Source organism: Carya illinoinensis, chromosome 7, assembly GCF_018687715.1.
Source record: "Carya illinoinensis cultivar Pawnee chromosome 7, C.illinoinensisPawnee_v1, whole genome shotgun sequence".
NCBI lineage: Eukaryota > Viridiplantae > Streptophyta > Magnoliopsida > Fagales > Juglandaceae > Carya > Carya illinoinensis.
Window position 1 is genome coordinate 4,423,107 of NC_056758.1, and position 71,885 is coordinate 4,494,991.

The window sequence follows — 71,885 nt, forward strand, 5'->3', positions numbered from 1 at the left end:
ATGTGCATTTTTTGTTCTGTTTATTGTATCTGAACATTATATTCCTATCTAATTCAATTGATTATTTATTTTAAGTTGGAACGTCTTTTGTAATTGCTCTTACATGCCATTCCAGTGAGCTTAATCTGAGTTAAATAAGTAAATTTCTACTGAGAAAAAAAGGAGTTCAAATTAAGGATGCCAAATGCCAATATATTGACCTTTTAGGTACTAGATGAGATCTCTTATATATGGTATTATCATAAGGCAGAGACCTGTATTGCTGCTCTGACCAACTTGTACATAGCCTAGTAATATAATTGTAACCATCCGATCAATTTGCTCTATAATCCACCCCCTTGCAAGATCTCTAACATAAAAGTGGGGTTTTTTTTTTTTTCCCTCCTCCTTATAAGGCAATATCATGGTGCATCACACTATCAAGGACATGATTCCATAAAGTGGAAGATCCTTTAAAGTATCCCTCCAATTGCACCAAATTTCTAACTTCAAAAGCTTCCAAGAAATATGTAATCAGCTGCACTGGACTCAATTCCAATGTAACAGGACCTGCAAGATAAACAAAACTTGATGATTTGAACCTACTTATTGGGAGATTCTAAACTCAGGATAAGGTAACTATTTGGTTTCTTATCATATAAACATGCATGTATATAATCAAATCTTAAATAACTGAATATAAACTTCCAAAGGAAAGAAAGATCAAACATTCATTTAAACTACACATTTATTGTACCTTTCTTTATCTTAACATGCATATTCATGGGATCATGTAATGATCGTTAGGAAGTCTTGGCTTTGCCACAGATTTAAGAGTTGTGCTGTATACAGTCCCCTATTTTGGAACTCCTTTGCAGTCTGTATGTGTGTTTTAATTAAATGACTAAAAAGCCACTTTCTTCAACCACGAACAAGGAGAACAAAAGACCAGAAGGACAAATGAAGCATCCCCAACAGCTTTTTCTGAAAATAGAGACGCAACAGAAAAATAAACACAAGACACGCACCAAAGACAACAAAAGACCCAAAGGTTTGCCCAGCTTTGCATTTGTTCCTTTATTGCTTGAGAAGCTTTTTCTTTCCTGATCACCAAATGAAGCCAATTAAAAGTTATTTCTATGGTTTTGGGATCACCACCACCTAGGTACTGCATACAGCCAACTCCCAAAGAGATCTAGAGATTGCAGATATGGCCTCCAATGAACATATTGTAATGCTACCTTACCTTACCTTGCCCATGTCCATCTCATACCATTCCTAGCATTGGCAAGGAATTGATTTTTTGAGTCGATGGCGATGGCGATTTGAGGAAGGGGGTTGTTAGAAGGCCGGCGGAGAACTAGGCTCACGGCAGCATGGAGGACTGCAGTTATCGAAACCCTAGAACTGGGAACTGGGGAAATGAAATCGGGAAGCTGAAAGCGTAGGAACTGAAGTGAACTGAGGGCTTGGGTGTCGTGTTACCCCGAAACGGTGCCCATGGAGTAGAACTTGAAACATTGCACATGGATTAAAAAATTATCTCTTCCCATTCATCTCAACTCATGGTTATAATTTTTTTAAAATTTAATATAAAATATAATAAATAATTTAATTTTTTTAAATTTTAATACAAAATTAATATTAAAAAATTATATTATAATAATATTTTATTAATTATTATTTAAAATATTTTATCTCATGTAACCAAACGTTAAAGGAAATGGTACGTATTGGTTGCGAGTGAAACGGTGCGTGCTGATCGAACAAGGAGTTGCTTCCACAGGATTCCAGTGCCTTATACGTAGTAGCATCTGCTCAACACTGCGTTTCATCCACGTGAAACACAAAGTTTTATCCTGGATGCAGGGGCATGTCCCTGCTATCCTTTTTAAGTAATTTATATTTCTTATAACATTGGTGATGGCCTAGTCAAATATTTATGTAAGTCTAAATTTTAATTAAATATGAGAAAAAGTCTCTACATTAGACTAACCAAAAGTCTAAAACTTAATACTTAAACTATAGTAAATTAAGAGAGATCTCCATTGTTGGAGAGTTATTGTTTACCATCCATCTAATTACTTTATTATTTTCATTAATCTCCTCCTTTCTCTTTATTATATTGAAATAAATTATCACATTGAAATAAATTATATAAGTATTATATTGAAATAAATTACTACATTTTATTTTTTAATAAAATTATTAAGTAATATATAAAGTGTATTTGTCAAATATAAAAAAATAAAATAAAATAATATTAAAATATATAATTTTATATTTTTATTTTATTTTTCAGATGACTAGTTTAATATGAACTCATCTAATTAAAAATTGATCTATTACTAAAATGTGAGATTCTAGTAAATTTTGAACTTGACAATTGCTCAATGCTCTTAGTCCTTAGACTTGTTTGTAGTAAGATAAAGCTAGGGAAAAATACGGAAAAGAGCATTCTGGAAGCATTGAAATTTTGGCCCCGTTTAGTTACACAGATGAGATGAGATGTTTTAAATAGTAAAAAATAAAATATTGTTATAATATAATTTTTTAATATTAATTTTGTATTGAGATTTGAAAAAGTTAGATTGTTTATTATATTTTGTATTAAGATTTGAAAAAGTTGTAATGATGAATTGAGATGAGATGAGATGAGATTTTTTATTTTGGTTAACCAAACAAACCCTTAGGGTTTTAAATTGCGTCGAAAAATCCTTGGTTTTCTATGAATTGTGACTGTTTTTCATCCATTCTCTATCTATTTCTACTACTTATATACACACAACTTCCATGCAAATATATTTCCTTTACGCAGCTACTAGAAGGTTTATTCTGAAGCTTATTTATAGTACATATTCCATACAAACACCCTTCTCCATAAGCAGCTACTAACAGGTGTCCTCTCTTGAAGAAGGGGATGGCATCAATGGCGATGGGAGTTGTGCATGCGATGGTGATGGCGACGATGATGGGGCGATGGCGATTTGGGTTCAAAATCTGTTCTCATCTATGAGGAAGGGGGTTTTTCAAGTGAGAAATGCTTCAGGTCAGATGGGTGTGAAATATTTTTCAAACCTGTCAATAAAAAAATGCCACGTATGCATTCTAAGAAGAAGAACTCCGCACCCGCATGCACTCCAAACCCACTCCTTCTTTCTCTCCCTCTCCCTCTCCCTCTTCCTCGCCCTCCCCCATCTGCATTCAACAATGCCATTTTGAAGCCAGCCCTAGCCCTCTCATTTCTCTCCCTCTCGAGCCCCCCCATCTACACTGGTTTTAGCAGCAGTCGATGTTGAGGCTGACGAACTGGTTTGAAAGGTAAAAAAATTTCTGTTTGGGGCTTCTTTGTACGATTTCCTTCATTCTTGACAATCTTTTCTTTAAGTCTGTTTGGTCTGCTTGGTCTATTTTAGATGGGAGTGAAGCCCCAAAATATTGTCTTTTGTATGGCCTATGGCCATGAACCTACATGACTATTTTTTTTCAAAACACTTTGTTGGTATTGTTCGGGACGTGTCTCACTTCCAATCTCCCACAGCTCAGCCGTTCTTCTATGTGGAAACTCGAGGGGGGCTCCTCCTGCAAACACTCCGATGCTAAAATCAGTTCAGAGAGATCATTCTTTTTAAACCTTAAATATTATCCGTATATATAGGCTCGTTTGTCGTACATATCTCATCCAAGATTTATCAGAACAGATCAAGACTTAGGATTTTGAATAATCCTATCACTTCTTACTGTTTTTATCCTTCCGTTAAAGATAGCGCCATGTATATCTCTTTTTGAATTCCTTTTAACCATCCATTCGTGACGTTTGGGCTCATGTTGGGCCCAAACTCTGGGCTTCTTGGTGTTTAATGTATTATGGGCCATTTTCATATGCTCCAGGGCCCTCCGGTTGGAATGGTCCCTCTAGCTACCCCGCCAATTCTATTTGCCTTCTGGCGGATGAAATTTTATTTTTCAACCAATCTTGTTTCTGTGAAAGTGCTGGGTGTGACTGCATTGGCTTGGGTACTTGGAAATTATGTAGACATGGTCATAGGCCCAAACAACCCACGGCCTTTTTGTGTTTTCTGGCCCATTACACCCTCTAGCCGTTTTATGTCCTTTCCTTCCCCCCATAAAGATTTGGTTATGAAAAATCGTAGATTTGATTTCATTTCCCGCTATTGTGGCAGAGAAGACAGACAGTTTATATGTGCCGATTAGTCTTCTTGCAAAGTTACTTTTTCTTTCTGTTTGGCCTTTCACATTTCACTACCCTTCAAAACTTCATTCTTTTCCTTGTTTCTCATTCATTCCCCTTTTATGTTCTCTGCTTCTTCATTCCTTTCCCTGTTACGTTCTCTGCTCATCTTGCTCTTTTCTTACTATCTTTTTCCAATTGATTTTAACGGCTTCTTACGTTGAAGGTGAGTTTCTAAAAGCCCATTTGCGATCCCTGAGGGCACAGTCTTCGCTGGGTACTAGTGGCGTTCATGTCTCCGAGAGAAAAATCTTCCCACGATTCGGGAGGACTATCGTATTCCTGAGACTGTTGTCTTAAACCTTCCTGAGTATGGAGTTTGTGATAGCGAAGGCTTTGCCCCTAAAGTGGCTATCCATGTTTCTCATTGGCAGCACGGGTTGAGGCTCCCTTTCTACCACCCTCTCCGCGACCTTTTGGATCTCCTCAACCTTGCTCCTTCTCAAATGCACCCTTTCGCGTTGAGAACATAACTCTATGCTTGTATTGTGTTTCGCATGGTTTTGGAGCCTCTCGGGGACCCTTATCCTGATCTGACCGCCTGGGAGTTTTTGTACTTCTATAACCTGAGGGAAGCTTCCAAGGGCAATGTCCTCGGCTTCCGTATAAAAGATGAAAGGCAAACGTTGGCCCGGTACGAGACTCGCTACTCCAATGCCAAGCCATGGACCACTAGGTTCTTTTATGTCTCCGGCCAAAATTGGGAATACCCCGGTACGAAAGAAGTTTTCCGTGATTTCCTAATTAGAATGATTTGCCGCCCTCTTCCCGATGAGAAGGATCTATGGCGTAAGATGCCGACCCTATCACGTCATGAACTGGCTCGAATTGCGACAGTTAATTCTTAGGCCAGAGCTAATCCAGAGGCGCACTGGACTGACAACTTGCTGACCACAGCCCACATTGAGTGGTTCTTGAAGTCTCCCAACTGGTCTTTTGTTCAAGGGTCAACTTCATGATTATAGACACCATTCCTCCTCCTCTGCCAAAGTCCACTGAGAAAACCGCAAGGTCTGAACCCTCTAAGCGGAAGAAGCGTTTGGAAGAGGAGGAGGAGGAAGAGGCCGCTGAAAAGAGGGAAAAAATGAGCAAAAAGAAGAATGATGGAGAAAAGGAGGTGGCCGCCGAGAAGAGAGAGAAGAGGACCAAGAAGAAGAACGAAGAGGGCGGTTGCCAAAAGAAAGCTCACTTTGGGAGTCCCTCTCTGCCTTTTTTTGCTCTACAGGAGATTCTTGCACCCTCAAGGGGCGCCCAAGACTTGGTGCCGCAGGAGAGCACTCCTTCTCTTGGGTCTCTGCAGCTGGCCGCCGCTGAGTCCCTTCCGCCCCAATTGGAGGTCCTTGCAGTATCATCGAAGGAGGGCCACAGCTAGGGCTCTATCCTGCCTAGTACCACTAGGCCCTCCTTGCCACTGTCGTCCCTGTCGCCGCCACATTCTCGCAGCCTGAGGGACGCGGAGCGCTTAACCAACTTGCCCTTTTTGGCCTGGCTTCCTCCCCCCAGGCCGTGTCTGGGACACAACAGTCCGTCCCAACATCTACCCCTGGTTTTGAGTTTCCTATGTTGGCGGGGCGGACGAGTTAGTTCGAGTTAAGCGCTAGAGTGGTTGCGGCCCTCAATCTCGACTCAATCACTTCAGTGGGAGCTTGCTTGCCCCCTTCTACTACTACTGCCCCTGCAGATGCGGCCACGGAGAAATGCTAAGCACCTTACCTGTGGATGAGGCGGAAGGCGCCACAAGGGACGTCCCTCCACGCCCAAATGAAATAGGCAGCGAGGTTGGTTCACGCCCAACTTCCCAGAGAGCTTACCGGACACCATCTCTGGGGGAAAAACTCCCTCGCCCATTGGCAGTTGGCCTGGACTTTCTCTCCCTCCTACCCATTCCTCCTCTGTTGGCGTGGATACTGACTCCTTCCTTGAGGAGGAGTGGGTAAATTTTTTGGAGGAAGAAGCCAGCCTTCGTGATGCTGACTTGGCTCAACTACCACCTCTTCTACCCCTTTTGCGCTTGGCTAACCCATCGGGGAGGACGATGGCTCTGTTTGCGATGCCCGAGGGAGAAAATCTTCCAGCCCCTGGCGAGATCATGAGGGGTGATACTAGTGGTGGTGGTTCTGCAACATCAGCCCACTCTCAGGTAGAGGCCACTGCCCAGATGGCAAATCGTCTGAAAAATTGGCTTTCTGAGGTATTATATTTTGTGTCCTTTCTTGTATACACTTATTTGATACATTTTCCCTTCTTTTTTTATTTTTTATTTTTTTTTTATGTTGGTGACCTATTTTTTTTTTGAAGGGGGTCAATGACTTGGCAGCATGGATTGTTGCTGATTGTGCCCATCTCGAGGAGAAGGTTAAGGGGCGTCGTCAGCTATGCTACATAGCCAAACATGCCTTGGAGAGTTGGCGGATTGACAGGGTTAAATTGGTTGCTCTGGCCAAGGATAGGGAGGAGCTGAAGATCCTGCTAGAGCAATCAGAGAGCTACTCCCACTCTTTGCAAGGTGATCTGGAGATACGCGAGGCTGAACTCCTCGCCCAACGTGAAGCAGCCCGCCTAGCAAACGAGGTCAAGGCCAAGGCTGACTTCGCCTCGTCAATTCTCCTTTCTGAGAGGGACTCTGCTAGGCGGCAACTTTTAGAGGTTCAGGAGAGTCTTAAGACTGAAAGCTTTCGTCTTGCCGCCCGTGATGAGGCACTGTCCTCTCTTCATTGAGACTTGGCCCGTTCTCAAGACAGCTGCAGGTCTTCCGAGGAGAGTCTTCGGGAGGCAAACTTGGCCCTTGGAGCCAGCCAGCGGAGTCTATTCGAGAAGGAGGGAGAGCTGACTGCTGCTCAGGAGGAGGTCGCATGGCTTCGCGACCAGTTGGCCTATGTCCCTGCTACGAGGGATGATGCCTTCGCTTTTGGGTATGGCTGCGGCATTAGGAGGTTAATGGACTTTCTTCTGGCTGATCCTGCCACCAACCTCAGGATTCTTGACCAGAATTTGTTCTACCCTGAGGAAGCTTCCCTCTGAGTGGTTGACGAATTTGAGCAGAAAGAGATGCCTGACGTTTTTGCTAACGTGCCTCGACCCTTCCCGCCTGAAGATGTCCCTTGAATGCCCCTTCCCATTTTTGTTAAACCCATTTTTTGCATTTGACTGTGAAGAACAACATTGTTTCTTGATATATGTTATATACTTGTAATATTGGACTTTGGTTTATTCTATTGAGCATTTTTGGCTTTTGTGTTTCTTTGCTTCTCATCTTTTTAATGGCACCATAAGCTGCTGAGGCTTGCCTTTAGTGTTTAAGGTTGATGTGGTCTGAGGATCTACCCGCCCCTTTTTTTTTTTATGGCACCACAAGCTGTTAAGGCTTGTCTTTGGTGTTTAGGGTCGACGTGGTCTGAGGACCTACGCGCCCTTTTTTCAAGGCACCACAAGTTGCTAAACCTTATCTTTAGTGTTTAGGGACAGCGTGGTCTGAGGACGTACGCGCCCTTTTTTCATGGCACCACAACCTTCTAAGACTTGTCTTTGGTGTTTAGGGTCGGCGTGGTCTGAGAACCTACGCGCCCTTTTTTCAAGGCACCACAAGCTGCTAATGCTTGTCTTTGGTGTTTAGGGTCGACATGGTCTGAGGACCTACGCGCCCTTTTTTCATGGCACCATAAGCTGCTAAGACTTGTATTTGGTGTTTAGGGTCGACGTGGTCTATGGACCTACGCGCCATGTTTTCATGGCACCATTAGCTGCTAAGACTTGTCTTTGGTGTTTAGGGTCGACGTGGTCTAAGAACCTACGTGTCCTTTTTTCAAGGCACCACAAACTGCTAAGATTTGTCTTTGGTGTTTAGGGTCTGCGTGGTCTGAGGACCTACGCACCCTTTTTTCATGGCACCACAAACTGTTAAGGCTTGTCTTTGGTATTTAGGGTCGACGTGGTCTGAGGACCTACGCACCATTTTTTCATGGCACCACAAGCTGCTAAGGCTTGTCTTTGGTGTTTAGGGACAGTGTGGTTTAAGGACCTACACGCCCTTTTTTCATGGCGTTTATGTTTTCCCCTGGGAACGTTTTTCTCTGTACAGAACTTTTTAATGAATAAAACATAATATATTCATAAATAGTGATGTCTCAAACATTCAGACAGAAATAAAGATAAGGGACTTTAAATCAATGAGTACTACAAAAATCATTGATAAAATTTCTTCAAATGCTCTGCGTTCCATGGGTGCGGTAGTTTCTTGCCCTCGCTATCTTTCAATCTGTATGATCCAGGCCGGTTGTTGGCTATTACTATATAAGGACCTTCCCATCGGGGTTCTCATTTTTCCCTCGCCTTGGGTAGTTACCCCACTCTTCTTCAAAACCAGGTCGCCCACTTTAAAGGTCCTGGGCCTTACTCTTTTGTTGAAATACTGCACGACTTTCCAATTTTCCTGTAGCATTTGAGCCTCGACTATCTCTCTTTCTTCTTCGAGTAAGTCGAGGTATTCTTCTACCTTTTTGTCATTCCAAGTACTCGAGAAATGACTTGTTTTGTAGGTTGGCATCCCTACTTTTGTTGCTATAACTGCCTCGCATCCGTAAGCCATTGTAAATGAGGATTCCCCCGTTTAAGTTTTTGAATTAGTTCTGTACGCCCAGAGTACCCGTAGTAGCTCGTCCGCCCAATCTCCTTTCTTCTCCGCGACCTTTTTCTTGAGGATTGAGAGTAACGCCTTGTTTGTCACCTCAGCTTGACCATTTGCTTGGGAGTGGCCTAGGGAGGAGTACCTTGCCTTGATCATTAACTCTGCGCACTATTCTCTGTAGTAATTTGAATCGAATTGGCGCCCATTATCAGTTACAATACTGTGGGGAATCCTAAACCTGCAGATGACATTTTTTCACAAGAATTTTGTCACGGCTTTGCCTATGATTGTTGCCAGCGGCTCCGCTTCTGCCCATTTTGTAAAATAGTCGACGATGACTATCATAAATTTCACACCATCTTTTCCTGGCGGGAAGGTTTCCATCAGCTCTACCCCCTACTGGGCGAATGGCCATGGTGCTGTTACTGATGCTAATTCCTCCGGAGGGGTATGCGGTATAGGTGCGTAAGTCTGGCATTTTGTACACCTCTTAGCGAACTCCCTCGCATCCCTTAGAGCATTAGGCCAGTAATACCCTGCCCGAACCACTTTCCTAGCCAAGGTTCTTCCCCCACTGTGGTTTCCACATATCCCTTCGTGTATCTCAGCTAGGACATACTGTTCTTCTTGTGCAGGAATGCATCGCAGTAAAGGAACAGAGAAACCTCTTTTATAAAGGATTCCATCGATGAGTAGGAACCTGGCCGCCCTTTTCTTTATCTTTCTTGCCTCTTCTCTTACTTTCGGCAATTTTCCTCCATCCAAGTACTCCACTATACTGCTCGCCTAGTCTGGGGTACTTGACCCTAGAACACCTACCTCGACGCCCATAGCTGGGATCTCGACGACTCTTCTCTCGACTGGTCATGGTAGGGGTACTTCCTCTCCTCTTGATGCCGCTCGTGCCAATCTGTTTGGGATCTCGTTGTCCACTCTTGGTATCTGAGTTATAGCAAAGTATGAGAACAAATCGCGTATTTTCCAAATTCGTGCGAGATATTTCTTCAACTTTTTGCCCTTTGCAGCGTAAGAGCCCAAAACTTGATTTACTACTACTTGTGAATCTGACCTGGCGTCTACTTCAGTTGCCCCAATCTGGACGGCCACAGACAAACCTGCTATCAATGTTTCATACTCAGCTTCGTTATTCGTTACTTTGAACGCCAGTGTGACCATGTAATACCGTTCCTCCCCGTCGGGGCTCTATAAATGTATTCCCAGGCCTCCGCCTGTTCGGCAGGACGACCCATCTATAAACAATACCCAGGGCTTTCCTGACGTTGCTATTACCTCTTCTTGGGGAAAATCTGAGAATTCTGCTACAAAATCTGCCATTAGTTGCCCTTTTATGACTTTCCTTGGCTCATACTCTATATCGAACTCACTCAGCTCGATTGACCAACCTATCAGCCTCCCTGTACAATTTGGCTTCCTAAGTATTTTCGCCAATGGAGCTTCATCAGTACCTTCACCGCATGGGCCTGGAAATAAGGACGGAGCTTTCTAGCCACCATTACCAAGGCAAATGCCAACAACTCAATTCGAGGGTATCTGGCTTCTGCTCCTCTGAGTGCTCAACTCACATAATATACCGGATGTTGCACGGCTTCTTCTTCCTTTATGAGGACAGCGGATACAACGTGCGGGGAGACTACTAGATACGCATAGAGTACATCTCCCTTCTCTAGTCGCCTTAAAAAGGGTGGATTGGCCAGATACTATTTTAACTTTTCGAACGCTTCGTTGCACCGTTTATTCCAAGGATGTACCTTTCGCAGTATTTGGAAAAAGGGGAGGCACTTGTCTATTGACTTGGCTATGAACCTTCCCAGGGCAACCACTCTCCCCGCCAGTCGTTGAGCCTCATTCAGATTTTTTGGCGGTTTCATATTAGTTAGGGCCTCTATCTTATCTAGAGAAGTTTCAATTCCTCTCTTCGATACAATGAAGCCCAAGAATTTCCCTGACTGGACCCCGAAAGCACATTTCAATAGGTTCAGCCTCATCTTGTAACGACGTAAGACTCCAAACGCCATTCACAAATCCCCAAGGTGCTGGGTGGGCTCTTTGCTTTTTACTAGTAGGTCATCCATGTAAACTTCCATAGATTTCCCAATCTGTTCCCTGAACATCTGGTTTACCAGCCTTTGGTAGGTCGCCCCTACATTCTTTAGTCCAAAGGGCATGACCTGGTAGCAATATAGCCCTCGATCTGTGATGAAAGATGTCTTTTCTTCGTTCGTCACGTTTATCCATATCTGGTTGTAACCCGAATATGCGTCCATGAAGCTCAACATATGATGCCCCGCTGTAGCATCTACAATGACGTCGATGCGTGGTAAGAGGAAGCTATCTTTCGGGCAAGCTTTGTTTAAATCTATGAAGTCTACGCATATTCTTCACTTCCCATTCACCTTTTTCACCATGACAACGTTGAATAACCACTTTAGGTAATGGGCCTCTCTGATGAAGCCGGCCGCGAGCAACCCTTCAACTTCTTCACTAATGGCAGCTTACTTCTCTGCGCTGAATGATCTTCTCTTCTATCTCACTGTCTTGTGCGACAACTCCACACCTAAGTAATGCTCAATGATGTCGTTGTCTATACTAGGCATTTCTTCAAGGCTCCATGCGAAGACATCCCTGTGTTCTATTAACAACTTTATTAGGGCTTTTTTATCTGTTTGTGGGACTTGTGTCTTGATTCGGGTAGTTGTCCCAGGGTGGTCAGCGTACAACGTCACGAGTTCCAGAGGTTCGTTGACTTCCGCATGTTGCTAAACCAGGTCATCCCTGACTTCTATATCTCTCTCGTAAGTTACCGCCACAAGTGGCGGTAGAGGCGGCAAGGCCCCATCCTGCCCTGCAACCATGCAGACTTCCTTCTTGACTTTTGATTCCTACACATAACATTCTCGGGCCAGGGCTTGCTCGCCTCTCCTACGCTGCCATCTGTTGGAAACTTCATCTTAACGTGGTAGGTGGACGTTACTGCCCTCAAATGGTTGAGTGTCGGTCTGCCCAGTATGACATTGTAGGAGGAAGGAGCTTTCACTACTAAGAAGTCGGTCATCGTGGTTGCTGTTCGCGCCCCCGTGCCCGCAGTTACTGGGAGCGTGATCGCCCATACTGGCTGGATGGTATCCCCTGAGAAACCCTTTAACGGCGTAGGGGAGAGCCTTAGTTTTCCAACATTAATCCCCATTTTGATAAACGCCTCCCAAAACAGTATATCAGCCGAGCTCCCATTGTCTACTAGTACCTGTCTAGTTGTGTAATTAGCTATCACGAGTGTTATCACCAGAGCATCGTCATGTGGATATATGATTCCTTCCCTGTCTGCCTCGTCGAAGGATATCACCATTTGTTCATTGCCGAGCTTTGGTTGTTTGTGTACTCTATCCGCCACGAACACCTCTTCATATCTTGCCTTCCGTGCATACACCTTTTGGCTGGACATGGAAATACCACCCCCAGCAAAACCTCCGGCTATGGTCTTTATTTTCCCTATGGGTGCCCTGTTCTGATCGTTTCTTAGGGGCAACCTCGCCCTCCTATCCTGGCGATTATTGGCATGGCGCCTTCTTTCCGGATTGAAACTCTGTCTTGCTTTTTTGCCTAGCCTCCTGACGCCTTTTAGGTTTTGAAACTCTGTCTTGCTTTTTTGCCTAGCCTCCTGACACCATTCGCTCCAACTCGCCGATTCTTGCTAATTCAGCGACTCTATTTCTCATGGTCGTGCAGTCCTCAGTCCAATGCGAGTTTGTCTGATGGTACTTGCAGTACCGATCGTCTATTTTGACAGGGCGCCAGCTTTCCTTTTCTCTTTCTCCTTCTTGTACGCCTAGATTATTGTGCACTAATTTGAGGTTGCGATCTAATTGCCCTTCCCTTGCTCTTTCTCTCTACTAGGATTACCTTTCTTGTCAGCCCGCTTGTTTCTCCGCTCGACCCGAGTATCTTCTTTACAAGGGTCCACCAAAGCCTGTAGAGTATCTTCTGCATTGACAAAATCATCAGCCCTGTGCATGAACTCCTTGAGGATGGAAGGAGTCCTCCGGGCCAACTCCGCCATGAAAGGATTGCGTGACCATAACCCTCCTAAGAAGGCAGCCAGAGTGATCTTCTCATCTTGGTCATTCGTTGTTAAGCGCTCCTTGTTGAAACGGGCCAAGTAGGCTTTTAAATTCTCATCTTCCCTTTGCTTAACCGTTAACAGGTAGGCAGCTAGGCCCCGGTGTCTTGGACTAGGCATGAACTGAATCAGGAACTACTTTGCCAGTTCCTCAAAACTACCTATCGACCTTGGTCTAAGGGTCCCAAACCATCCTCGAGCGGTCCCTTTCAGGGTCAGAGGGAAAACTTGGCATGCAATCTCCCTTTGGAAACCATGAAGCGTGATGTGCGCTTTAAAGTTTTCTAGATGATCTACCGGGTCCTTAGACCCATCATACATATCGATCTAGGGAACTTTAAATTTTGGCGGGAGCAGTACAGCCATAATACAGGCACTGTACGGCAAGTTTGTTTGGTGGAGCAGACTTTCCACCGAGGAAGAACTGCTCATCTTCTTCGCCATCTCTTCATATTTTCCAGCTAACTCTTTCAACTCATCATGCATCCTTTCTTTCTCTTTGCGTTTAGCATCCTTTTTGACCCTGCAATGTGCTTCTTGCTCACCTTGCTCACTATGAGCAGGCACATCATCATTATTAGAATTGGCATTCCTTTGTCTCAAGTCGTCGTTCTCTTTTTGCAAGACTCCCATTACCTCTAGAGCTTGTTTCAACTTCTCCTCTGCTACTGCTAGTTGCGCTTCCACATATGATGATTCGGCGTCTATTCTTCGGCTTGCTACTGAGTGTGTTACAATTGGCATGTAAGAACCATGCTGAATCACAAAATCCCACAGACGGCGCCAAATGTTCGGAACGTGTCTCACTTCCAATCTCCCACAACTCAACCGTTCTTCTATATGGAAACTCGAGGGGGGCTCCTCCTGCAAACACTCTGATGCTAAAGTCAGTTCAGAGAGATCATTCTTTTTAAACCTTAAAGATTACTTGTATATATAGGCTCGTTTGCCATACAGATTTCATTCAGGATTTATCAGAGCAGATCAAGGCTTAGGATTTTGAATAATCCTATCACTTCTTACTATTTTTATCCTTCCGTTAAAAGTGGCGCCATGTATGTCTCTTTTTGAATTCCTTTTAACCATCCCTTCGTGACGTTTGAGCTCATGTTGGACTCAAAATCTGGGCTTCTTGGTGTTTAATGTATTATAAGCCCTTTTTATATGCTCCAGGGCCCTCCGGTTGGAATGGTCCCTCTAGGTATGATTGAAAGTCATGAAAGCTAGCAGCACTACATTGAAGACTATTTGTGTTGAGTTAGCCTATTTTTTTCCTGTGATGCCACAAGTCTAATGCAGTTCAACCTCCTTTTTTTTTTCGCATTATCTCTATTTTTGGTGTTTGTTATGTGTCATTTGAAGCTATAAATGGCAAAGAGATCACAATTTGTTTTTCATGATTGCAGATAGGGGAGGGGGAGGGAGAGGGAGAGAAAGAAGGAGAGGGTTTTGGGTGCATACGGGTGTAGAGTTCCTCCTTCTGGAATGTTTACGTGGCATTTTTTTATTGGCTAGGAAAAAAAAGACAAAAAAAAGAACCAACTCGTAATTTTCCGACCCGTTTAATAACTTTAATCTCTAAATCGGAACTAGAAATTATTGATTCGTTTCAATACAGTAAGTTATTAACCGATACCTGATTGAACACAAGAACGACACTGTTTTCGCCAAAGTATATATAACATGATTTTCTCTTTCTTGTAGACTTTTCACCCATCCGCCTCCCTCTTCTATAATGGTGTCAAATCATGTTAACGGGTTGTGTTCGTGTTGTGTCAAAACATGTATATTATATATATAGGTCAATCCTAACCTGATCTATTAAACTTATTGTATAAAAATCTCAAATCCTAACACGACACATTAATATAATAGGTTGTGTTGTATCAATCTATTAGTGAATATTACGAAATAGTTTAATATGACACAATACAATTCATTTCAAACTATTTATGTAAATGGATTGAATAGGCCTGAAATTAACTCGTTTGACATGATTAAATTTAGCATAATTTTATATAAATATTACAATCACAATATCTATAAAAATTATAAAACTAATTATAAGTCTAAAATTATAATCCAAATAATAAAAATATCGAAATTGAAATTCTAACAATTTTATTTTTAGATATAAGGGTATAATTGTAACTTTAACTTTCTTAACGTGTCATAATAGGATGATCTATTATCAACTCATTAAGTAATCATATCTTAATCGGTCAATTCATTTTGATCCGAACATATTAAAATTAAATCATAACCCGCTATTATCGTGTCGTATTCGTGTTGAGATAACGAGTTAGAATAAATCTGGGCATCAGCCACTATTTGGCTGAAGCCGGAGTACACCTGACGTGGCTAATGTACATTTACAATTTTATCCTCCTGCGTTCCCGTTCCCCCCTCTCATTTTCACTTAATTTGAAATCTAAGTATCCTCTCTCTCTCTCTCTCTCTCTCTCTCTCTCTCTCTCTCTCTCTCTCTCTCTCTCTCTCTCTCTCTCTCTCTCTCTCTCTCTCTCTCCCCCCTCCCCGTGCGTCCCATTGTCTCCCGAACCCTATCTTGATCGGCGAACCCCCCCTCCCCAACCCGTGGACATAAGACACCCCCCCAACCCGCGTCCCATCCTCTCCCCCCCCCCCTCCCCGTGCTTCGAACCTCTCACCTCCCCCCCCCCGGTGCATCGCCGAACCTCTAACCTCCCTCCCCCTGCGCGTCGGCGAACCTCTCAACCCCACCCCCCCAGTGCGTCTTCGAACCTCTCACCTCCCCTCCCCTCTTCGCATTCCATCCGAGTTTACGGGTCCAGTATGTATAAAGAATAATTTTTTATCTCGGTGTTGGTCCGGTTTGTATAGATCTGCATGCTTTTTCTGGGTGTTGGTCCAGTATGTATAAATATCAAATTTTTTTCTGGGTCTGGGTCTTGGTCAGGTATGTATAAATTCGGTATGTATAAATCTTCATGCTTTGTCAGGGTCTTGTGAGATATGTATAAATCATCATTATTTTTCCCCCGGTGGTGATCCGGTATGTGAAAGAGCATATTTAACCAATGTGATATTGATCAAACTGTGGGGTAGTGGCCCCAGAAAAATTTGGAGTGCGAAAGCACTCGTATAGGAATTAGTATCCATTCATGGATGGGTATTTGCTGATCTTGGTTTGAGTAGCTAGTTAGTTTTTTTATTTTGTGGTTTTTTGTCTTTGGATCATGAAAGATTCTCACTTGATGGGTGCAGAATTCTGGGGTTTCACCTGCAAGTAGATGGATCTGTATTTCTATGGTTTGAGTCCAATTTAAGATGAACAGCGCAGCCGAGGTCTTAATTTCTAGGGTTTTCTTTCCCCCATCCTTTGCATGCATGGTTGGTAAAAAACTGGGTGAAAGGAGTACTACTGGGGGAAAACATCTATTTCCTTTTGTTGTTTTGAAGTGGGGTTAATAGGGTTTTGGATTGATGGTACTGATGATGAGATCCAGGACTGAAATTCCTCTTTAAGGAGTAGAGCTCCTTGAAGTCCAATGGAGGGTCTTGCTGGGTGGATTGAGCTGCTGAGTTATGGATCCTACAGCCCTATCCATACCTTTTGAGGTAATTAATTTGGATAGGATTGTGGCTTGCATATCTCAGGAGCTGCGTTATTACTTTTGCTAGTTATACGGGTTGATGCTTCTTTAATTTATTAAACTATTGTATGAAATTCGAAACATTTGGTTTCTTGGATCTGTTGGTGTACTTTCCAGTTGTAGTAGTAGTTGTTGATTTAATAAAATTAGTACATGTAGACTATCTTTTTAGTATTTTTTATTTTTCAATTTGCCCTTGAGCTGAAATGCAAAGGAAAACCAATTAAAAATTCTAGTTTTGCTTACTCCGTTTTTTTCTTTGAATGCGGTATTCGGTGAGGAACAAATTGTAGGATTTGTTACCTTTGATAGTAGAATGAGTTTAGAAAATTCAGGTATCAGGATGCATGACCATAAGATATCAAATTGTATTAATAGTTTTGCAATGTATAAAATTGACTTAAAGCCTTATAATAAAGAAATTATAAACTGCAAGAGTAGGATGTTGGGAAGCCAGACTTCATTTTCATGATATTTTAGTTTAAATATGGTCTGATTTGTCCATTGTGTCATGCTGTGCACAAGATTATTTGTTGTAGTTTAAACTCCCATAATTATTTGTTGGTTAGACATCCACTGGGCTATATTACTATGTACTGAATGCTATAAATGTTTAAAGTCACTTGTGTTTGAACTGTCCTTTAGTTTTTTAGAATCACGCATGGCATCATCCCAATCATCATCGTTGTCTAATGATCTTGTAATGGAATCACCCACTTGTTGGTGTGGCTTGAAAACAAAACTAAAGACATCTCACACTAAGTCTAATCCTGGAAGGAGTTTTTTTGCCTGTCCAAAGTATGATATGGTAAAGCAACTATAAGATTTAGCTTTCGAATATTTATTTGCTGCTTGCCTGGTCTGGTGTACACTACTATGCTAATTCTAAATTTGTACTGTGTGCAGGGGGATTCAAGGTGTGGATTTTTCATTTGGATGGATATCTTTAATTTGTTAGATCAGAACGTACGTAGTAGGGAGAATAAAGTTTGGGAGATGTGGGATGATGTACTTTTGCGCGAATATGAAGTTCGGAAAAGGGAAGATCAAGTTAGAGAGAGAGAGAGAGAACGCTTAAAAAAAACGAAAGAAAATTGTTGTGTTTGTATTGGGTTATTGTAATTGTATTAGTTTTAACTTGGTTTGGATAAGCAATATGTAATCGTAAGCTTTGTATGGAGCTGGAGTCATGATTAACCCCTTCCTATGTAATTCAACTTTCTGCATCTTTTGGTTATGATGTACAAAGTGACTGTAGTGATGGTTATGTAAAACTTTATTAGTAGGAAAAATGGTTATTTCCTACTAATATTTTGGTACAAAGTGTTTAGATTTAATTTGGAATGACACTTGTTTTATAGAGACCGAAAATACCAATTTTTACAGGAATTTACTTTACCATGGCAAGAATAGGTTTAGAACCAAGATTTTTGTTTGAATAAAAACCATCTCTTCATGTGATGGATCTATACACAGGTACAATCCAAATAGACTGAAAAATAAGGACTTGTCTAATTATTCGGGACCCCACATGAAACATACATTTTGGGACCCCATATCAAACATACTATTTGGGACCCCACATCAAACATGGAAATACGTTAATTCTCTTTACCAACATCATCCAAAAGACTACAAGAATAAAAGGGCATCTCCAAGGGTGTAATTCGGACATTTACAGACAAAATTCCCAATATTCACAACATTCATGCTACCGGGCATGAGACATAAAAGGGCATTATCTACAACTCTATACTACTCTCATACAAAATCTTAAAAAAAACTTCAGCAGCTGCTTCTAGTCTTTGTATTTCCATTCTTTGAAAAGCTGCCTTAATCCGGTTTTGGTGGAATGATGCATCTGAATATGGAGACAACCTACATCACAACCTACTGTTATGGGGTTTCCAAACCGAATGATGTGTGTAGAAAAAGGGCAATATAAATGAAGATGATAATAAAGAACTCAAAATCCACATTTCTCACCTTGGTTTGGTCAAAAGGGGCGCTCCCCATGAATATAGAATTTTTACCGGGTTTGAAGAGGGCAAGCCAACAGCTTTCTCATTCGAATCTATTGTCAATGCACTGGATTAGCCTCTAATAATAAGCTTCAGCAAAATAATTCTTGCAACAAAGGGCACATATTTTTCGCATTAAGTGCAAGCAAAAAATGGACAAAAAAATACACGATCGCTACAATTCTCACTATTACAGTTGAGAAGTCTACACTTGACAGTAATATATTACTGAAAACTAACCAATCTACAATACTTGGCAATGGTTAAATGTTCCGCACCACCTTCTGAGACAGTGAGCTACCAATCTATACATCTTTTCGTGCATCAAGAGAAGGGGAAGATTTGGTAGATGCTGTGACATATAAATCACATCATAAAAATCATAGCATCTTGTTTTATGGGAGCTTAAATTCCACAAATGCATTAATTAAATGAAATAAAATGAAAAGAACTACCAACCTTCCTATGTTGCCCATATCTATACATTTTCACAATTAACCAAACTAACCAATCATGCTACCAAAAACCCCCTCCATCATGAAGACTACTCGAACTTGGAATTGCATCTCCATCAGGAAGGACACTCAGATAAGGCATTACTTACCAAGAAGACCATAAGTCATTTCATCTCCACGAAAAACCTTACCTTAGGCATATTCACAAAGGTCACAACAACACTACAAAGAGCCACAAAAACTGCATTATGCAAATACACCACAACCTACACCCTACCCTCTCCAAGAGGAATAAAATTGGAATATAAGCATATAACCACACGATACGCACAACCCGTCTGAAAATGGACAAAATTGAACTCCCATTTGCATATTCACCCCATACACACAACCCATTTGAAACTGTGACCACATTTTCAACACTATGCATATTACACCTATACACACATCAATCTCCATTAGAAAGCCAAAAAAAAAAAAACACTTTGCATATTCACAAATAGAACTACAACCCTCTCCATTTGGACAAAAAAACCACTTATGAGAATGGACAAAAACAACCATGACCATTACTAACCAAACACAAAAACAGCAACTCAATTATCACGGCACATCTGGAAGAAAACAACTATAATGTAAACAAAATGCTTAATCTTTCATATAATCTTTTAATAGGAAAAATACAAATGAAAAGACACATTTAACCAATAGCCGAAGACCTCCTGATTTCCTGTTGGCATATGCTCTGTGATCATGCTGTTTTGTGTCCCAACACCGATCCCTTCATCTTGTTGGTGGTGAAGGGATCCCGGGATGGCACACGTTTCAGTGTCATCAACGGATAATTTCCTGCAAGCCTACAATGCACACGCCAATCAAAGTGACAAATTAGATTGACATTCCGTAACACTATGCTTTAGAAAAAGAATACCCAAAAACCGACCATACCTTTCTCTTTTTTGCCATCTTCTTCACAGGCGGAACCTTTCTCTTACTTGGTGGTCTTCCTTTACCTCGAACCACATGGGGGCTTAATATCTTCTTACTTTTATCCGTGACAACGTTAGGTCCAACCTTCATTGACTCGGATCTCCCACCAAATGTATCATCATCACAGTTTGAATCAAAGTCATCGACAATGCGCAGGAATGCATTGACTTTCTGTTCACTTATGGATATTTTAGTTGCTAATTTCATGCATCTTTTAACCACCCTTTCATACCTCCTACAGTCTCCACTCCCACGCACATCATCATAACTACTTTTGATCAATGTGTACGTCCTCTTCTCATCCTTCCTCCAGCGGGCCAAGACATATTTATCTCGCACCACGTTAATTCTGGACAAATGCAAAACTTTAAGTGCATGCCTACATAAAATTTCCCTCATCTGAAACAATGCACACGTGCATTTTATCTCGCATTCCTCTTCATTATAATAAAGTGTGTAGTGGACTATTTTGGTACACTCATGAATAGAGATTTCATCCAAGATATCGAAGGTCAAAATGCACCCCTGCTTGCTTACCAATGTGCAATTACAGCACATTAGGCCCATCAACTCTTTTTGAAACTCTTTAAATTTTTGCATTTGTGTATACCTTCTGAAAATGTTTCTCAAAGTTGAAAGGGGAAACGCAGGGGATGATTTGGTTACTAGAGTTGAAATCCGCCGTTGTCTCTACCTCAACCTTATTTCTTAAAGCATTATCAAATTGGTCCACGAATTCCTTCAAGGTGGTACCAGAAAATACTCATCAAAGAAAGCATTCATGCTTTCTGACCGTTGTGTCGTGCTCATACCCGCCCAAAATACATCCTTCAAATAAACCGGGACCCAAAAAGTCATCTCCTCATATAAGGACGTGAGCCAATTATTACTCCTCAGATCATACTTATCAAGAAGTTCACCCCACCTTTCCTCAAATTCCGTGCAGGACTGTGAATCATACAATGCTGACTGAATGGAAGTCTTCAACCCTGTACTGAAATGAGAGTGAGATCCTAGCTTCTCTGGAAGTTTTCCATAGACAATATCTATGGTGGGTTTCCGGAAATACCATCTGGATTGCATTCTTCATTGCCCGGTCCTGGTCCGTTATGATGGCTTTGGGCGCTTGACCGTTCATGCAATCCAACCATGTGCAGAACAACCAAACAAAGGAGTGTGTGTCCTCACTTGACAATAACCCCGCCCCTAGGAGTATGGACTGACCATGATGATTAACGCCAACAAACAGGGCGAAGGGCATCCCGTATCGGTTTGTTAGGTACGTTGTATCGAAGGTCACAACGTCTCCGAAGTACTCGTAGGCCGCCCGACTCCTAGCATCAGCCCAAAATACATTCTATAACCTTCCATCATCATCGACATCCATGGAAGAAACGAAACCATCATTCTGATTTCTCATTCTCTGAAAATACTCATAAAGGGCATCGCCACCTCCTTTACCCAACCTTAGATGTCTAGCCTTGTCAATGAAATTCCGACAATCCCTCTCTTGGAACTCTAGATTCTCAAAACCACCCGCCTCAACGACAAGAGAAAAATAATTCTTGTTCATACGAATTCCGGCTCTGTCGTTGAGGTCAAGGATCCTTTGACTGTGCTCATCAAGATGCTTGTGAGATCGCAAGAGTCTTGTCTTCTTGGGGCTGATAGTAATGTGGTTGTGCATACTTTCGACTGTAGTGATCACCCATATCTCGTTCTTGTTCAACGTCACATTTATCTTCGCTTTACAATCTGTTTTAGTTGTTGCACGTGGCTTCGACATATTGATGTTCTTAGGTACGTATTTTCCGCCACGAGCATAACCAATAGTGATATACACAAATCTCCCATCATCATCTCTCTTAGTCCTCTGTGTCCTTACACCAAACCCTTTTTGCTTGGCATATTTCTTATAATAGTCCATAACCTCCTTCTCACTAGCAAATTCCATACCTGATCTTAGTGCTTTGACCTGTACCTCATCATCCGACATAACAGTGGTACCCTCTAAATCTTCATTTATGTCAAATAACATTTCTGAACAGGTTTCCATATAGAGATGGATTAGCAGAAATTCAATATTAGTGTCATTAAAGTTAAAGCAAAAAAAAGTGTCATACCATCAGCAGCTGAAGAAAATGTACAATCAACATTTTCTTCATACTCTCCACCGATCGAAAAACTGGCCTTAAGTTATCCGGATTACTAGGAGGCAAAGGGTAGGACATATTTGAACCATAATTATGCTGCAAAATTGCAATTCAATATTCGTAATTAGCATTTCACGCACACTTAAACCAACAATAAATGACATCCACATGCACACTCACATGGTAATCATTTGGAGGGCCAAATGTATTTTCAGACGTCATTAATGAAGTCGAAGTCGAAGGCCTGGGTACCATTCCATCTTCCTTTTCCCCCATCACATTAATTACATGAAAGCCTTCCGAGACTTTAAAGGGAAAGCACATGATGGCAAACGAAAAAAAATGAACATACTACTCTCATCATTGATTAAATAAAAACAAAAAAAAAAATACCAACAATATGAAAAGTCAGAATACAAATAATACACATTTCAGCATACGGGGATAGCAACTCATTCTTGCAGATGCTTATGTGGAATTTTCATGAACCATACTACTCAATCATGTTGCCTTATATATACCCAATCATACCAGTCCAAATGTCGAAAAAAGATTTAGCTTATGAAAACAGAATATGAAAAGTAATAGATAAAAATATAAAGCATTTAAGTATAAGGGGATACTTTGTCATTACCCAGACAAAACAGGTTGCCATATTATTCAGGGTAGAAAGAAAAATTGCTCAAAGACAGAACTAAAGGGAAATATGGTGTCAAAAGTGGGGAATTTGAAGGAAAGGAATGCTACAACGCAAAAATAAGGCAAAAATTCTCAATGGGTTCTAACAAAAAGCTCAGCATGCTCATCATGATACAGAAATTACATCCTTATTGACAGTCACTTGGCCAAGCTTTTTTCCTAAATCATGTTGTTTGCTCCCAAACAAATATATATATAATCTTACAAACAAATATATATAATAGAAATCATGATTATTTCTAACTACTAATACTAATCGGCACTCCCAAACAAATTTATATATAATCTATATATAATCTTAATCATGATTATTTCTAATTACTACTACTAATCGGCACTCCCAAACAAATATTATAGCAACCTTCGGACAGCAGACACCCAAATCTATAATAATGGTATGCGTAAACTACAAACCACAAACCAAACAGACCTATTTTGGTCTTTTAGATCTATTTTGTCGGCAGAGTTCCTTGGTTCAACTAGCATTTTCTATTTAAAATAAGGCTAACCCAAAAGCAAACAAACAGACCTAAAAGAAGAGAAATAAAAGAGACGGGAAAAACAGGGATAGCCTTTCGTTTGCCACTCTTGAACTTTTTAGCTATTATCCAACTTTGCTCTCTCGCTTTATATAATGTTCCTCAAGAGGAAGGAACTTAGAACATGGGGAAGAAAGAGATGGGCACTGAACTAAAGAGGGGGGAGAAATATACCTTGGAGGAGAGAAACAATACCGCAACTACACAGGTGTGAGAGAGGGACCAGAGCTGGGAGACACGGGGAGAGCAGCCGTGCAGATGGACTAGGTGTCGGCATCGCTGGTGGCTGACGATGGAGGGAGGAGCGTCGATGCAGGCGGGGGGAACGCTACTCGATTTTGTTCAACGCGGGGGGTGCCGCTTCAATTCGAATTGGTTAATATCTCCAAATTCAACACAGTTAATTGGAAAAAATATATATATTTAATGGTTTGCCACGTAGGGTGTGCAACCGCTACAGTGGCTGATCCGTATCATTACTCAACGAGTTATAGAACGTATTACCAGCCTACAGTGTTCTCTCTCGCTCGAACCTGAACGTCTCCTCTCTTGCATCTCTCTTGCAGACTCAGCTCTCTCTCTTGCATCTCTGTCTGTCTCTGTGTCTCGCAGCTCTCTCTCTCTGTGTTTCTCATTCTCTAACTTAGACTCTCTTGCTGGCTCTCTGTGGTGGTTGGATCGTGGAAGCCTTCTCTACAAGCACCGAAAAAAACTGATCCAAGGTAAGGAAAAACACTAGGTGATTTTACCTGATTAGGTGGGTTAATTGTTAGGGTTAGGGTTTGTACTGGGTTTCCAGCAGAAGGGTAACAAATAATTACATGACTGAAACTTCTGCTCCACTTGCCCAGACTCTGTTTTTTTCATGGATTGAAAAACACTGTACATAGGTTGGAAATTTGAGGATGGAGTAGTTGTTTGCTCGTACGCTACCTTCCCTTTCCCTCGCCCTAACTTGTTGCTTTCGCCTGTCCTCTTGCGTATGGCAGACACCATGACACTAATCTGAGCCAAACCCAAAGTCGTAGAATGAGCGTAGTTTGGACTCGAGAGTTTTCGGTTCTATTTCCAGGTAGCTGCGTTTGTATCTTCTTGAGGAGATAGGACAGGGCTATGTAGTTCATTTTGGTTATGACTGTAGGCTCAACTGTCAAGGGCGCAACCTTTATATAAATCCCATTGGCCCCAAGTTTTGGAACCCAAATTTCATTCCATTCCCCTTGATTATTATCACTAAACTGACATGTTATTGAAAATAATAATTCTATTAACAATTGCCAATATAGTTTATGGACTTAAAAAGAAAAAGTATGTCAAAAAATTAGGACATCCTTTTTTGACAATAATATTGTGATGATCATGTGGATGGATGACTTTAGGCCTGGATAGAATAAAGAACTAAAGAATTCTCATATATCCAGAAATTATAGGAAAAAGGGTAGTTGGTGTTTTATTTCATGTATTGTTGTTTAAAGCTAGTATTTATTTTTCTTTTAATTGAAGTGTGATTGTGGATTGTAAAGTACTATATTAGTGGAAGCAACCATCAATTATTTCTACATTGCACTTTTTTCTACTTCATGTGTCAAGAGTTTATACTTATGGCCCCTCTTAACGTTTTATTTTGCAGTTTCTTAAAACATGATAAAAGTGGTTCAGATGAAATGCTGTAAATTGCTAGTCCAGCTCTTAAGCTAAGTTCAAATATCTTTGGGAAAACGACATCCCCTTCTTGTACTGCCAGTAGTTCTTGTCATCATACTTCATGGTACCTACCTCTTTGAAGAGTTTCCCGCTCCACACTTCAAGAATATTTTTTCTGCCAGTTTTTAGTTCTAAGTATTCTAGAAGTCTCAAAATTACTGAATCAAAGATTTGAAATTGGTGTTTTTTCCCCTTTGGGTAGTTCAGATTATATTGAATCAATGCAGTTTAGGTTAATCCCATATAGAATATATAGTACGAGTGTTGTGGTTTCCTCCACTTCTCAGATTGCCCGGTTTGCCCGTGTCGGCCAAATCGAGAATGCCAGAAGGGTGTTTGATCAAATGCATGATAAGAGCATTGTCGCTTGGAACTCAATTGTTTCTGGGTACCTCCAAAATTTTCGGCCTTGTGAAGCCAGGATCTTGTTTGATAGAATGCCAGAGAGGAACACTGTTTCTTGGAATGGGTTGTTGTCTGGGTATATAAAGAACGGGATGGTTGGTGAAGCTAGAAAAATATTTGATACTATGCCTGAAAGGAATGTTGTTTCATGGACCGTGATGGTTAGGGGATATGTCCTAAAGGGCATGGTTTCGGAGGCGGAATCACTGTTTTGGCGAATGCCTGAAAAGAATGTTGTGTCTTGGACCGTAATGTTGGGTGGTCTAATTCAAGAAGGACGGGTTGATGAGGCTTGTCGACTTTTTGATATGATGCCCGAGAAGGATGTGGTGGTGAGGACTAGTATGATCGGAGGGTATTGTCAGGCAGGTCGACTGGCTGAAGCTCGTGAGATTTTTGATGTTATGCCACGTAGGAATGTGATTACTTGGACTACAATGATTTCTGGGTATGTCCATAATCATTGCATTGATGTTGCTAGAAAGCTTTTTGAAGTGATGCCAGCGAAAAATGAGGTATCATGGACGGTGATGCTTATGGGGTACACTCACTGTGGGCGGATAAAAGAGGCTTCAGAACTTTTTGATGTAATGCCAATGAAGTCAATTGTTGCTTGTAATGCAATGATACTTGGATTTGGCCAGAATGGGGAGGTAGCTAAGGCAAGGAGGGTGTTTGACCAAATGAGGGAGAAAGATGATGGGACGTGGAGTGCAATGATAAAGGTTTATGAAAGGAAAGGACTTGAATTGCAAGCTCTTAATTTGTTTGCTGCAATGCAAAGGGGAGGAATTAGCCCAAACTTCCCTTCATTGATCAGTGTTCTTTGTGTTTGTTCCAGCCTGGCAAGTCTCGATCATGGTAAACAGGTTCATGCTCAGTTGGTGAGATCCCACTATGATCGTGATGTGTATGTTTCCTCAGTTTTGATCACAATGTATGTCAAATGTGGAGACCTTGTGAAGGCAAAGCTGGTGTTTGACAGGTTTGCTCCAAAGGATATTGTTATGTGGAATTCTATTATTACAGGGTATGCCCAGCATGGTTTAGGAGAGGAAGCTTTGCAGGTCTTCCATGAGATGTGCTCTTTGAACATTTTGCCAGATGATGTCACATTTATTGGAGTTCTTTCAGCATGTAGCTACACTGGGAAGGTCAACGAAGGGCGTGAAATTTTTGAGTCCATGAACTCCAAATATCAGGTGGAGCCAACAACTGAACACTATGCTTGCATGGTTGATCTACTTGGCCGAGCAGGCCAGGTAAATGAGGCAATGAATTTAATTGAGAATATGCCAGTGGAAGCAGATGCTATTGTTTGGGGTGCTTTACTGGGTGCTTGTAGAACTCACATGAAGTTGGATTTGGCTGAAGTTGCAGCAAAGAAACTCGTACAGCTTGAGCCCAAAAATTCTGGGCCCTACATTTTACTATCAAATATTTATGCATCCAAAGGTAAATGGCATGATGTTGCAGACCTGAGGAAAAAAATGAGAGCAAGGAGTGTGAGCAAGTCACCTGGGTGTAGCTGGATTGAGGTGGAGAAGAAAGTACATATGTTTACTGGGGGAGATAGCATGGGCCACCCTGAGCAGGAAATCATCTTGAGAATGTTGGAGAGATTAAGCGGAATGTTAAGGGAAGCTGGGTACTGCCCTGATGGTACCTTTGTGCTGCATGATGTGGATGAAGAAGAGAAGGTGCAGAGCTTGAGGTATCATAGTGAGAAATTGGCTGTAGTATATGGACTCCTAAAGCTGCCAGAAGGGATGCCCATTAGGGTGATGAAGAATCTTCGAGTTTGTGGGGACTGTCATTCTGCAATCAAATTAATAGCAAAAATAACGGGGAGGGAGATCATTTTGAGGGATACTAATAGATTTCATCATTTCAAGGACGGATTGTGTTCTTGCCGAGACTATTGGTGATCGCACAGTTCCACAACATACTGTTTTAGAGCATCATTTGTGCATACTCACCCTCCAAGAGTCTCACATTAGACATTCAGGCAAAGTCTCACATCACTGGATGATTTTAAGCTAATATTATGAGTGATTGTTTTGGCCTGATGAAAAAAGTAAATTTAAAAAATGAGTAGGAACATGCTTAGCAAATCAACCTCATGAGTTCAGGGTTATACATGGCTTATGCTTTACAAAGAAGAAAAGAATCAAGGCAAAAATGATCAGATGATCCGGATTGATCTTAAAAATGGTGCAATTAATGACCTAGTTGAGACATGTGACTGAGCAGTCAACCTTTTTCCCGTGTGAAATTTTTCTACAATGTCCATAGACTGCTCTCTAGTTGGTAACTTAGATGCTCTAAAACTCTGTTGTAAATATAAATATTTCAGAGGCCTTGTCATGAGGATTCCAAGAGTGACAACTTTCTCACTGGCATCTAAAGTGTGAGCATGTGAAGGCAGCATGGCATGATTGCTTCATGAGGGAGATCCTCCATCTCATTTGCTGTGCCATGCCAACCAAATTCTGCAGGGCAAGTTTTATCACTGAACATAGCATAGTTTGTTTGAGGTATGTTTCTGAAAATGTAACTTCTTATTCTGGTTTCTTTTTTGTTCTTAAGCTGCTAACATCTTGTGCCATTTTTGCAGGTTCTATGATGATTTGCAGCTAGATATATGACATTACATTATTATGAAGTGGGTTTAAGGTCATTCAGCAAATTTTGTTTTTGCAGGCACTTTGGGTTGGAGGTCATACAGAAGTACGCGATCTTTCCGATATAAAGTGTGATTGCATGTTTTCAACTTTCTGCCATTTCTCTAAATTAGTTAATGAGTCTCCTTTACTTGTCCACTCATTAAGAGAGGATATTGCGTGTTGTGCTTTCAAGCATGCAAAGAATTTATACCAAGTGGCTATATGTTCTCATTTTTCTGATTTACTTATTTGATGTGTTTTAGTCAAACCTCTCTTCCATTCTAATCATTTAACGAAATCATGAGAGCATATGAATAAAGGATGATGATTGATGAGTAACATTACTCTTTCAACTTTATAGCCCTGTAAGATATGACTTAGGCTGTTATCACAATTTGCAAGGTGATTTAAATCATTGAAATGTATAATTCATGGTGTATTTGTTTTATCTTAGCGTGCACATGGTTTCCCCCCTCGGCCGATATCATAATCTCTCCCTTAACTCTTAAGTGCATCCTGCACTAAAATCTGTGTAGGTAAAAAAGATTGTAACTTTGGTTGTTAATTATACCTGGGAGTCATTCCCAACCTGTTATAATATTTCCTTTATTTATATATTAATGCACATTTCCCGAAGGAAAAAAGAAATTAGAATTCTACTCGGAATCAATAATATGCTCAATTCAATTCCTTGGAAAATCTAACATCTAGGTGGCACTTTGATAGGTTGGGAAGTCTTTAAAAATAGCCCAGTGACGGTGTTTTGATGAGAACCAACTAATATGCTCTTTCTCGGATGTCCATTGCCTTTAATCACTTATCAATAATTTGCTTTCATCTTAGTGTTTACTCTCTCTCTCTCTCTCTCTCTCTCTCTCTCTCTCTCTGAAGATTTCAAGTTTGTTTCATTTGTACATTTTCTTTGAATTAACTGCTATCAATGGATATATCTAGATTTTTTCCGTCTTAAAATCTTAATGAACCAGGCCAGTCTGATTTATTATTGAGTTAAAGAATTTTTCCTCTAGCTGCCTCAAGAATTCTGCTACTTTTAAGCTTATTCGTAATACTTATTGTGGAATCCATAAGGTTAAAAAAATAAAAATAAAAATGTAAAACATCGATACTTCTTTTTATGCTTAGGGATTTATCATACTTTAATATAATGATGTGTTTGGTGTGTCCAAAACAACCTTACAAAGAGATTTTTTCATTTCGAGAGTCAAACTTGGCATGGATACTTTGTGTACCAAGTTAATGACAAGCCCAAGTTGCTCCCTCAGAAACTAAAAGATAACTGTGCCCTCTCTATCAATAAATGAGCAATGTCTTGCCTAATAACTTGTTGGAGGTTTTTTTTTTTTTTTTTTTTTTTTTTTTTTAAAAAAAAAACAAAAGAAGAAAAAACCTGTTGGAGTTAAAATAAAAATGAAGAGCAAACAAATAGAGAAATGAAGAGAAAAACTCAATCCTCTAATATGTAGGATTGATTATGTAAATTCATTGTCCATTAAACTTCTTCGTTATAGATTATTTAGTCACACGGATACACACAAGGCATTAAATGGGAATATGAGTCTTGGTACATGTAAATTAAGAGAAATTTTATTTGCAGTCTTCACATGTGCAAGCTCTTTATTAAATGAGAAAAAATATCATTTTAAGAGAGATATTTTTGTAATTTTAAAAAGTTTTAAAGATTAAATTGCCTAGACTTGCATTGTAGTCTCCAAATAAGGACTGTACGTAACATTGCTCGTAAATTAAATATAACAAACTAAATATAGCAAAGCATCAAATAGAATATGCATAGCAGCAATTATGGAAATTACATCAACTTTAATATAGCTATACCTCCCTCTCTATTAGATTGTTTCCAAATTTCCAATACATGTTACATAAATAAAAGATTGAACCCAACTTTGTTAACTTGTCTCTCTCAATTCCTTCTTTCAGAGAACTTTTTGTTAATCCTATTTTCAGATGGGGGGACCAATTTATTCTCTGAAAGCTATGGATTCCCCCTTTTGGCATTGTAATCTTTACATTATACTTGCACCAGATTAGGCCAAACAGGATCTAACAATGTCATTGACGAACTCAGCATAGAAGATGGATAATGATGTGCACTACAACCTTTTGTTTTTATATCATATGGTGAATCCAGTTCTTTAACATGCATGATATCACATTTCTGTAAATATAACCCTGCTACAAAGAAAGATTTAGGTCTAAACCTTTGACATCTCCTCTATCTTCTTCTACTACTTCTCTTTCCTTTTTTTCCTCTCTTTTAGAAGGACCTGGTAGGATACTGGCACCAGGACTCTTAGGCTTATCTTCCCCTGTAAAATCTTCCGGTTGGAACTTAGGATTCCAGTCTGCAGTTGTCTTGATCTCTTTCTCAACTGGTCTCTTCTCTTCTTTAATATTTGATTCATTGACACTGCTCCTCAAACGATTGCGCACGTCCCGTGTGCTTCTAATCAAAGCAAAAAACTGCTCCATCTTCTTCTCTTCATCTTCTTCTCCTCCTCCTCCCTCTTCATTGTCCATCTTCCTCTTCTTTCTTTCTCCTTCCATGTTTTGTTGTGCTTGAGGAGGAGAAGAAGAATGGAGTAATATAATAGATACTTCTTCTACCTAATGCTTATTTCTTTGATGAACTAAACATGATAAAGATCATTTTGAGAAATAAAGAAAGACGACTGGTCTTTTGTTATTGCTCACTGCTTGATTAGAGAGAGAGAGAGAGAGAGAGAGAGAGAGAGAGAGAGAGAGAGAGAGAGGTTGCCAATGCAAGTAGACAATGCTTTTTGTTCTCAATTAATTATTGCTAAGGTGCATGAACCATAAATAGTAGAGAGAGAGAGAGAGAGAGAGGGTTTTGTGTCCCCTACCCATCTTTCTTTCATGAAGTAAATATGATAAAGATCATTTTCAGAAATAAAGAAAGACGACTAGTCTTTTGTTATTGCTCACTGCTTGATTAGAGAGAGAGAGAGAGGTTGCCAATGCAAGTAGACAATGCGTTTTGTTCTCAATTGATTATTGCTAAGTTGCACGAACCATAAATAATAGAGAGAGAGAGAGAGAGAGAGAGAGAGAGAGACTATAGTCTTAGAATAATCTGCAGGCAACACCGCCATATTCTCTATGAATAGAATCATTGCCCATAACGTAATGTTTCTCCAACCATATCTGGTGACGCCTGCACCATGACATGGGGGCTGTGGCATCTTCCTCAAGGCCTTGTTCCTTTTGGTGGAATACTTGTTCCCATGACGTGACCACTAGTCCTCTTCTGTTTAACTTTCCACACAGCATTATTCTTCGGATATATGGGGTTCCACGACCCATGTGATTGTATTGAATTGCGTATGGATAATTTGTTGGCAACTTTACCTTCTTCTTCTTCTCTCTCTCTCTCTCTCTCTCTTAATGAGATCTATGTCTGGCGGGCAACTTTATTTCAGTCGTGATTAGATTGTCAGGCGAAAGGAATGCTAAACACCTGCTACTTTTATTCATAATTTTAATCAAATGAATATTAATATCTATTTCAATTAGAAAAGAAATAATTTTGGTTAGCGATAAGACACTTCCCTAGTTATCACCTGACCCCCATTGCATCCAAACCTTTATACAAATGACCTCCCAAAGGGCACCCTAGATTCGTATTTGACAGAGGCACTGTGTGGATTCGATCAGATTCATTAATTTATATCTCTAGTACGAGAATAATGCTAAGTATAAATTTTAATTAGATAAATTTTTATAAAAAAAAAAAAATTCACTTAAAAAAAAATACACTTAAAAAAATGTACATTTATCTATTTGAGATTCAAATCATTACTCTTTTCTCAGAGAGTTTTTCCTTCAGTGACAGTGATCCGATCTAATGTATTCATATCTGGAATTGGAATACAAAATGTGTTTGTGGATTAGGATTCAGTGGATTTAGAAATGCATTGGTATGCGCACCAAAGGGTTAAGCGATTGAGGTTAACTCCACTTCCCTAATGCTCCAACCTAAGCCACCAAAATGCTGATTGGTTCTACTACTCCCAACCCATATTGAGGTGCTTTTCTTGAGTCAGCAGAGTCCAACAAGTCAATGGTGAGCATTAATTTTCACCTAGCATTTCACTATAGTTCATTCTTGGTAGAGAAGTATCCGTTTCTTTACTAGAGAAAATATTTATTTTGATTGTCTTACGTTGCAGGTACAGTCCATTTCTTGTGGCGCGTTACAACCCTGACACTAAGGAATTCAAAGCGTGTGCCGTGTCATGTCTGGGTTTGCAGATTCTTTTTACAGAGAGGTAATCATGATTGTTGCTTACTTGCATGGTTATTATGTGCATGTTGGTAGAGTAATGGTGAAAGTTTAATGAACCAAAGCTGCATTTAGCAGGATATCATTTTATGTACTTTGTAGTTTGATGTTTGTTATGGGAGAAAATAATTCTTTAGAAGGGACAACTCACTGATCACTTGGGATGCCTACATTGAAATGCAGATGAAAGATTTATTTTCTGGGGACAGGATTTTATCCAAAAAGCCACCTTATTATCTAACAGCTGAGGTGCCTGATATGTGGTTTTTGCCAGAAAATGTTTATAAGATGTGTTTCAGTGGCAATTATTTGTTTTGTGACTCATATTTCTGTAAGTTCCAATGATATAGTCTATAGGTCTTTGGATAGCTGCTGATATTAGATTTCAATCACCCAAAACACAAATAAATTTTGTAGGAAATGAAAGCAATTACACATGGAATTCCTCAATTTCTTGCTTGAGAAATTAAAAGCTGACTGCTAAGTAGCAGATGTAATCTGAATGGTGAAATTATTTAGTGAGGTATGCTAATGATAATTCCTCACGGATCCCACCTAAAAGGCTAAAAATTATTTATAAATCTCCTTTTGAGATAGACTTGGAATTATAAGTAGTGGCTCCCAGTGACTCCTCTCTCCTTTGTAAATTTACAGGGAACTACACCTGCTCTAATAGGTGGGGTTCAAAACTGGAAGAAACATTTGGGGCAAGACCAGATTTGTTAGCAGATACAATGGTGGTGGACTGAAATAATTACATCTGTTTATGTGAGTATTTGTGTGTATATATATATAGAAAGAGCATAATATATAAAACTGAGTGATAAAGAAATGCCAACGATAAACATAACATCTTGATTAGCTAAAACCCTTGCAAAAAATGGCATACTAGCATAGAGATTACTCATTCAATTCATGTTACGGTTCTATGAACAAAATTCTACATCTCAAGTAAATTTCTTCATGAAAATATAGGGGAGAATCATCTATAAAGCAAGCTTCATCGGCATTTTAGTGCCTCTTTTGTAAGACTATGGCAGTAACCATGGCAGTAACATTTTCTGCAGTCCAAAACTCCAACTGAAAAAGCAATGAGAAACTTGGGCTACCTACCAAATGTATGTGGTAAGGGCTATGCCTGAATAGCTGGGCCAGCATATTTTCCCTGGCGCTTATAGAGAACATCTGGTGTTTCTATCTCTGCAAGCCATGCATAGTCCTCTTTTTTTCCATTAATTATACCAGCTCCATTTCTTGCTACTGGCAGCAATGTGTTTAACAGCTGACTCAAGTTAGTTGCCATTTTCAAATGAGATTGGCCTGTCGTTACAAGTCTCAAACCATGAAAGGTCCTTATGATTGACCGTTCTTCTGTTGGTCAAAGAGGTCCATCCTTTTTTCAACCAAAGCAAATGAAGTTGGTCTATTTTGAATGGAATTTGGACTGGATGATGTTCTGAGTGGCTCGAATCCAACCTTTTTTTTTTTTTTTTGGAAAAATAGAAAGAAACTGAATATATATATATATAAAAGCCTGCATCAATTCTTTCCCAAGAGAGAGATATTGCCCACTCCCATGCATCCTAGAAAATACGTACAAAACTATGAATAGGGACAGCATGTACAAGTCCTTTTTAAGTCTTCAGACAAATAACATGACCGACAGGACATGTGCATTTGACAGCAAGAGACTGTTCTCTGTTTTTTCTATCCTGTTTCTTTCTGTTTATTTGTTTTATTGTAATGGTGTTGTGCCATGGATCTGAAAGGTGCTGCAAGAGATTGTCAAATGGTCCCTTTCCAGTAATATTGTGCAGAACCACAAATCCCCAAAATGCCAACATTGCCAATCTAATTGTGGATTGATCTTCAAAGTGAACAAAATAACTGCCGTAAGATAACGTTGGAGTTAGTGCAACGAAGGAATGAGAGAGTACTTCATAAATGTGTAGCGATCGAGTAAGCCAAATTTAAAGCAATGGGGAAGAAGTACTAGGAAACCTTGAAATTGTTGTTGTTGTCATGGTTTATTTTTATTATAATGAACATGTAGTGGTGAATGTTGTGGGAATGTAATGGGCATGTGGTGAAGGTTGTAATCTTTTGTTGTGAATGCTGAATGTTGTTCTTTTTTTCCAGCTGAATAAACAGGTTGTTTTTGGACCGCTGTTTTGTACATATTTTTGGACATGTTATGAAAATGTTAGCTATAGATGTTTTGAACACAATCTAGACAGCAAAGTTTCAAACCGTTAAAAATACCAGATTATTCATAATCACATAAAAAGATAGCTTCAAAACATTCGGAATTACATAGAATATATAAAGCATTTAGATTTACATAAAGCATCCACTCTCAGCCTCAAAAGATAGATTCAGTACATTCAGATTTACATAAAGTTCCACTCTGCAAAGACTATGAAATAAAAGCAGCAAAGCTCTACTCCACTCTTCAAAGCTACAACCAACTCTTCAAAGCTTACAATCTACTGTGTTCTTCCCTGTCATATCAAAATAAAGAGGGGTTAAATTAGCTTTGCGATAAAAAGAGATTAAATTAACTATCTATAACATAACAAAAGACAGCAAAAAAAATTTATAATAAAACTAATTTATAATATAAAAATACTAAACACCCGATTAAATTGCATTAATTTAGAAACATACAATTCTGAAGTACTGGACTGGACTTAATATATATTAATGTTGGAAAGAGACCCAAAGATCATTGATACATACACACACACACCTATATAACACCTATATATACCTGAAACTTGTTTTTAAGTTGATTCAAGCTGGGCCGACCTAACCATGGAGCTAAAAACATTTTTTTTTCTCAATAAATAAGACATTTATAGATAAACTAACAGATACAAGATACAATTTCAATGAGGTGGGAGACCCTTCCAGTCTTTCAAAAGCCAACACATACTATAACACAAAAGAAAATGAAAAAGCGGGGTGATCGGAGCCCAAAAGGAGACCGCTTGGTGATGGTTTTTAAATAGTATGATGAACAAACTATAAAGCTACAAATAGAAGTCGCAATAAAGAGGAGTGGGCTGCAAAAAATAGTAACCTCTCCATATTAAATTAGTTAAAGAAGTAAATTAAACGCCATCGGAACTAAAGTTAAGGAATAAATTTCTACATAAATATTCCATGTTGAATAAGCAGGCAGCGAGTTTTTTATTGTTTTATTTTTTGAACTGGATCTTTGCTTGAGTTGAAGGTGATTTCAAATACAGATGCCACATAGATTAATTTCAAATCGTATTATTTTTCTGGATTTGTAATAGACTGTAGTAGAATATAGTGGAATATAGTAGAATAAGAGATGGAATGTAATAGTAGTTTGTATTTCCTCATAATAAAGATAGCCACACTTTCTTCAAGGGAAAGCACCTCCACAAGACAATGAACAGTAAAATATTCCAGATGATTGGTCAAGTCTCGTACAATGACCTTATATACTAAAGCATGCAAATTACTTTAAAGTCTCTAACATAACTGGGCCACAAGTCCTTACAATATTAATTCAACTAAAAATATAAAGTAACATAATCTGGCCCCCCCGTTGAGCCCAAGTCCGTCTACCTGAGTCAGCCCACTCACTCTCTTCTATCTTCGGCCCATTACCAAGCCCCTTCCATCAGTAGCCCATGACAACAAACATCCTTAGGTTTTGATCTTATTCACTTCAGATGCCCTTATCCCCTTCGTGTTTCCCTTCCCTCAAGCTGCCGTGTCACAACTCCCATTCCCTTAAGAAAACCTTGCCCACAAGGTGGGGAAAGTCTTTGCAAAGTTGATGATACATCTCCCACTACGTCTCTTCTACAATCTAGCCTTGCCAACGGATCAAAACCTCCATCAAAGGTTGGTTCTTTACTTTCTTTAGTCTTCAATTCAACACTTCCTCTGGCTCGACCTTGATGGTTCCTTTGTTATCTACAGGTGGCAGGGTTCCTAAGGGGGTTACTCCTTGACTGAGCTTCGATTTGAGCTGTAACACATGGAAAACATTGTGGATCTAGGCCGTGGAGGGTAACTTCAGCAGATACACCACCTCACCGATCCTCTGTTCCACCTGATATGGGCCATAGTACCGAAGGCAAAGTTTGAGGTTTTGCTGACGGCTGATGGTGGACTGCCTATAGGGTTGTAGCTTCAAGAACACCCAGTCTCTGATCTGGTAAATCTGCTCCTTCCTCTTCATATATGCATATTTCCTCATCCTCTTTTGTGCCTTGACAAGGTTTTGCTTTAGCAAATTCCACAATTGCTCCTAGTTTCACAAGGTAACTTCTACCTCTTCTAACCTTGCTTTTCCCGACATATAGCTTGCTAGTTTAGGGGGCTTGTACCCATACAGTGACTCAAAAGGGGTTGTTTTAGTGTATGCAAGCATACTTGAATTGCAACACCACTCCACTAGCTCAATCCACCGAGTAGGGCTGTACATTAAACCGAAAAACCGGCCTACACCGACGGAGACCAACCACGGAAAGCTGGAACAGGCCGAAACCGGTGAAGAACCGATCGGTGGTCGAGTTAAATTTATTGGAACCGACGTCGGCCGGTTCGGTTCGCGATTCGACTCAGGAAAAATCGCTGAACCGGCAAACGTCTGTTACAACCTTTTTTTTTTTTTAACCTATAAAGAAACGACGCTATTTCACTTTAATGAGTGAAATGGCGTCATTTAAGCCAAACGGCGCTGTTCCAAAATTGCATTATACGACCTCGCCCCCTTCCTTCTTCTCCGTCTTCTTCTTCAAGCTCGGGTTTCTTCTGTTTCAGACCTTCGTCGCACACCCATGGCAGAGTCGCAGACGAGGCTCCTCCATCCCAGAGACACTGACGGCAGACCGAAGACTACGTCAACGCTAGTCGAGACCAATGGAATCGGTTTACACCCCTACCACCGAGTCCAGTCCTTAGGTCTGTCCCCTACATAGCACCTTAGATAGTTTTTAACCCATTTGTTCACGACCTCTGTCTGACCATCCGTTTGAGGGTGGTAGGTTGTTCTAAAGGCCAACTATACTCCTTGTAAGGAGAAAATTTCTTTCCAAAACCTACTTGTGAAAGTGGGATCTTGGTCAGAAACTATAGAATTTGACATCTCAAGTAGCTTAAAAACATGTTTTATGAATAGTTGAGCCACATCCTTAGCAGTGTAGGGATGGCAAATCGGTACAAAGTGTGCATATTTTGTAAACCTTTCAACAATAACCCATAAGGCATTGAACCTTCCAGACTTAGGCAACCCATCAATAAAGTCCATTGTAATGTCTGTCCAAGGTTTTGAGGGGATCGGTAGAGGTTGTAAAAGGCCACTAGGTAGAGTGTTATCTACCTTCACCACCTGACAAGTGTCACATTCTTTAAGAAAGGCCTTCACATCTGCTTTCTGTCCAGGCTAATAGAAGTCCCTTTTTAACCTATGCAATGTTTTATCGAATCCCATATGCCCCCCCATAGGACTGCTGTGAATTAATTCCAGTAGCTTTTGAATAAACCCCTGATTAGCAAGAATAAATAATCTGTTCTTATAGAGCATCATTCCATTCTTAACTATATAGGGACTGTTAAGTTCACCAGCTCGATGTTTATGCCATAATTCCTGGAGCTTTAAGCCCTCCCCATAAAGCTCTTTTATCTCATTTATCCAATCCCAACTGGGTAAAGAAATAACTGATAATGTCACTTCAATTTCTTCCCTTTGCCTAGACAAGGCATCAGCTACAACATTCTCCTTTCCCCTTTTAAATTCAACTACCAAGTCATAGCCCAATAACTTTGTAATCCACTTTTGTTGCATGGTCATTCCCACCCTTTGATCAAGTAGGAATTTGAGACTTTAATGATCAGCTTTGACCACAAAAGCCTGTTCCAATAGGTAGGTTCTCCATTTTTGCACTATTGAAAATAGTGCAAAAACTTCTTTTTCATAAGTTGACATCCCAACCGCCCTTGCCTTTAGTGCCTTCTTAAAAAGGCTAGAGGTCTCCCACCTTACATTAAAACAGCACCAATGGTCTCACCTGAGGCATCACACTCAATCACAAAGAAGGGACTGAAAATCTAGTAAGGCTAACACAGGGGGTTGTGTGACTACTATTTTCAATCTCTCAAAAGTAGTTTGTGCATCATAATCCCAATTAAACTTCTCTTTTTTAAAAGGTCAGTTAACTTGGTAGTGATGGCCCCATACCCCTGAATAAACCTTCTATAATACCCCGTAAGGCCTAGAAAGCCTCTGAGGTCCTTAACAGACCATGGCTTAGGCCAATCCAACATAGCCTTAATCTTCTCGAGGGCAGCCCTTACTCCTTACCTCGAGATTAAATGGCCCAAGTAGGACACCTCCTCACACCCAAAGCTACACTTGCTTAGCTTAGCAAACAATTGGTGCTACCGCAATATGTCAAATGTGATTTTAGTTGGCCCAAGTGTATTTCTGCATCTTGGCTATAAACCAATATATCATTAAAAAAAAAAAACCTAAAATGAATTTTTTGAGAAAAGGCTTAAAAACATGATTCATTAGACTCTAAAAAATTGAGGGGCCATTGGTTAGACCAAATGGCATAACCAAGAACTCGTAGTGACCCTCATGAGTCCGGAAGGCAGTATTGGAAATGTCTTCTGGTTTCACTCTAATTTAATGATAGCCTAACCTTAAATCATTCTTAGAGAAAACCTTAGCTCCATTTAACTCATCCAGTAGTTCCTCCACCATAGGTATAGGATATCTATCCTTAACTGTAGCACTGTTTAATGCTCTGTAATCAACACATAGACATCATGTACCGTCTACATTCCTTACCAACAAAATAGGGGAGGAATAGGGGCTTTGGCTAGGGCGGATCACTCCAGAATCCAACAATTCCTTCACAATCTTCTCAATTTCGTCCTTCTGAAAATAGGAGTAACAATACGGTCGTATAGAAATAGGGTTGGTTCCTAGTTGTAAGGTGATTGTGTGGTCATGAGAACGGTTGGGGGGAAGGCCTTTTAGGGTGGCAAAAATATATGGGTATTGGTTGAGTATATGCTGTATTTTCTCTGGGATTTGGCTAGGTGTGGGTTGGTTTGAGTTGTCAATAAGCTGTAGCATTACCCCTTTTTTTCCATGTTGTTACACTTATGAATGGAGCCTTCTTCAATCCATTTTTGGCCTGTAAGCCCCTTTAACATCACAGTAGCCCGCTGGTAATTAAACTGCATTATTAATTCCTTAAAGTTCCAAAGTATTGGCCCCAATCCCTACAACCAATGTACTCCAAGTATCATGTCACAACCAGCCTGCATTAGGACGTACATATCCAGTATGAATACTACCCCTTGAATGCCAACATGCACTCCTTTCACTTTACCCTCATTGTCTACTAAGTCCCCACTGGCCACTTTAACCCAAACCCTGTCATCTGCTGGTATGGGCAGTGGAAGCCAAGAGAGCATAGCTGGATCTAGGAAGTTATGGGTACTTCCTAAATCAATAAGGATAATAACACACAGTTTGATGATTCTCTCCTTTACCTCCATAGTTTTAGGACCCATAGATCCAATAAGAGCATGTAAGGAAATCTCTGGATTCTTTTGAAGGGCCTTTTCTACATTACACAGGCCCCCTTCTTCAGCCTGGTCCGCACACTAGCCAGTGTCTTCCAATAAGTCTTCACTCTCCTCTACCACTTCCTCAATTAAATACAATTTAAGGCTATTGCACCTATGTCTAGGATGCCATTTAGAATCACAATGATAACACAAGCCATTTTCTCTTCTTATTTTCATTTGGTTGGGATTGATTTTCTCCACTGGGACAATAGCTTTGTTATATGGTTGTTTGAAGTTTAAGGTGGATGGGTTTTGTGGTGGTTGGTAAAGTGTTGCTGGTTCAACATACTGAGAAAAAACTGATCGTGGGGTTGGCTTTTTATGGATGGTTATTTTTTCTTCTTGAATTCTGGAAAATTTATAGGCTATAAGTAAGGTGGTGGGATTGAATATTTTAACAGTCAAACGAATGTCATTTTTTAGGTTAATGATAAAATAGCTCAGCTTGTCCATCACAGGTAACACCTTAGCCTATTGGAAATAATTTCAAAGGCAGATTTATATTCTTCCATAGTACCAAGTTGCCTCAATCTAGTGAGTTGCTCAATTGGATCATCATAATTACTAGGGCCAAAACGTATTAGTAGAGTATTTACAAACTCATCCTAATCATTCAACAGGCCTGACTCATCAAGGCCTTGAAACCATACCAAAGCCTTCTCAATCATGTGAAGCGATACTAATCTCAAACAATGGTGTGGTAAAGTATTATTAAAAGCAAAAAATTGTTTTACCCTGTAAAGCCAGACATATGGATCCTCCCCATCAAACAATGGAAAATCAAGCCTCACAAATCTTGGGTGGATGTCTCCAACATGAGGTATCATTTGTTGTCCACTATTTTCTCCATTGTTGTTTTGGTTGCTTGAGTTGTTTGCATTTGTTTCTGCATCTCAGATGCGAATTAGGAGAACTGGTGCATCATGGTCTCCATCATAGTACCAAGTTGCCTCAGTTTAGTGAGTTGCTCAATTGGATCATCATAATTACTAGGGCCAAAACGTATTAGTAGAGCATTTACAAACTCATCACAATCATTCAACAAGCTTGACTCATCAAGGCCTTGAAACCATACCAAAGCCTTCTCAGTCATGTGAAGCGATACTAATCTCAAACAAGGGTGTGGTAAAGTATTATTAAAAGCAAAAAATTGTTTTACCCTGTAAAGCCAGCCATATGGATCCTCTCCATCAAACAATGGAAAATCAAGCCTCACAAATCTTGGGTGGATATCTCCAGCATGAGGTATCATTTGCTGTCCACTATTTTCTCCATTGTTGTTTTGGTTGCTTGAGTTGTTTGCATTTGTTTCTGCATCTCATATGCGAATTAGGAGAACTGGTGCATCATGGTCTCCATCTACCTGCACAATGCTAGCATCTCAACACCAATGGTGTTAAATTGTGACTCAGTATTCTGGATGTGTGCTTCCGTAAACTTCTTCAAGGAGGAGAAATCCTCTTGCAGATCTCTCAAACGTGTACTATCCGCCATGATTCGCAAGCAAGGAGGATCTGGGCTTTATGATAATACTTGTAATAGACTATGGTAGAATATAATGGAATATAGTAGAGTAAGAGATGGAATGTAATAGTAGTCTGTATTTCCTCACAGTAAAGATAGCCAAACTTTTCTCGAGGAAAAGTATCTCCACAAGACAATGAACAGTAGAATATTCCAGATGATAGGTCAAGTCTCGTACAGTGATCTTATATACGAAAGCATGAAAATTACTTTGAAGTCCCTAACATAGCTAGGCCATAGGCCCTTACAATATTAATTCAACTAAGAATATAAAGTAACATAATCTAGCCCCGTTGAGCCCAAGTCCATCTACCCGAGTCAGCCCACTTACTCTTTTCTATCTTCGGCCCATCACCAAGCCCGCCTTCCATCAATAGCCCACGACAACACATCCTTAGGTTTTGATCTTACCCACTTTAGATGCCCTTATCCCCTTCATGTTCCCCTTCCCTCCAGCCACTGTGTCACAATGTTTTTATACTTCCTATTTCATTTGGTCAAAGGATTCTAACCAGAACTCTAAGCTCGCCATCATAGATGCCACAGATTTATTATACTTGTCCCACACAGGAAGAAGAAATAAAAAAGGAAAAGAAAAATAAAGACCCTACCTTCTTCCGCCGATTGACCTCCTCTGTAAATGGGCCCTCTTATCTACATTACTCATTTCTATTCATTCTAAGTCCACTGTTGAATCACATTGATGATGTATGTTCTCAACGGTTGGGATCTCTTGTAATGAGTGTTGCTTGCAAGCGGTTAAAGGCAAAGACTCCCTCTGAAAAATTTAATATTTGCCTCATTTGGATTTGAAAAGCGTTTCAATTTGGATTTGAAAAGCGTTTCATCTCATAATATAATTTTATCAAATTCTCACACAAAATATAATAAACAATACATGTTTTTTCAAATCTTAATTCAACTTTTTCAAATTTCAAAAAAATAACAATAATATTTCATTTAACTTTTATTTTTATTTCATTTAACTTTTATTTTTTTTTATCTAAAATCATCTCATCTCATTTTTTAATCTAAATCAACCACATCATTGATGGATCCAAACAAGTTCGATGTCTTCATCGGTGGGTTCCATTCAAATAGCTTGGTATCCCACTTTTCATTGTTGAATCTTATGATTTAGATTTGGGGAGAGGCTAGCAGCCGAATGGGTGGAATTGTTTGTTTTACACCCACCAATAATCACATAGATTCTAAGAAAATATTAAATAGGATTGCTTGCATCGAATTCAATTAATTTCATCTCCCTCACACAATCCCTCTCTTTTCATCACTCTCTCTCTCTCTCTCTCTCTCTCTCTCTCTCTCTCTCTCTCTCTCTCACTCACACACACACACAAATACCCTCTCCTTTGAAGGCATGAGTTGAAGCCGTCCTCTCCCCCTGCTCTGATTCTCACGCCCCCCTATGTCTCTTAATTAAGCATCTCAACTCTACTCAGTCGCTCTCCTCTCAGTCAATCTCCGTCTGCCATAACCATTCCTATCAAAATCTTTTAGACACTAAGATAGCATCAAAGGTTTGCTCTTAGTTCATCAAAATGCTTTAAGACAAGTAAATGAAGAGATCAATTCGTGTGACATAGGTAAGAGTAGAAAAAAAAATTGTCAATGTCTGTTCATGGTGGGCTTAGTGTTTCAAAATTAGTTTTTTAGGGATGTTAGAATTATGGATAGAATTATAAAAACGTTTGTGGCTTGATTTAAGGGGTGAAAACTGAAAAGGGGATGAAAAACAGAGGATGACAAGTTGCAAGAACCATGAAGTAGCAACAAAAGTATATATTGTATGGCTTGTTTTGATGTTTTGATAGCTAAGGCTAATGGTAGGAAAACATATGGGATTCTACTATTTTGATATATGCTGTAAACCTGTGAACAGGGGAGAAGGGGGAGAAGAGAGATAGAGAACAATACCAAAATGCAAATATCCATGAACAATACCAGAATGCAAATAAAAAGGGAGAGAGAATAGTTATAGCACATACACCAGAATGCAAAAGGGCATGTGATAGATGAGAGAGAGAGAGAGAGAACGAAGAGATGAAAGAGAAGAGAGAAATGATTGAATGAAATGGACTCTACAATAAAAAAAGGTACATCTCATTTGAGTCTATTTTCTATTGGAGGGTGTAAAATGTAAAATGACACCTATCAGGTTTGAACATTTTCCCTAAAATTGTCTTATTTTACTGGGCATTGAATTAATTTTATGTAGGTGGGTAGGGATGTGCAAATCTCCGATTATTTCGATTTCGTCTGATCTTCCTCTGATTCTGACTCCAACTATTCGAAAATTGGAATAGTTCGAAAAATATTTTCAGAGTTCGAAGTCGGAGTTGGAGTTCAAAGTTACTTCAAATTCCGAACTCCGATAGATATACTTAATATATTTAATATTACAACATGTATAAAGAATGTTTCATTGGCCTAATGGTCGTTATCATTTTTATTAAACTCCACTATTAGAGTTCGACCCCCCTCCCCCAACGACCCAAGTGAACAAATGGTTTTTTAGAATAAAATCAATAAAGTAAAACTATTAGAGTGTAGTCCCGTGAACAAATGTTCTCTAGACTAAAATTAATAAAATCTCAAAAAGTAAAACCAAACCATCAGTGAAGTAATCCCTAACTCCCCCATGTGAATTTTGGAAGCTTTTTGAACAAATTGGAACGTCGATCGAAGTTTCGAACTCCGACCTCCGTTTGGAGTCGGAGCCAAATTGTGCCTCTAACTCCAGTCGGAGTCGAAGGTCGGAAGGCACTCCTCCAACTCCGTCGGAAGGTTGGTCCCGAATGTAATGATTATAATTATTTAGTTTAACAATTTTAATATATACGATCACTTTTACTTATTATTTTCACAGTCTATTTATTTTAAAAATTTAGCATTTATTTTATATTAAAAGAAGTAATGTAGCCAGACTATAAAAAAACGAAAAAACTTTATATGCAATACGACCATCATTTTACTTTAATTTTATTATATAAGATGTGACATATTTGTCACAATTGGATGATCTTTTACTGAATAATATTTTATCATCTAATAGTAATAAATGTGTTATGTTATATAGTGGAATGAAAGTGGAATGGTAATATAGTGTATAACATTATTCTAAAATAAATTAGTCTAAATTTTACATTTTTACTTATATTCTTTTCAAAACAAAAAAGAAAAGTACATTTTATGTTGAAATTATCACTTTTTAACTTGATGATATAAAATAATTGTTATCTTTTTCACTTCCAAGTTCTCAATTTTGATATTCTTAATTCTTGGATTTCCAGTATTAAATAACTTTGACCTTATTATATGATTTTTTTTTTTATATATAAGAGAATTTAGTAGATGATGTGACTATGTCTTAATTGTTGAATCTTAACGTACTTATGTTTAAAAGTTAATAACTCAGCTCTAATTTTTATAGTTTTGAGATGATATTATATATTAATGGTAATTCAGGTTTATCAAGTATAGCAACAAAACATAAAGCTTAATGTTATATAAAGTTGTAAAGTGTATAATTACTGTGTAATTATTTTAAAAATTAATAAAATTTATTAATAAAAAATTAATTTTTTTTATATAAATATTATATTTACTCTTTTTTTTTTTTAAATAAACGGCACTTGTACACTATTGTAAAGGATCCATCCGGCCGCCGTGTGTGTTGAGGACAAACATATATATCTTTTTTCTTTTCTTTTTCTCTTGTACCTCAGAATTTTGAGGACCCATCAAGCGGTCTGAAAGGGTGTCCAGACGAAGGATCCGAAGTTGCAAACTTGTAAAGGTTCTCTCTAATATCTGAAGATGTATATACTATGAGTGGTGCTAGGTGCCGTCTAGCATTGACAGAAGGGCATGCCTCTGGGCCAAATTCACCTTCTCATTTATTTTTAATTTTTTAATTTATATATTTTTATTATTTTAAAATATTTTAAAAAAATATAAAAAAATCAATATATTAATAGTCATTTTCTTAATCAGTAAATAAAATAAAAATATAAAAATAAATAAATAAACAATCAAAATAAGTGAATAAGATAAAGGGACGTACTCGTATTGCTCGTATAATATTTGTGTGTAGGTCAGAGTTTGAATGCAGGGTTTCTGAGCCCATATCTAGATTCCTTGGGTGGGGCCAAGTTCACAAATGGACCAAACTTTGCAGTTGTGGGGTCCTCTAGTCTTCCTCGATATGTACCATTTTCTTTGAATATTCAGATAGTCATGCAGTTCCTTCGTTTTAAGGCTCGCTCCATTGAACTTGTTACAGCAGGTAACATCTCATTTACCTTTCATTCCCATTGTTGGCTCATCTACCTGTTTCCACCAATGCATTTTTCACCTTCAGTTTTTATTTATAAATATATAAACAGTATGTACTCCATTTGTAATATCAGAAGGGAAGTTGTGAGTTTTGATGCCCACGAGTCAGTGGAATTGAACGACTCTTTTTTTAGAAAAAGAAAAAAGTGAGTTTGACTGATAAAAAATAACTTGTTTTATGAATGAATGAATGAGATGTTTGAGATAGAAAAGGCATTTTGTGAAAATAGGTTCAGGGAATATGATTGATGATGAGGCATTTCGGAATGCACTCTACGTGATTGATATGGGGCAAAATGACCTTGCTGATTCATTCTCCAAGAACTTCTCTTATGCACAAGTTGTAAAAAGAATTCCATCAGTCCTTAGAGAAATCCAAAATGCAGTCAAGGTGAGTTGTTATATATATCGTGTCAAAATGTATACTCTTGTTGGCATTAATGTATCACATTATTAAGTTAGACAAGCACTTGTTCTTGTAAACACATTTTTTTTTGGTTACTCGAAATGCAGACCTTGTACAATGAAGGTGGCCGGAACTTTTGGATGCATAGCACTGGTCCTTTGGGTTGTCCACCTCAAACCTGTCTTTAGTTCAAGACAAGGATTTGGATTCCTGTGGATGTCTTTCAGCTTATAATTCGGCTGCAAGATTGTTCAATGAAGGATTGTGCCGTTTGTGCCTAGATACGAGATCTGACGTGAAGGGTGCTAATATAGTCTATGTAGATGTATATGCCATAAAGTACGATCTCTTTGCAAGTTCCACCAAATACGGTAAGATTTCTGTGTAATACTTCAGTTTCATATTGAGAATCTGAGTAAGTCGCAAAGAATTGGTAGGTTCTTAAAGTAGTCGATGGATTGATGCTAAGTCGCATGTTGACTAATGACTCCTTTCTAGATGAAACTATGGTTCATAAGTGACATAGCTAACGCCTTCCCTGGGCTGTTACATGTTGTTTCTCCCCTCAACTACAAGCTAGCATGCGATGGTGCTAAGGATTAGCTAAAATATGAAATTAGATCAACTCATAACTCTTTATAACTCTATATTAAATAGAGTGTAGTTTTGTAATTGAAATTCATTTATAATGAAGTTGCATGCTTGCATTGATTGATGGTAAAATGGGTTGTAAAAGAGTTGTAGTGTATCAATACCCATTATATTATTATGGAAGTAGTTCATGAACATGAATCCAGCTCAAGGAATGTTGTTTTGAGAAGTACCCCTTGTTCCATTACCTTGCAGGTTTCTCAACTCCCCTAATGGCATGCTGCAGATATGGTGGCCCACCGTACAATTACATTAATATCAAGTTGACATGGTCAACCCGGCTATCAGGTATGCGAAGAAGGTTCAAAACTCGTAAGTTGGGATGGGATCCATTACACCGAAGCTGCAAACACCTTTGTAGCCTCAAAAAGTACTCTCCACAGCTTATTCTACACCACGTACCTTGTTTGATTTCTTTTGTAGTGGTTGACTACCTAGGGAAATCATCAGTGTGCAAGCCTTGATGATGTTCATATGTCTGTCTTTCTTTGTAATGATGCCACAAGCAGGATGATTCAGCTTTGTAACAGGTCTTAAGATTTTGGTCAAGTTGAAGAGGGTTGTAAACTTGTAAACTTACTTGCCAAAGCAAAAACAGCTTACGGAAGATTTTACTTCCCTAGCTTGTTTTGGATAATAATTTAGCAAGTACGTAGATATATAAATAAGGGAAAATCCAAACTTGGCTCCCCCATTTTTTCTAGGCAAATTCATTATATTACCATGAAGGAAACTGTACATGCAAGACAGAAAAAGGAAAAGAAAAAGAAAAGGAAAAGAAAGGGAAAAAAAAAGTATAAATACAATGAGCTTAACATAGAGCTCGAATTGCTTGGTTCAAAAACAGGCGCTTGGCTTAGAACATTTGTACCAAAAGATGGTTGCCAATAACATTTCCAGCATGAACTACCATATTTTTCTTTCTTTATTTATTTTGAGGATACAAACCCATGCATTTGTGGATAGAATTTAGGGCTGGTTTAGTTACATAAAAATAAACTATCTCATCTCATATAATTATTATAATTTTTTTAATTTTTTATATAAAATATAATAAATAATTCAACTTTTTCAAATTATAAAATAAAATTAATACTAAAAAATTATATTATAATAATATTTTATTCAACTTTTAACAAAACATCTCTTCTCATTTCTTATGAACTTATGAACCGTGTAAGTAAACGAAACGGCTTGTGAGAGAAACAATTCATGTGGGCCATGGCAGCTCTAGCTAGCCATCTGTGACATATGCAGAGGCAGAATTAATACAGACCCCAGGGGCCATGGCCTCCTCCCCCAACTGTTTTGATTTTGATTTTGTATAAATTGAATGACCCTATCAAGAACTTAGGCTTGATCTTATAAATTGTTGCCTTCTCATTTTTATTTTTATTTTTCACTCTCTAGTGGATGTCTTTAAAGGTTTTATTTTTTCTCAATAAAGCTTTTTGTTTTTGTTTTTAGAATTCTATAATGACTATTTTACCATAAAGCTTAAAATAAAATATAATTCACTCTTTGACTTTGAGAAGTTGAAAATTTCCTAATAACAGCCCATTTAAAATAGAAGTAAGGGGAGGTTTGGATACTGAGTTGAAATTAGATGAGATGAAAGTTAAAAGTTGAATAAAATATTATTATAATATAATTTTTATTTTAAAATTTGAAAAAGTTAAATTATTTGTTAGATTTTATTTGAAAGTTTAGAAAAGTTGTAATGATTAGATGAGAAGAGATGAATTAAAATCAACTCATTATCCAAAAAATGCCCCTCCTTATAAGAAACGACTTAGCACAATGCCAATGCATGGAATGAAGACATTTTAATCTAATCTCTAGGTCACCTCTTCAGAAATTTGGTCACAAAGTTGCAACTCCTTCGATCTCATACTCGACGTAATGATAGCTTTGATGTCAAATAATACAAACCATTGGATAGAACTCACTTTGAAACCTTAGTTGTAATGGTACAGTGCTTAAGAACTTGTATACATAGAGAAGTTCTAAATATATGAAGAAATTTTATAAAAATAAACTTATAACTAATGTACATTCATGTGATACGTTAGAACCATGTTATAATAAAAATAACTTTACAATTTGATATATTATATTAAACTATGTCAATTCGTGAGTTTACATTTAGAAAACTCATTTGTAGTTAAATTATTTCTCATGTACATATAATTAAACTTGCAATAAAGTTGTTAGGGTCAATTCTTACCCTAAAAAATGAAACCTCACCAAGCCCGCTAAATCAAGGACTCCATACAGAGAAGGGGAACCAGGCAATCGGCCCAGAGGCCCATCCTTTCTAGGCAAGGGCCAACCTGTTGGGAAGAAGCGATGTCCCTCCTTATTTTTAGGATGCATTATCATATAAGTTTTGCTATATATAAATACAGTCGCGTATTAATCTATATATTAATATTAATTTATTCATATTTAAAATTTAAATTAACATTATTTTTAATAAAATTTATTTTTTAATCAACCACATTATATTAACATATAAATTAATACACAATTATATTTATTACTATATTTTTTCTTATCATTTGGAGCACGTCGAAGGCTCACTAGAGGAACCTGCCTTCGTCAGGTGGTGTCATCAGAAACCTCAATGTCAGAGAGGTCACTTTAAATGCACTGAAGTGCCTATTTGAGGAACGTGCCTATGTTAGGCTAGGTTGATCGCGAAGTGCCCATTTGATGGGCATGGGCACGCCTATGTTAGGCAGGGTTGATAGTGAGGTCTAGAGGATTGCCGCATTAAATACAACAATCCATCTCCTCAGATGAGGTACGACTATCGGACTACCAAAGGCGATAGATGAGGCTCCTGCCTCTACGGAAAATATAAGAGGGAAAAATAAAATAAAATAAATAGAGAGATGCTACGTGCCAATCTCTCTCTAGATCTTAAAAAAAATAAAATATAAAATAAAAAAACTGACTTAAGCATGGAAGGTGATACTCGCCACTATCCTCGAGCCATGTTTTCTTTTTGATCTCATGTCATAGCGCCACTAAAAAGGGAGCGCAATTACTGGTGTGCAAAACATTTCATCAATGGAATTAATGTGATCATGACATTTGATCACTACAAGTTATTTATAAGATTATACCTTTCTTTAGCACAAATTTGTGAAAAAAGTGGGTTGAGTACAAAATATGTTTGGATTAAGAATTTTAAGAGAGAGAGAGAGAGAGTTTTTGTGGGCTTGTTTGAGAATCTCATTATCTCAAAATTTTTCATAATTTTTTTCTTAATTATTATTAAAATACAAATAATTTTAAATTTTAAATTTTTAAAATTTTCATCTAATTATTACAAATTTTTTAAATTTTTAAACAAAATATAAAAAATATTACTTTTCAAATTTAAAATAAAAATTATATTAAAAAATTATATTCTAATAATATTTTAATTTTATAATATTTGTATTCAATATTTTTTCTCTCATTTCTCAAAATATAATAAACATCTTAACTCAAATAATAAAAATTATTTCACTATTATTTTATAAAATTCTCATCTCTTCTTATTTCGTAAACGAACTTTAAAAATACATTAGAGAATAAGATTTTTGTAAGATATTTATTTTTAGGTTTTTATAAAAGCTTTTTAGTTTTTTATTTTTTTTAATCATGAAATTGGATCAAATAATAAGACAGAAACTTTATTTTGATGTTTAACAGATGCTAGTACTTGAAGTGATTTTTCAGCTTCCATAAATCAGTAACAACTTTTTTTAAAAAAGAAAATCTGGAAAATAGTAAATAGAGTAAAGCTATAGAGAAGTCACTGTAGTAGTGCACTTGGTACATACCCTGCGTAGCTTCTGTTTTTTTTTTTTTTTTAAGGCTGACAGCATAAACTTTCCCTTAGCGCAATATCCTGCATGCACTAAAATCTATTTATTCTTGGAATGTATTTGTGATCTATTTTTACTTTTGGAATATTTTTTTTTTCCTGTTTGGCTGTTGAGAAATCTGTTCACATTCTCATTTTCTCACCGATGTTTAGTTGTTATGAAAATTTTGATGTTTTTCGTGTGTCGATTTAGTAGAAAGTCAAAATCGTATAAATATATAATAGAAAGTGATATTTGAAAAGAATATAATAAGATAAAATAGTTAATAGTTAAGATTGTAAATAGAAGGGAGAGAAAAAAATAATAAAAAAATATTATTTAATAGGATAGAGATAAGAATAAAAAATGAGATATAAAAAATTTTTAAAAGATGAATAAAATTGAAATATAAATTTAAAAGAATATAATTTTAAATTAAATTATAAAAAATTTTATGAGCTGTAAAGAGATAATAATGTCTTTGGTGTGTCCAAAACAACCCGCCCAAGTTGCTCCCTCCGAAACTAAAAGATAACTGTACGTGCCCGGCTCTATCTGTCAGATATGAATGAGCAATGCCCTACCTTATAATTACTATACCTCTCTCTGTCAGATTGTTTCCAATTTCCAATACGTGTTACATACATAAAAGATTGAACACAACTTTGTTAACTTTTGTCCCTCTCATTTCATTCGTTTAGGGAACTTTTTGTTAATCCTATTATGCTCTCCTAAAAGAGTTTAATAGCATCTTTAGCTAAAACATGAGTTAAAAGTATTACAATCTCTAGAGATATGTACTACAGATTACTTTTCTAAAGAGCTTAGCAAGACTTTTACATCTGATAAAATCATCTTGGTTGAAAACTCGATCTAGTTTGGATTGTTGAAAGTACTGGTAATGGACTAGCTATTACTTAATACAAGTCTAAAATTTTGAAGTTAAAATTTATTTCCCTCTACATTAGACTAGCCATACATAAGAAATTTAAGATTTTATTTACAATAAATTTCAGCTTCTCACTATACTTGGCGAGCTCCTGTCCAAAATTCAAACTCGATTTTATTATTTTATCTTTTAAGTCTCACACACTCACGCTTTCCTCTCTTCTTGTATAAAGACTAAAATTATATAAAAAGTTTCATTCTCTCGTTTACAATCATATGCAGGTATACTTTTTTTTTTCTAATATAACAGGCGATAGTTATTGTAAAAATGTCTACTATTTTTTATAATTTTTTAATATAGTAGGGATATATTTATTGTAAAAACTTGGATATTCTATGAAAAAATATTTTCAAAATAATAATTTTAATTTTTAATAAATTTATTAATTAATATATGAAGTGTATTTGTAAAATATTAGAAAAAAATTATCAAATTTTATTAAAATATATAATATTATATTATTATTTAGAATTTAAAATAGCTAGTCCAATGTGAACTAATCTAGCTAAAAGTTCATATTATAACTAAAAGACCACATTTAGAGTTCTATTGTAGACTTGGCAACGGCTAGTCCATTGTTAATGCTCTAAGAGCCAAGATAACTTGCTTTGCATTACTCTCGAAGATCACATGAGTTAGTCTCCACTGTTGGCAAAGAACTGCTTTCAAAACTCTATAAGATTCTGCTAAGTGAGTATTAGGGAAAAAATCTTTTGGTGATCTTAAAGAGGCCACCACACTACCCTCCCAGTCTCTTATCACGACACCAGCACTAATTTTGCACTTACCTTTATTAACAACGGCATTCCAATTAACTTTGAAAACATTTAAAAGTGGTGCACACCAATTAGGAAAACTTGGGCTTGGTCTAACCTAAACTGCAACATCCTTTTCATTAGCCTCACTATAATCAGAAACAACCTGAGAAGCGGCCTCAACTACCTTCCCAAGCTCCCATAACTTATTTTCAAAGATGAAGTTGTTCCTCCTCTTCCAAATTTGGTAAATCATGGCTGCAAATTCATTAAGTTCCTTGTTATACAGTACAGAAATCAGGTGACTCCACAATTCCTTGAAATCATTATCTCATGCTCTCAAAACTTCTCATAATTTCTTTTCTAATTATCACTAAAATACAAACAATTTTCAATTTCAAATTTTTAAATTTTTCATCTAATTATTACTTAATTATTACAAATTTTTCAAACTTCCAAACAAAACACAAAAAATACTACTTTTCAAATTCTAAAACAAAAATTATATTCTAATAATATTTTAACTTTATAATATTTGTTTTCAATATTTTCTCTCTAATTTCTCAAAATCCAATAAATATCTTAACTCAAACAACAAAAACTGTTTCACTATTATTTTATCAAATTCTCATATCTTCTCACTTCCGATCCTAAATGAACTTTAAAAATACTTTAGAGAATAAGATTTTTGTAAGATATTTATTTTTAGGTTTTTATAAAAGCTTTTTAGTTTTTTACTTTTTTAATCATGAAATTGGATCAAATAATAAGACAGAAACTTTATTTTGATGTTTAACAGATGCTAGGACTTGAAGTGATTTTTCAGCTACCATAAATCAGTAACAACTTTTTAAAAAAAAATCTGGAAAATAGTAAATAGAGTAAAGGAGAAGCCAGTGCATACAGTACACATCCTACGTGGCTTGTGTTTTTTTGTATTTTCAAAAAAAAAAAAAAAACTTAAAAGGCTGATATCATAATCTTTCCCTTAGTGCAATATCCTGCATGCACTAAAATCTGTGCCAGGTAAAAAAGATTGGTACTTTGGTTGTTAATTAAATCTGGGATTCATTCCCAACCTTTTGTAATATTTCCTTTATTTCTATATTAATGTACATTTCTCGAAGAAAAAAAGAAAGAATTATAGCACTCGGAATCAATTCCCACTGGCCATTTTTTTTTTTTTTAAATAGACTTAATTTTATTCACTGAAACTGAAATTACATCTGTGACTAATCAATACAGAAATATTCAGATTATCAGACAAACTACTCATCTGTTAGAGGTTCCCCCGCCAACAAATTTCTTTATAACGAATATTGTCTAAACTTCTATAACATTTCTTTTGACAACAGTCAGTAGAGAAAATGCTCTATTAAAGCAGGGTTAAACGACATTTCTTTCAAAAGAATAGAGGTACATACACGCTCTCTCCTCCCAAGGAGAGAGGAGTACAACCACACTCTCTCATCCGAAGGAGGAAGAGTACAATCACCTACCTTCCTTCAAAAGAGGAGTAGGACAAACACTTACCTTCTCCAAAAGAGGAGTGAGACACTAGCCTTTTTATTTTTAAAAACTAAAACAAAACTCAAAAAAAATGACAATGGGCTGTTAAAACATATGGGCCCAATCTAAGCCAAAAGGCCCAGCTTGTGTGCATGTGGGGGGCCCAACCCGTTAGGGTTTCCAGATCTTCCTTTTGCCGCCACCACCCATCTTTTTCTCTTTTTTCCTTTGCATATTCCTCGTAGAGTTCTCCTCCACCAACGCACAAGTACAAGCCTCCTCACAAAGCTCACTGAAGTTTCGCCCCGGCCCTAATGTCGTCGTCTCTCGCCCAGCCTTGCCCCAGACGATGCACCAAGTCTTGGATCGCTGCGCAAGAAATCATCCAAAACAGTCTGACTTATGTACTTCTTGGTCCACTCGTAGGCGACTTCAGATTGACTGGTAGCATGTTTTGGTTTGGCTGGGTCAATCTGCTCATGCCGCCATTCTCCTCCATCCCGAATGTGAACTAGCCCTCTGTTTTCCTAGATGAAAACAGAGCTCATAACCCAGCTTCGGTTTGGCTAGACTGAGGCTTATACCACCATATCAAAGGCCAAACAAACGGCAACACAAAACCACAATCAGGAACAGAGGTGGTTACTAGAACCACTAAACAAAGACCAAAATAAACAGAGAGATGGGAGGGGATCCCCTCCTCGAAAGATTTTCGGCTTTGTTCTCTAGAGAGAGAGGATGCATTTCGAGAGTATTGAATGAAGGGTTTGATAAATAAATGTGTGCGTGCGCATTCAATTCAAATCCTTGGAAAATCTAACATCTAGGTTGGATGTTGATAAATAAATAATTAAAACATCAATACTTCCTTTTATGTTTAGTGATTTATCATATTTTCGGATAAAAATAATTCTATTTCTCATTTTCATACACTATATATTATATTTTTTTATTTTTTTATTTTTCTTATACCAAATATATTGATAAATAGAATAATTTAATTAGTTTAATAAGAATAAAATAAAATAAAAAATATTAAAAATAAAAAATATTAAAAAATAATATTAAAATATGTAGAGAGAGAGAGAGAGAGATGAGTAAATTTCTAGCATGTCTTTGGTGTGTCCAAATTAACAAGCCGCCCAAGTTGCTCCCTCTGAAACTAAAAGATAACTGTCCGTGCCCCTCTAGCTATCGGATATAAACGAGCAATGCCCCACCTAATTACTGTACCTCTGTCTGTCAGATTGTTTTCCAAATCTCCAATACATGTTACATACATAAAAGATTGGACACAATTTTGTTTACTTCTGTCCCTCTCAATCCATTGGTTTAGAGAACTTTTTGTTAATCCTACTTTCAGATTATTGGGGGTGGGGGACCAATTTATTCTCTGAAAGCTATGAATTCCCACTCATGGCATTGTACTCTTTAGTCTTTATATTGTACTCTTTACATTGTACTCACACCAGATTCCAGATTAGGCCAAACAGGATATATAACAATTGTCATTGACAAATTTAGCATAGACGATGGAAAATCACGACAATTTTTCTCTTTTTACAGCATATGTAACTGGCGAATCTAATTCTTTAACATGCATGATATAGCATTTCTGTGAATATAACCCTGCTACAAAGAAAGATTTAGGTCTAAACCTTTGCCATCTCCTCTATCTTCTTCTTCTACTTCTCTTTCTTCTTCTTTTTCTTCTCTTTTAGAAGGATCTGGTAGGGTACTGGCACCAGGACTCTTAGGCTTATCTTCCCCTGCAAAATCTTCCAGTTGGAACTTAGGATTCCAGACCGCAGTTGTCTTGATCTCTTTCTCAACTGGTCTCTTCTCTTCTTTATCCTTTGGTTCATTGACACCACTCAAACGATCGCGCAAGTCACGTGTGCTTTTAATCAAAGCAAAAAACTTCTCTATCTTATTCTCTTCATCTTCTTCTTCTTCTTCTTCTCCTACCTCTTCATTGTCCATCTTCCTCTTCTTTCTTTCTCCTTCCATGTTTTGTCGTGTTTGAGGGGGAGGAGAAGAATAATGGAGTACTATAATAGATACTTCTGCCCGCTTATTTCTTTGATGATCTAAATATCATAAAGATCATTTTGAGACAAAGAAAGATGACTGGTCTTTTGTTATTGCTCACTGCTTGATTAGGGGAGAGAGAGAGAGAGAGAGAGAGAGAGAGAGATTGCAAATGCAAGTAGACAATGCGCTTGTTCTCTATTGATTATTGCTAAGGTGCGTGAACCATAAATAGAGAGAGAGAGAGAGAGAGAGAGAGGGCTTTGTCCCGTCCCCATCTTTCGTTCTTTCATGAAGTAAAACCGTGTGAATTGACTATATCAAAATAATCTGCACGCACCACCGCCATAGTCTTTGAATAGAATCATGGCATGCGTCACTTACTGATTGCCCATAACGTCATGTCTGTCCTACCGTCTGGCGACACTGCACCATGACATGGCGGCCGTGGCACCTTCCTAAAGGCATTTGTTCCCTTTGGTGGGTGGAATGCTTGTTCCCATGGGCCATGATGTGACCCTAGTCTGGCTCCTTCCCTCTTGTTTCCATGCAGCATTATTCTTCGGAAATATTAGGTCCTACCATATATGTGATTGTATTTTTTTCTATTGAATTGGGTAGATAATTTGTGGGCAACTTTATCTTCTTTTTTGCTTTTTCTTTCTAATGAGATAATGTCGGGCGACTTTATTTCAGCCGTGATTAGATTGAAAAATAATAAATAATATCTATTTCAAGTAACAAAAGAAAGAATTTTGGCTAGCGATAAGACACTTCACGACAACAAAGATGGGGATACTCTTCCCCTGGTTATGACCTGATCCCATGGAGCCAAACCGTCCTCTAAACAAGGGTGCCCGAAGATCACCATGACCTCCCTCAAAGGGTACCAAAAAATTCAATTCTATTGAAAAATTATAATAAAATTCACAAATAATAAATAAAAATAATGCTATATACTATATCACTATCTCATTTACATCCTACTATATATGATGTGTATATTTATTACCATTTAATAATAAAAAAATATGTAATAAATGACGATTCAATGATAATAAATATGTCACATCTTATTTAATAAGATGTAAATAAAATGACAATATGGTGCATAAAAATTTTCTAAATTAAAAACTGTACCAAATTCATCTATTTGAGACTCAAATCATTACTCTTCTTCTCATAAAGTTTGCCTTCAAGTGTCAGTGATCGGATCTAATGTATTAATATCAGGAATTGATTCATTGGATTTAGAAATAAACTGGTATGCGCACCAAAGGGTTAAGCAATCGATGTACACTCCATTACCAATTCCAGTAATGCTCCAACTCTGAGCCACCAAAATGCTGATTGGTTCTACTAACCCCAAGATTTCCAACCCATATTGAGGTGCTTTTCTTACAGTCAAGCAGAGTCCACCAAGTAAACGGCGACCATTAATTTTCTAGCTTTGACTACATATTCTATATATTTTTTTAATTTTATCTTTTAAAATTAATTAAATTTTTTATTCAATATTTATATATTATATATTTAATAAAATAAATAAAAAAAATTATGTATAATATATAATGTGAAATGATAAGTAAATTTTTTATTAATTTTCACCTAACATTTTCACTGATAAACCCAAAATAGTTTTCGGCCTACATCTAGGACTAATCACCTAACATTTTTCTGACACATCTAAATTTATCTGATACCAATCTCAAATTTAGAGTGCTAAAGTAATCTGAAAAAATGATTAGGTACCACACTGCACATGCCTGTGAAGGGAATCTAAGACTGTCTAATTATCAAATGTGATGTACAATAAAATATCATTTCCATGATAAGAAACTAAATAGATGACACCCCAGCAAACACATGTGAGAGTCGAGACAAATTAATTTTTGCAATGATAGACATATTCATAGATTCTCATCTATTTTAGTTCAGATGGTGAGATGATTTGCATATATATATGTGTGTGTGTGTGTATATCACATATTTTGTAGTTGGTTTCCAGAAAGAACTCACGAACAAAATCTTCACTAATCCTCCGCCCATGGAACCCCATGTTTCGCCCAAAGATAGTATACTCCAACAGGACCTCTACCCCCTAATTGATATAGCTCAGGTACTATATTTTTCTTGTCCATCTCATTCAGAACTGGAGATAGAATATTCCATGCAGCTGCAAGCTCATCACTTCTCATGAACAGATGGTTGTCCCCATCAATGACATCAAGCAGAAGATGCTCATATGAATCAGGCACCTCCACTTTATATCTAAATTTGAACTCAAGAACATTAATTGGCATACAAATTTATTGGCAGTGTTGTGCTTATAAATTTATAATCAGTTGTGAAACAAATTAAACAGTAAAGTACTTACTTGTCCTTATAGAGCAAATTCAATTCTGGAGAATCCAACTGCAACCCCAATCCTGGAATCTTATTGTTAACTCTGACTAGAATGGCTTCATCAGGTGCATCACGTAGAATTAGCTCATTTGTCCCAAGATCAAAAGTATGCCCGATACGGTCACGATAGAGGTTCCCTGGAACATGCTGAAACTGTATGCGTATCTCCACTCTGCAGGGTACGCTAATCTTGGTAAGGATATAAGCTCTTAAAACATTCTGGTTTAAACCGATCCTATACTATTAGCTCGTAGAAGCAGTAGTTACAATTTTCTTTTTTGAAGAGTAGCGATTATCAGTTTACTTGTAACACAATGCATTCCTTTGTGCATACCCATAAACGCCCAAAGATTATTTTCGATTGGTGTAGAACTTGTGAGTTCAGCAAAACGTCATTTTGGTATATATAAATAATCCATATCCATGATAAGACAAAAAAATAATATGTTTATTCATCTTCTTCCAAGCTGAGCTGAAATATAGTTCAATGCTTGAGCAATTCTAAAATCTTTCGAATCAGAGGGAAAATATAACCCATAATCTCCCTTCAGCATTCCACCAAAGTTCAACTTGTAAAGAACTTGAATCTCAAAACGTTACATGTTATGTCAAAGTTTTGAGGACAAGGCAATCACAAAACTTAATACAATAAAGGAAGTGGAAAGAGAAGAGCTATCAGTTTCTGAACATAGGCACCACACATCTGTTTTACCTACCTAAAGACTTAAAGACTTAACATATGTTTCTGTACTGCAGAGGAATCTACCAGTTGGTGTAATCAGGCAGTAGACATTTTAAATTTTCAGTGCAGATGGTGCTACCATGCAAAATAATTACTGCAATAGATCTTACCGGTGCTTGATGAGCCCCAAGCCAGCTTTGATCACAAAAGGCACACCATCCCAACGTGCATTGTCAATGTATAATGCAGCAGCAAAAAATGTTGGGGTCAGACTGTTCCAACATACATCAACTTTATCTCCAGCACTCGCTTTGTACTGACCAAGAATTACATCACTGGGTTCCATTTTGCGGATTGATCTTAGAACCTTAACCTGTAAAGAAGCTTCTCACCATTACAACTAAATGCATTGAAATGCTCTATAACATGCATGCATACCTTTTCATTTCGAATATCTTCACCATCAAGACTTATAGGAGGTTCCATGGCAAGCAAAGCTATTGTCTGCAGTATATGACTGTGCACTATGTCCCGGATAACGCCATACCCTTCAAAATACCTGCATAAATGTACAGGAAGAATATATGATATATACCAAGTATATAAACACACACGCATTCTATTGGTTACCCTTGATGACATAAGTCCACCATATCTATTTGAAAACAGCAACACGAGACAGCCCTTATGAGTACCTTCTTGCCTGCACACCTAAGTCCTCTGATAAAATGACCTGTAATAAGTTATTTAACTATTTCAGTGAATGTGCAATATATTGGATGAGGCACGTATCAAGCTCATTATAGAAAAGTACCTGCACATTGCGTATATATGTACGGCTCCACAAAGGCTGAAAAACTAGATTAGCAAACCTCAAAACTGTGAGGTTTTCAATCAGATTCCTTCCTAGAAGATGATCAATCCTGAAATAAGATTCTTTCAACTTGTACAGTGATGAATAAGAAAGTATTACATGTAAATGTGTGTGCACATTTGTGTATGTTGGAAGATGTGAAGATTTTGAATGGAAACCTGTATATTTGCTTCTCCTCGAACTTGGAAAGAAGAGACTGTGTCAGCTGATGAGAAGACGGTGCATCAAAGCCAAAAGGTTTCTCAATGATTATACGATTCCAACCCTTTTGGGTTTGTGCATTACGGGCAAGAGAGGATGTGACATCTAGAAGAGCTTCTTGTGGCACAGCAAGGTAAAAAATCCTGTTGGCTTCAGATTCCCCCTGAGATAGGTAAGCTGTTACAGAATCAAATAACAACAGCTTCTCGTACATTTATTTGAAAGCCAAAAAGTATACATTTAAGCAGAAGTCCATTAATATGTGCATGGATGTGTGCAAATGTGGATCTTTCCTTCAACTTTACCTCAATCTGCTCCATCAAAGTGTTGAGCTTTGACATCCCCTGTACATTGTCATATCCTCCATTAAGGTAGTATGTTCTACTGAGAAAAATATCCATTTTGTCCCCACAGTTTTGTCTGCAAGTATCATTTAACCTCGATGAAGAATGCAAAATTTGAACATTATTGGAACATTGATTGTATATGAGAAATGGCTTATGGGGTTTTGTGTTACAGTTTATGGCTCTTGAATGAGAGATACTTTTCAACAATATTCACTATGAAGTGCAATCCCTTGGTTACAAATGAAAATCAGACGGTCGCCTTTTGCTTATTATTCTAACTATATAAAGAGCTTCTTGATAACAACAAAAAACTAGTGCACAAGTCATTCCCCATTGTCAATAGGTTTTGGTATCTCCCATCCTCCCTTCCTGAATGAATATGAACACAAAGACCTCAAAGTCATGTTCACGATATTTGATGCAAGTTCTGAGCTGCAATAAAGCAGCATATATAATCGTATTCTCATTCCATTTGAGAATTCTAAAACACTACAAGATTAAGAGATATAGATTTATGTAACTAAAAGTTGGACATAAGCATGTAATTCCATAGGTGAGAATCATACTGATGATCAATGCGGCAAGTTAAAGTTGAAGCTATAATGTTTCTCAGCTCTTCATCAGTCAAGTTCTTTCTTGAGTATCCAAAAATGCCAATATTCTGAAGCCATTGAAAAGGAGATCTGAGATTATGTAAAGTATATTGAACTCAACCATATAGATAGACCTCCAACTGAACAATGACATCAAACTTGCTGTACCTCAGGAAGAAAACCACTATAGTACAAAGCAAATAATGCTGGAAAAATCTTTGTCCTTGCAAGCTCTCCAGTGGCTCCTATGACAGCAATGCAGAGTGAGGGTCCTTCACGACCCTCAAAGGAAAAACTGGAGGAATGTGCTTGTACGACAGGTTTAGATTCCATAGAAGTGATAGACCCATCGGGTTGATGATGTGTGGAAGAACTTGCTTTATGTTCTAGGGTTGTTGAGGTTTTTTCATTAGAATCTGCAAGTGTCACACTGTTTGAAAAAAGCTAGGCTAAATAAGCAAACTTATCATTATAAAGCTATGGCTAACCATTCTGCAAACGTATATCTCCTTCTCCAAATGATGAAGTAGTTTCCAAATGATTTGTTAGTGGGTCTTTCTCTTCACTTCTTATACTTTTAAACTCAATTGCTCGTCCATGTTTTCTATTCCTCTGCTGAAGGTTTATGTTCTCAAGTATCCATAGTTTTAAGCCATAAAATCTTCTGCATAATTTGGCACCTCCACCATAGCACACAAGGCGTCTGCCCTTTAAGGAATGAAAGTTGTCTACAGCATCCTACATGCAAGATAAATATATATTTATATTTCCTTTTATATCTCTGAGATGCCCAATATAACTGTCAATGATATCGTTGAAAAGATAACAATAAGTTGTGCTTCAACAGCAATTTCTGTGACATAATTCCATTACCATTTATAATATCAAAAGGTGGAAAGCATGTAACGGACAGACTCAAAATAAGCAAAAAGAAGTGAAGCTGATTGAGTTATAGATGACACCCTCTCTGTCTCTCCGATAAGCCGGATATTAATTTAATACGACTGAGCGCAGAGTTTTGGTACTGGGAGCTATAAAACAAATTAGATGTTGCTACATATGGCTCAAAATAGATTGAAATCTCTTTGGTACTAGCAGATATAAAATAAACTACATGTTAATATTTATGGTTCACAACAAATCAAAGTTTCTTTACTGCTTTTGAATTACCAATTACGTAAACAAGAATGGTCGAGTTGATATATAAGGGTTGCGCTATTTTTTCACATTGTTCCATAAATTTTCCAGGGAATCAAAAGGAGTAAAAGGAGAGAAAAGAAAATTTTCGCCTCTCATTCTCTTTTTTGGGTTTCCCGCAATTGAAGTCTGACCTCGACTCACCAAAGCCAATGGCTTCAATACTTCAATAAGACAAGTAAGCTCATTTTCTTTTCAAATCTTCTCTTACTAATCGACCCACCCAGAATCCAAAATCATGAATTCCTTTCACTTTTCCACAAAACAAAAACTCCGTTTCCTATCTATATGCATCCATACGTGTAGATACGAATTCTGCTGATCGAAAACTCACCGGGAAAATACGAAGAGAAACTTTGCGAGGAGTTGAGCAAAGCGGTGTTGTGGGTCTGGAAACCGAAGGTTCCGACAACGAGAAGGGTGCTGAGAAAGACGGAAGTGACGTGAACATCCTTCGCTTCTTGTTGGTTTCAACGGTGCTTCTGTTTAAGTTTCGAGCTTCAGAACCTCAGACGGCAGGACAGGGTGTATCGGGTCCGGTTCGGTCCGGTTCGGTCCGGTCCGGTTTTAAGGACAAAATTGATATGTACCGATTTTAAAAAATGTAGGACAAAATTTAAAATCGAGCACGTAAATTGGTATTTCAATTTTTCCGGTTTTTGTTTTGTTTCGGTCTAGTTTTTTAGTTTTAATGTAATATATTATATATAATATAGTGATATATTATTACATATCATAATATATAGTGATATAATATTAATATAAATATTAATATGTATTATAATATTAATATAATTATTAATATAATAAATAAAATAATATAAAAATTTGAAATTTTATATTATATTAATTAATAATTTATCATATATTATAAAATTATTTTATATATAATTATATATTGTATATAAAAATTATATATAATAAAAAAATTAAAATATACATAAATCCGTCCAATCAGTTTTAGAAAAAAATAAAATAAAATTGAATCTATTTTAATCGATTTAAAAAAAAATAAAATGTATCGGATCTAACTAAACTCAGAACTAAATCAATCCAATCAATTTAATCTCGCCGATCCGATCCGATCCGATCCGATTTAGCAATTCGCCAATTTTTTTAACTTCGCTGTATTCTTGTCTTTGGAAAACAAATCGAAGGAGGGTTGCAAAATATGTTCTGTGGTACCGGGTGCAGGAGTTCGGGATGGATAGGAGAAGTGCAACCGAGGCCATCAAAGTAGTTGACTAGATGATAATGTCAAAATCTTGGGATTTGCCCATGTTATCTTCATCCATTTCTGCCGTGGCTTATGTTGATTGGATATGGATAGAGGGATTACAAGGGTAAAAAAGATAGACCATTTTTATAATATTTTTATAATTATTTTTTAAAATAAAATATTTATGTTAAGTGATGTTATTTATAAAAAATATTTTATAAAAATATCTCCCGTATAAAAAATTGTAAAAATAATTTTACGTTCATTTGTCTGGGTATAAATTTGTCATTCCAACTTGTTTTATCTCATAGTTTGTACGGAATTACAAAAATTATACATTTAAATAAATGAAAATGAGCAAAGCTTGTATGTCTCCAGTAGTTGACCGCTACAATATACCATTGGTAAAAAATAAAAATAAAAAAATTTATTTAGTAATTAAAAAAATGATTTTAAGTGTATTAGTATATTCTTTTATTTTTTAAAAATATTTAAATATATTAAAAAAATATGAAAAAAAATTTGCAAGGGGTGGTACACCCAATTGTAAACGCTGGGCAACATAGTAGTATCGCCCAATGAAAATAAACATAGTATCTAGTCTTCTTATGAGTTAATTGTGTTGAGAAATAAATATCGTGTTATCTGTAGATAAGATCTTTGACATGTTTATAAGTAACGAACAATCTTCTTTTGTTGAATCTGTTTTAATAAATGAATTGGGCTCATTAATTTATTCATAATATCAAAGTCTGTCACAGGATAAATGAAAGCCTACACTACTTATCCCGTAACAATGACTACATGTGAGGGAGGATGTTAATGAATAAATTTCACATTGCCTGTGGATAAGGTATTGAACATGTTTATAATGTTGGAGCAAACATTTCTTTTTAAACCAGTTTTAAAAAATAAGTTAGGCTCATAAATTTCTTTATAGTATTAGAACCTGCTACAGGACGAATGGAGGCCCACACTATTTTTCTCATGATAAGGATTAGGAAAAATACTAGTATGCACGTGAGGGGAATGTTAAGAAATAAATCTCACATTGCATGTGGACAAAGTCTTAAGCATGTTTATAAGCAACGAGCAAATCTCTCTTATAGAACTAGTTTTATGAGATGAGTTGTGACATCCCCTTTTTACGTGTATTTTCACTGAAAGAATATTTTAATTTAATTAATATAATAGTTCTTTTATTTTAAATTATCAGATTTTAATTGGATTTTAATTGCTGTTTAATTTATTTTAACTTGTCTTTGGATTTAAAATTAAATAGTTAGTTTTTATTAGTTATTTATTATATTTTAGTTTTACGTTGTGTTTAAAATATTTTCTTGGTTTTATTGATTTTAAAGTTATTTTCATTGGACTAGTTGTTGGACTCCAGATGTGAGGATTGGACCTCATTTCTTTTCCTCCATCTTTTCTTTTCTCTTTTTCCTTTCTCTTTCTTCTCTTTTCTTTCTTTTTTTTCTTTCTTTTTTCTTTCTTCTTCCCTGCATTTTCCCCCTCCCCTGTGCGTCTCTCTCTCTCTCTCTCTCTCTCTCTCTCTCTCTCTCTCTCTCTCTCTCTCTCTCTCTCCCCTTCATGCCGAAAGCTCCAGCCGCCCAGACCCACCACTCGCCAACACCGTGCCCCACACCACCACCACAAATCTCTTCCCCTCCCTCCGGTAAATCACCCCACCAAGTTTCATCCCCAACTGTACCGCCATTTAGCCAAAAAATCACCATCAAGCCGCACGGTTTTAGCCCCGATTTGCCGCCGTCGCTCCACCTCCAGCCACCACCTCTTCACCACTTCATCACCGACTCCTTGCCGTCCTAATTCACCTATTTTCGGCCTCAACCCGTCGCCAAGACAGTCCCCACGAGCTAGCTGTTTGATTTGTGTATTTTGGCCTCCTACTGCCATTTTCGCCGCCACCCACGGCCAAACTCCACTTCCCTTAATTTCATAAATATCTCTAGACCATTCCCTATTAATCCCGAGCCTTGGTTTGTTCCCGTTCAAAAGTGGGTATTTTACAACCCACGGTCACAGTGAAATTTCACCGTTATGTTACTTTTCCTTCACCGTTTGCTGCGCGCCAATCCTTCAAAAATTAATATATAGCGCTGTAAGTATTTTTCAAATTCTACTTTTAGATTTAAATGTATTTTACTCTTACAATAAATATTTATCTGCTGGTTAGTTGATTCCGGACTGAGTCCGAGGAGTTGGGGGTCGGTTGGATTTGAGGACGAAGTTATTTGTTGGTTGTTTTGGATGTTTGGAAAGTATTGGTGAATTGTGTAATTTTATTGGCATTGCAATGTGCACGCATATGCATGTGGTAATTGTGACGCCCCCAAATTCCGTTTGGGATCGGACGGACATTTGAAGCGTCGAGACATGCAACACAAGGTTACCTGCCCCCGTTCATGACATATAAGATGCAATAATCCTAACATGCATCTAACATTATGCAATATTCGCAGCGGATAATTTTTTTCTTTAGCAATACTATGCACCAAACTGAAAATATCTCAATACTTAAAACATACTTCATAAATAAAGATACATTGAATAACTAAGATCACAGCACTATTCCAAAATAGTTATGATCCAAAAGTACTGGAGATGCAACTCCATCGTACAAGTAGTAATTTAACTACTATATTAACATTAACGACGCACCGTCGTTCAGTCGACTGTGTCTAGTTGGTCAGCTCCTAATCTTCCTTCAGGTCCTATAACAAGATCTACCATTCGGGGGGAATGGTAGTTGGGACTACCACAGTGAGATTTGATTACAAATCTCAGCAAGTTAACAAAAAACTTCCATACAGACTAATGATGCATGTATGACAGTAAAAGCATAAATGCATAATCAAATTCATAAGTAATTAAAGCATAACTTAGCGTACAACATAGCATAATTGACATAGCTTAAATTGAATCATGAACTGAACTTGACTTAGCATGAACTTGCTCTGAAACTTGAATTAACATGAAAAATACATACTCCACAGTTGTTGTGGCCCCATGTATTCTACGTGTAAATACATACTCCACAGTTGTTGTGGCCCCATGTATTCTACACAAACTTGACTTAACATGAAAAATACATACTCCACAGTTGTTGTGGCCCCATGTATTTTACGCATCACAATTGTAGTTAAATACATACTCCACAGTTATTGTGGCCCCATGTATTCTACACAAACTTGACTTAACATTTAAAAAAACATACTCCACAGTTGTTGTAGCCCCATGTATTCTACACAAACTTGACTTAACATTAAAAATACATACTCCACAGTTGTTGTGGCCCCATGTATTCTATGTGTAAATACATACTCCACAGTTGTTGTGGCCCCATGCATTCTACACATCACAATGCAGTTAAATACATACTCCACAGTTGTTGTGGCCCCATGTATTCTACATAAACTTGACTTAACATTAAAAATACATACTCCACAGTTGTTGTGACCCCATGTATTCTATGTGTAAATACATACTCCACAGTTGTTGTGGCCCCATGTATTCTACACAAACTTGACTTAACATGAAAAATACATATTCCACAGTTGTTGTGGCCCCATGTATTTTACGCATCACATTTGTAGTTAAATACATACTCCACAGTTGTTGTGGCCCCATGTATTCTGCACATCATAATGTACTCAAGATGAAATGTGACTGGAATACGAAAGGACTGAAGTCCTGACGTAACATAACGTGACTTGAACATAACTTAGAATACATGACCAACTTGAAATAGAAACATTTCGTAACATGGCATAACATATAATAGACAACATATTTAACATGACATACTTGCAACAGTGAATATTACATGACTTGACTTACATGTAATAGATGACATACTTAGCATGACGTACTTGTAATGTACAGTAATACATAACAGAATATATTATGTAACAGATAAAAATTGATAACAGAATAAATTCTGTATAATAGACAATTACATGATAACTTGACATGGCATGACACATATGATAACATACATACATACACTGTAGTTCTTTTACTTAGCATACATACACAGTAGACTGCTAGTAAGTTAAAAGCTAACTTACCTCGATCTCCGCGTTTCTTATAAAACCTCAAGCGCGATCACGAGGAAAACAGCTTCGAAATGGGCATGCAAAAGAACTCTTAAAAGCTGTCCGAGAGAGAATGTTTGATATTCTTTTAAAGAAACGTGTAAATGAAGATAAGTTCGTGGGTGATGGCTGGAGATGCTTATGGAAGAGATAAGGGAGATGATAAGGCTGGAGTTGAGAGTTGAGTATGGTTTTCTCCTACCCAAAATATCTATAAAATATTATTTCAAAATATTCTATCCAATAATATCTATAAAAAACAGCTCAAGATATTTTTACCCAATAATATCCACGAAATTAGCTTAAAATATTTTCTAAATGTGGAGTAGACTTGGAAGAGTAAGGTGGTTAAAATCTTTCCATGTGTATTTTAAATCTATGTTCTTAAGATATTTTCCAAATGTGTATTTTGCTTAGGTGTCATGATCTCACACCTTGATTTCCTTCACAATTCCATCTAATGGTTTCTCTTTGTGCTAAGTATCTAATACTATTTATTATGTGAGGTTAAGATCTTGCCAAGTATCCAAATAAAATTTCGCTAACCTAATTTGGACATTTCACACTGTGATTTTGAAAACACAGCGTTTAGTACGTTTACCGAGATTACTATTCACTCCAAAAATAAACGTAATAAACTTAGTACTGAAAAATCCTAAATATTCAATTAAGTCTAGTGGTGTAGACTATAATGTATTCTGACACTTCTAACTATCTCAAATAATAAAAATCGCATTTCTGGCACCATAGTGAGTGATAACACTAACTATGTTGACAGGCTAAAACCTATGCGATTAGTCGATTCGTGTAAACTTACGGAATTTTTACGAGGTTCTTAAAGTCAAAAGAAATTCCACAATTGAATTTCTAGCGGGCTGTTACAATCTCCCCTCCTAAAAAAAAGATTTCGTCCTCGAAATCGAAGTAAGTAAGAAATAGCAATTTAATGAGGAGGTGTTGCTTACCAACCTACTGTCTATCCCGTATATATTTGCCTTTGAGATTATGTCATTCCTTAACTCTCTTACTTTAATCAACAATTAGATTATACTTCTTTGCACAAGGTTGGTCAAGTTGTAACGACATACTCTCCAAACCTAAAACTTTAAGTAAATAATCTTCCGAAACTCTTCTTTAGAAAAGCATAGGTGATATACTTTAAATGTTCTTGTAAATACCATAGTTAGTAGAAAATTCATCAAAATTAAACTGTTAACCTCTCTCTTTTTAACAAAATCGGTGGCACTCTATTTTAGACCAGACAACTCTGATCCGCGTGATTTTTATAGGTCTTCTGTAGTTGTCAGGCGCCGCATAGCTACGACACTACTTTGTTCTTCTGTAATTGTCAGGCACCGCAGCTATGATACTACATTGCTCTTGTCTCTTGTAGAGAAATGATTCACGAGAGGTGATTCGTCACAATTTTCTCTATAAAAGAATTATTCAGTTCATCTTCTTTCTCATCTCATCTTCTTCACTTTTCTGAAATTAATCTGCATTCTTACTCTGCAATCTCTTTCTACTTACTCACTTTGCAATGGCTCAGCAATCTTCTCATTGCCAAAACATGAGGTATTATGCACCTCGTTCCCCAGTTGTTTCTGCTTCTTCTATAGGTGCTATTATGCAATCAAATAATGATCTGACTAATAAGTCAGAAAATGAACTTATCTACGAGCTTGTGAGTCTCGGTACTCGATACTCATCAGCCATTGTCGCATATTCTCAGAGACTGCAATCCAGGACTGGTGGGGTTGACAAACTCCACGAGAGTATTTCTCTACTTCAGAGGCTTCTTATGGAATCCAACATGAAGATAGAAGCAGTAAAGCGAGAGAACAGAGATTTAAAATCTTTGCTTAACTCTTCTTTTCGAGTGGCTACTCCTTTAGATAGGAGAGGCATGCAGATTTTTGAAGAGCAAGAACATTTAAAGATTGAGGCAAAGAGCCTCAAATTTCTGTAATTTTGCTTTATGATAAAAAAATAATACTTCACAAATATTCATATTTGTGTTTCTATCTTCTGGTATCTGTTTTATGTACTCCATTTTATTTCTTTCAGGGATTTTCATATATATGATATGATCCAATGACTCATATAAATATGCATTTAATCATGCATATCCAAACTCTCAGTAATCTTCAAGTTAATAAAAACCTCAAGGAGTTCTACTGGTCTAGGACTAACTTACTTCTTTATAATCGCAACAATCAGTCATCTTCCTAGGTGGTACTTTGATAACTGACCAGTTAATAACTTAAACTTGAAACTTTCTCTCTTATGATTGTCATAACTCTACTATCCATCATAAGTTATCAATTATTCTAACTCTAAATGATTTGTTCCTAATGTTCACATAAATCCTCAAGACCAAGATTTTACTCTCCATATAATAGTCTTCAAAAGAAGATCGATCTATGTATCCATAAAGATAGTGCTTTGCCAGAAATCATTTACTAGTGGCGTGGTAATACTATTATCATAAATAAATTCTACTAAGGCTAAAGCTTCTCCTAATCAAATTACTCTTCCAAACACAATTTCCATCGTATTCTCAGAATCAAAACAATTCTTCAAATATGTAGAATACCATTCATCAACCCTAAATATCCTTTCTCATATTATTAAAAGGTATTCTATATTTACATTGGTATGAACAATAATACTTCTAATGAAAATTGTTACTCTTACCATTAGGGTAACAATTTAGCTTCCAAGCTGAATTCTCAAGCACCACAATTAATAGAAACAATGACTCGTTTGAATCAAACAATGTACAATTTACCAACTCTAATTACTTGACCTACTACAAAATAACAATAATGCAATACTACCATCAATTACAATCAGATCAACGTTAACTATGTTTACCTCAACTAATTCTTCATCCATCGGGAAATTCTGATCCTCTTGATTGTTATCTCCCTTAGGATTCCGAGGTCTTCTATCACGAGTCATGTGTCCCTTCTTGAAACACACGAGTATATATATTAAAACCACATACTACCCTTCATACCTTAAGAAATTCGAGCCTACTGACGACTAAAATTTCAAGCCTAATGTTTGGAGCATTTCCTAAGGACATGTGGATTTACTGCCCAGAGACGTATTGCTCTGATACCACCCTGTGACGCCCCCAAATTCCGTTTGGGATCGGACGGACATTTGAAGCGTCGAGACATGCAACACAAGGTTACCTGCCCCCGTTCATGACATATAAGATGCAATAATCCTAACATGCATCTAACATTATGCAATATTCGCAGCGGATAATTTTTTTCTTTAGCAATACTATGCACCAAACTGAAAATATCCCAATACTTAAAACATACTTCATAAATAAAGATACATTGAATAACTAAGATCACAGCACTATTCCAAAATAGTTATGATCCAAAAGTACTGGAGATGCAACTCCATCGTACAAGTAGTAATTTAACTACTATATTAACATTAACGACGCACCGTCGTTCAGTCGACTGTGTCTAGTTGGTCAGCTCCTAATCTTCCTTCAGGTCCTGTAACAAGATCTACCATTCGGGGGGAATGGTAGTTGGGACTACCACAGTGAGATTTGATTACAAATCTCAGCAAGTTAACAAAAAACTTCCATACAGACTAATGATGCATGTATGACAGTAAAAGCATAAATGCATAATCAAATTCATAAGTAATTAAAGCATAACTTAGCGTACAACATAGCATAATTGACATAGCTTAAATTGAATCATGAACTGAACTTGACTTAGCATGAACTTGCTCTGAAACTTGAATTAACATGAAAAATACATACTCCACAGTTGTTGTGGCCCCATGTATTCTACGTGTAAATACATACTCCACAGTTGTTGTGGCCCCATGTATTCTACACAAACTTGACTTAACATGAAAAATACATACTCCACAGTTATTGTGGCCCCATGTATTTTACGCATCACAATTGTAGTTAAATACATACTCCACAGTTGTTGTG

At 37.5% G+C, this 71,885-nt stretch overlaps 4 protein-coding genes, 1 long non-coding RNA gene and 1 pseudogene across 15 annotated transcripts; 2 read left to right on the forward strand and 4 right to left on the reverse strand.

The window, feature by feature from the left end:
- Positions 1–171: 171 nt before the first annotated feature.
- On the reverse strand, positions 172–1,523 carry LOC122316753. 2 transcript variants are annotated; one of them, XR_006244298.1, is made up of 3 exons: positions 1,226–1,523; positions 737–1,082; positions 172–549 (listed from the first exon to the last, which is right to left on the reverse strand). It is a non-coding gene; the product is annotated as an uncharacterized LOC122316753 (long non-coding RNA). The 2 variants fall into 2 exon arrangements; XR_006244297.1 differs by having other exon boundaries at positions 737–1,523.
- A 16,689-nt stretch (positions 1,524–18,212) lies between these two features.
- On the reverse strand, positions 18,213–23,787 carry LOC122316540 (protein FAR-RED ELONGATED HYPOCOTYL 3-like). Of its 3 annotated transcripts, XR_006244268.1 has the most exons (6): positions 23,657–23,787; positions 22,425–22,549; positions 22,215–22,340; positions 20,050–22,131; positions 18,612–19,958; positions 18,213–18,503 (listed from the first exon to the last, which is right to left on the reverse strand). XR_006244268.1 is itself a non-coding variant. In XM_043133146.1 (3 exons), the coding sequence occupies exons 1-2, from the start codon at positions 20,689–20,691 to the stop codon at positions 19,770–19,772; spliced, it is 831 nt and encodes a 276-aa protein (XP_042989080.1). In that variant the 5' UTR covers positions 20,692–22,408; the 3' UTR covers positions 18,213–18,503; positions 18,612–19,769. The 3 variants fall into 3 exon arrangements, 1 of the variants encoding a protein (XP_042989080.1); XR_006244267.1 differs by having other exon boundaries at positions 20,050–22,340; XM_043133146.1 differs by lacking the exons at positions 22,425–22,549; positions 23,657–23,787 and having other exon boundaries at positions 20,050–22,408.
- Positions 23,788–23,940: 153 nt separating this feature from the next.
- LOC122316538 (pentatricopeptide repeat-containing protein At1g56690, mitochondrial-like) lies at positions 23,941–34,744 on the forward strand. 7 transcript variants are annotated; one of them, XM_043133143.1, is made up of 7 exons: positions 23,941–24,204; positions 25,113–28,128; positions 28,209–28,321; positions 32,206–32,377; positions 32,484–32,582; positions 33,251–33,364; positions 33,664–34,744. In XM_043133143.1, the coding sequence occupies exon 2, from the start codon at positions 25,408–25,410 to the stop codon at positions 27,517–27,519; it is 2,112 nt and encodes a 703-aa protein (XP_042989077.1). In that variant the 5' UTR covers positions 23,941–24,204; positions 25,113–25,407; the 3' UTR covers positions 27,520–28,128; positions 28,209–28,321; positions 32,206–32,377; positions 32,484–32,582; positions 33,251–33,364; positions 33,664–34,744. The 7 variants fall into 7 exon arrangements, with proteins under 7 accessions (XP_042989077.1, XP_042989076.1, XP_042989075.1 ...); XM_043133142.1 differs by having other exon boundaries at positions 34,366–34,744; XM_043133141.1 differs by having other exon boundaries at positions 32,141–32,377; positions 33,251–33,856.
- Positions 30,383–31,315, reverse strand: LOC122316541 (protein NIM1-INTERACTING 1-like). Its single transcript, XM_043133148.1, has one exon. The coding sequence runs from the start codon at positions 30,838–30,840 to the stop codon at positions 30,469–30,471; it is 372 nt and encodes a 123-aa protein (XP_042989082.1). The 5' UTR covers positions 30,841–31,315; the 3' UTR covers positions 30,383–30,468.
- A 1,549-nt stretch (positions 34,745–36,293) lies between the features above and the next one.
- LOC122315743 lies at positions 36,294–47,863 on the forward strand (annotated as a pseudogene).
- Positions 47,864–58,035: 10,172 nt separating this feature from the next.
- Positions 58,036–63,097, reverse strand: LOC122316738 (inactive glucose-6-phosphate 1-dehydrogenase 4, chloroplastic). Of its 2 annotated transcripts, none has more exons than XM_043133487.1 (12): positions 62,901–63,097; positions 61,858–62,107; positions 61,538–61,755; positions 61,343–61,437; positions 60,735–60,849; positions 60,387–60,592; positions 60,169–60,277; positions 60,050–60,087; positions 59,793–59,913; positions 59,525–59,727; positions 58,644–58,844; positions 58,036–58,537 (listed from the first exon to the last, which is right to left on the reverse strand). In XM_043133487.1, the coding sequence occupies exons 1-12, from the start codon at positions 63,015–63,017 to the stop codon at positions 58,300–58,302; spliced, it is 1,911 nt and encodes a 636-aa protein (XP_042989421.1). In that variant the 5' UTR covers positions 63,018–63,097; the 3' UTR covers positions 58,036–58,299. The 2 variants fall into 2 exon arrangements, with proteins under 2 accessions (XP_042989421.1, XP_042989419.1); XM_043133485.1 differs by having other exon boundaries at positions 61,538–61,785; positions 62,901–63,096.
- Between the last annotated feature and the right edge of the window lie 8,788 nt (positions 63,098–71,885).

What these genes read in the sequence shown, in the direction of transcription:
- LOC122316538 (XM_043133143.1), top strand. Translation starts at nt 25,408, where the DNA reads ATGCAGTTTAGGTTAATCCCATATAGAATATATAGTACGAGTGTTGTG.
- LOC122316738 (XM_043133485.1), bottom strand. Translation starts at nt 63,017, where the DNA reads ATGTTCACGTCACTTCCGTCTTTCTCAGCACCCTTCTCGTTGTCGGAA. An exon ending in GAGGAGAAGCAAATATACAG is followed by an intron (nt 60,278 to 60,386) that starts GTTTCCATTCAA and finishes ATCTTATTTCAG; the next exon opens with GATTGATCATCTTCTAGGAA. An exon ending in CATATATACGCAATGTGCAG is followed by an intron (nt 60,088 to 60,168) that starts GTACTTTTCTAT and finishes AACTTATTACAG; the next exon opens with GTCATTTTATCAGAGGACTT.
- LOC122316540 (XM_043133146.1), bottom strand. Translation starts at nt 20,691, where the DNA reads ATGCAAAAATTTAAAGAGTTTCAAAAAGAGTTGATGGGCCTAATGTGC. An exon ending in AGATGGCAAAAAAGAGAAAG is followed by an intron (nt 19,959 to 20,049) that starts GTATGGTCGGTT and finishes TGTGCATTGTAG; the next exon opens with GCTTGCAGGAAATTATCCGT.
- LOC122316541 (XM_043133148.1), bottom strand. Translation starts at nt 30,840, where the DNA reads ATGGAAGGAGAAAGAAAGAAGAGGAAGATGGACAATGAAGAGGGAGGA.